General features: G+C 35.1%; 1 protein-coding gene across 1 annotated transcript; it reads right to left on the minus strand.

Annotated features, from left to right (window-relative positions):
* Nucleotides 1-33,150: 33,150 nt before the first annotated feature.
* LOC132926435 (protein Wnt-1) lies at nucleotides 33,151-59,878 on the minus strand. The gene is made up of 4 exons (XM_060990791.1): nucleotides 59,313-59,878; nucleotides 50,555-50,817; nucleotides 41,611-41,903; nucleotides 33,151-34,849 (listed from the first exon to the last, which is right to left on the minus strand). The coding sequence occupies exons 1-4, from the start codon at nucleotides 59,423-59,425 to the stop codon at nucleotides 34,211-34,213; spliced, it is 1,308 nt and encodes a 435-aa protein (XP_060846774.1). The 5' UTR covers nucleotides 59,426-59,878; the 3' UTR covers nucleotides 33,151-34,210.
* Between the last annotated feature and the right edge of the window lie 7,232 nt (nucleotides 59,879-67,110).

Raw genomic sequence — 67,110 nt, forward strand, 5'->3', positions numbered from 1 at the left:
GTCTTTGATGGTCATAAAATATCTAGACTCGTTTCGTCAATACCTAACAAATGAATCATGTTATTTTGCTATTCAAAATCAATTGAGTTAGGTACATCCTGTAGGTATCCTAATAATCTTTTATTTCGATAAGACCAATGACTCACACGTGATATGGACCCCATGACGACACAGCACACAAAAAACTCTTTGTAATGAATATTGGCAATTGTTATATTATTATTATCGTATCGTTTAGGGGTCGTCAAGTGTGATTTCGTCGACGTGTGTCGTTCCACAAAACGAACCTACGGCACTCAGCGCGCAATTCCGTATATACATTATTGCAGAGTATAATAGATGGACGTTGAACAGCAAAAGATATGGGCGTAATCTACCCAATAGCGGTTATCTGCACACGATGTATATTTTACTTTATAAAAGGTATTACTTTATATGATTTCTTTTGATATATTACGTTACGCGGATGATGGGAGCAAATCGATTACCGATCGACTTCGTGCGTAGTTTTACGCTCATACACTATACGAATATACGCCGATATAATAATGAATAATATTATAATATCACGCACCTACTCCGGATGTTGCCGAGTGTGTTATGATATAATATGCGCACGTAAACGGCCGGTATTATATTCAACGTTCATGACGTCGTGATGTGTATATACGCTAGAACCGATGGTAATAGCGATAATAATATAATGGTATTGAACGTATAATAATAACAACGTTATAGAGACGGTAAAATTAATAATATTAAGACGATGAAGAAACAACCGCTTACGCGACGACTTTGGCATTGATAATACTACACCTCTCGGCCGCGGTGTACGCGCTCATACACGTATACAGGCAGCTGCGAGTGTATACGAGGTGCCTACATAATATCGTAACATAATACAATTATTTTAATATGCACACGGATATGGAGATAATAAAAATAATTTTCTGAAAATAAAAGAGACGTAGTGTGTTACGAGAGATGATATTATTAATATTATAAGCATCCGAATATACCTATATAGGTATATCTATAATATACATATATATATATATATATATGTATACGCGATCCCCGAAGAATGAAAATAAAATTCAAAGCTTACACACACGCGCACAACAGCAGCAGTATTATAATTTATAATATTATACGATTGATAATTAGTTGTTAACTTGTGTGTGGGCCCGGCCGCCGCTGAAATATATACACATATATATAATGCATATAACCGATCGGCCGGTGGCGGACGACCGACGGCGCAGCGGGTATTCGGCCGCCGAGAGAGGAGAAGAAAGAGAGACGGAGACAGAGTTATAGTAAGAGAGAATGTCCGGCCGGCAGCGGCGTTGCAGCGACTGTAATATACCTCTTCCCGCCGTTACCTCGTCTGTCTCGACAATCTACACCGCGCGGAGTGCATCTAATTTTACTAATTATTATTAGACCCACTACACTCGTGTCTCTACGTAGATCGGTCGCCGAGAATCTGCTCGCCACACGCACGTACACACGAATCCTCCGGTTCGCCGCGATCGTCGACCGCGTAATAATTCTTCACGCGATCCTCGAAAGTTCGAAATTCAAATTTTTCCGAGTATAGAAACGTTATGACGTACAGAGAGACGCGTTGCAACATTCTCTGTGACCGACCCGCGCGACTGTTGCTCGAATTTTCTCGAATTTCAAAATCTTCGTGTAGAGTCACGTAGTGGATCGTCGTTTTCCAAATAAATTATCAACACTGCGAAAAAAAAAATAAAAACGATTTTAGTCCGACACACGAGGAACGTCTATGTGTTCAAACGGTCAAAAACGGTGAAAATTAAATTTCTCATCTGAGCGATAGTGTATGGGAGAAGGTCCTCATTAGTTATTCCTCCCAAAACCGTTCTAGAACACGTTCGTTTGCGCCTAAAATATTATGTTTTTCGTTTTTCTTCTTCCTCTACGACTGAGGTTTTCTGTCCCCGTACAGTTTCCACCGCGGTATATACCTTATAAACTGTCGTGTTATTCTCGTCACGTATCCCGACGAATGCGATATATTCCCATGAAAAATATACATTCATAAATATTATTATACAAACGACGGTATTACACGCGGTGTGCAGGTTTTCGTTTCGGGTGTAGTATAGGTACCTCCTAACTATCGCATTGCGCTCCGGTGCCGTCTCGATAAAGAAAATATCTCGGACAATGGTCACACGACACCTATCACGTGGACATATCATATTATACGCATATACGTGTGTATACGCGTATAATATGTTACTATTATAGTAATAAAGACAGTGAGTAATAATGTAGTAATAGTAATAATAGTTTAAAGCACGCGTGATATATATTCACGTGCGCCGCATACAATATATAATAATAATAATACGATGCCCGTGTGAGCCGGCAGTGAGTGTATACGCGGACGAAAAACGATTGTTTTTTTCCTCCATCATGTAAACACTTATCAATCATTGTTCGTCTGTATTTATTTAATACGAGTCAGTATTTTTTTTTTATTTTTTTTTTTCGTTACGGACAGCTCATCGCGAGGGCAACCAGAGTTGACCCGAGTGTATACAATACTATTATGACAGCGGCCACGGATCCTATATAGGTATACGTATCAATATTATACGCATACCGTACCACCGTCAATACCTATTATAGATATTGTCGTATTGAAGTGTACAACAATAAATTCAGAAGAAATAAAAATAAATACAAACATACGCGCTGACATCAAAAACTAAATCAATAACGTAGCCACGTACAGGTATGCCAGATAAAATATGGAAAAAAACTAAATGCGATTTTAAATAATATAATATATTATATATATATATATATAAGTAGTCCACAAATGACAAAAATAGGAAATACGAGAAAGTGATGGCTGAGAATTAGACGTACAAAGCTAAATAACTGCAGATACTTGATAGGTAAAGAAGAACCTTCGATATGTGTCCAAACAGCAAAACTCAACTTTCAGTGAACCATACGAGATTATAATATATTAGCATCGTATACATTTACCGAGTGCCGCCGATATGTGGCACAAAGAGAAAATAATAATATACGTGATCAACTGAGCGAAATTCTGAGAACACTAGCTGAAACGATAAACAAAATAATACAGTCTTTAAGACAAACAGATTTATGTAACTAATCTAAAAATAAAAAAATAGTAATATTGTAAAAAAATAAATAATATTATGTGTATTAGTCATATACCTTTACTCTTATTAATATTGTTTTTAAAGTATATTATCCACATAAATAATAAAAACAATAACAAAATTGAGTATAATAATATTATTAATATAGTTAAAATGAGCAATTTATGATTATCGATAGAATATTACATAATATATTTAATTTTCACTATCCAGCAACCGATAGATGCGTTATATTATATTTTGTCTCTTTAAAAATGAAATAATTTTTATTAAAGTTAATTATTGCCGGGTACTGTGAACATAGAAAAAATATCTTTTTAATCCTAAAAAACTTAACATTCATCAAACGATCGCAGAACGCCTCAAATAATAATTACCCATATTACCTGTTATATACATTATAATAATATCAGTGCGTACATAAACGCGCGATTGAATGATATGCGCTTTAAACAATAAATATTACAAGTATACCCATTTTACGATCATCGTGTAGATGTTATTCTATTTTATATACGTGTAAATTATTACCATGGGAGAAGACAAGAAGTGCATGTTCATTCCATCAGTTGCTCGGAATGAATGTTGTGTATATAAATATATACATGTATATTGTGTATGTGTGTGTTGTAAAGACTTTGTAACAAGTTTTTTCAACAAATTTGTGACACATAAATATATACGAGTTTTTTTTTTTAAATTTAATTTAAAAGTGTGTATATTTTTCATAGGCGCTTCAGTGAAATAATAGAAATTCCAAAATGTTAGTCCACGAAAATATTCTATTGTATATTTTATAATCTATTATCTATATCTAATGAAATATTATTTTAGTTTTTCGTTTTTAAAGTTCTTTCGATTATATTATTACATTTATTTTATTAACATTAGCCACTATAAAAAAAAAAAGTAAACATAAATTATTTACGCGAGATTGATTTCAGTGCAAGTGCCAACTTCAATACTATACAACTGTTAAACTGCATGATATTAAAGATTTAATATATATATATATGTATATACATATTTTGTATTTGACCATGAATAAAACTGTTGATACTTTAAAAACATATTTTTTTTTAATATAATAAAAATTAAACAAACTCTCAAAACAACCTATATGATATTCCTTTATATGTATAAGATATACATTTCTTATTTCAATTTTGTATCACTCGAGTTCAAGTTCTTTTTCAAAATAAAAATAGGGAACTCATCTTCAATAATACTTAACCGGTGCTATTAATTCGCTTGTTGTTTGCATTAAACATCAAATTTCTATTCTTATATTCATACCCATTCTCGTACGATTGACAACGTTGTCTGCGTGCCCATTGTTCGGTTAATGGTGCAAAAACACTTGAACACTACATGATATATAAACTGCTTTTCATTTCGCTTACAAAGGGTATTCATTTGAGGTCCTTTGAAGGGTCAGTTTTTAGGGAAATTCGAAATGGAGTGCATTGAATGCGGATGAATAAAGAATAATTTTATGTACGCTTGAAACGGTTTTGGATGGAAAAAAATCTACTTAAAAAGTTACAATAAAAACGGTGCACTTAATAAAATCTTGAAACGGCATAGCAACAACAACATAATAATATAAACAACCGCGTGTGTACAGAAAGAATTTCGGCAGATCGCTGTTTGCTTTCATAACCGCGTACAACTAGCACAACGCGATATAATGCATATACGTACATGAGTATAATAGACATTGGACACAAATATAATACGCCGCATTATAATACATATATAGGCCCGCGGTTTTTCACAGATTTAAACTGGATTTCAGCGTTTTTGTGTATCGAGAACTAATGTGTTTTATGTACGTACATAATAGTACGACACCGCCACCGGTAGCCGGCATACCGGAACCACTATTATACCGCGTATACCGCGAATTCCGCGGTCGCTACATGATGGTTCGCCAATATAATATAATATTCACCTCTGCGGACCGGGATCGGGATCGTCCGAGAACACTTGCAAGCCATCAAACACGTTACGTCTGCGCGTGCGAGTGTGTGCGTGCGAGAGTATATGTATATGTGTATATGTAGACCATAGTATATATATATATATATATATTGTATTATATATTATGTTGTATTATTATGTACCTTATATTATATGATAGGCGTGTGTTAATGATTCGACAGTGGCTGCGGCGGCGGGTCTGAGTTCTCACAGTAGACTGGAAACGCGCTATTACATTATGTGATTCTGACAATGATGATACTACAAAAAATTGTTAATGGTTAATAAATTAATAAGTAATACACGATTATTACTGTGCAGGCTCCGGACCGGGTAATATGTCAAACCGTATTGTGGGAGGATGTGTATTACACGTTACATATAAGTGTGTGTGTGTGTACGTTCTTCACACTATATAATATTATATATATGTACTGTCGTCTCCGCCACAACCACCACCACCATCACCGCCACCGTTACCACCGCCGTTGTCCGTTAAAAACTATATATAAACCTACGCGCGCGCGTGTGTGTGTGTGTGTCTTATTCGTATACGCGTATAAAATTACACACACAGATATATAAATAATATCAACGCAGGATGCTGGTGTACTGCAGGTACCTATACAAGGGTGGACCAGCGATGCCCCGTGAGACGTATACGTATAATATATATATATATATATATAGGTACCTGACATAGGTTCGGATATCTATATAAGTGCGTACACGTGTAACGCGTAGTGGTGTAATAAAGTCGTTCGGAGAGTCGGACGTATAATATGTATATATATTTAATACGGTATACACACGCACGGGAAGACTGTTTGATTTTTGTGGTAGGTACTATATATGTATATATATCGCGGCGGGCGCAAGCGCGTGCGTGCGCGGGTGTGCCCGGCGAGCGGCGCGCGCGCTGCGATACGACAGTGCCCGGCCATAATATTATATATATAATACGTACACGAGATGACTTGCAGTAATGTACCACGGCCGCGCGTACATCACCTTTTCGTCTCCCTCTCCTCGTCTCCGTCTCCTTCCCCTGGTCGTCCTCCGCCGCCGCCGTTTCTCCGTCCGTCTCCGCGTCTCTGTCTCTATAGCACTCGTATTTCGTCTCCTCCGCATATCGTCCCGCGATGATATCTTCATTATAAATAAAGAATAAATCGTATATTACATACGACCGGCAGCATTATGATGTTATACACACACACACACACACACGCACACACACGTATTCGTATGTTTATATATATTATTATAACTCGTAGTGTGGCCGGGGCTATAAGTTAATAAAGTAATGGAAAACACGAACCCACGACTCGTGAGAATCGTTCCGGGCCGCACAGCATCACTCGTATTGCATTACACGCACCGCGCACGCATAATGCGACGCGTATACAGCCGACATTATTTTCATTAATAAAACAACCTATAGTAACCGCCGCCGCCGCCCCGTGTGCCATTTGATGATGGTTATTTATTGGCCGGACGAAATGCACTCTAATACGCTGCACACTGCAGTCCGTACAGCGTGCCTTTATATATATATATATATATGAACCTATACGTATAGTTGTATGATGTCCGTACACACGCGTATATAATATAAATATGATATTATTATATTATATTAATACACCGCGCGCGCGTACCGCCGCTGCCGTGCCGACTGCCGGTAACGTACAATTAATATTTTTTTTTTTTCATTTTATTTCTCTAATAATTCTTTACACACTATATATTAGATAATACTATCATTATACTATGATGTAATATTCTTCTATCTCCTCGCGGGTCGTCTCACCGGTGGTGTCCGCGCGGTGTCGCGGTGTCGTTTCATTATGACGTGTGCGTAACGTTACGCTTTACGGGGCGCAAATAAAAAAACAAATATAATAATATTGTGATTTGGGGGCACTTGTACCGAAGCCGCGATCGCTTTGCTCGCGATAATTATGCGCAGCGGCGTATCCAGAGCGGGGGGGGGGGGGGGGGTCGCGAGATCTGGAATCCCATTTCCGTTGATATCCAATACGACCGCGTTCAATTTTTGTGTTACAAAAAAAAAAAATAATATATATTTTGTATCATGCACTATAGACGGTAAAGAAATTAAAAATCTACATTGGTAACGGTTAAAGTTCTATATTGTCTTATTGCAGTGCCGGCGTGGTAGACGTGTAATTTTATTATACGACAAATGCTGTGAAAACTTTTTCATTTTTGTCACTTTTATTGTTTTCATTCATCAGTTAATTAGTATTTAAATTTAAAATATCGTGATTATTTAATGTTATCCTTTTAAATTCATATTATAGTGTGTATTCTGTTAATATAATAAGAGTGCGGGCCGCGAGGACATAAGCGCACTTTATTTAGCAACCCTCATGTTTTTTTGATATTAATTTGTGTGAAAATTATCTGATCTCCGTCAAAAAAAAAAAAAAATAGTGAATAATGCCAAGTATTTACCCTTAATTCTAGATTTTCTCCCGGTAACTAAATATTTCAAACCTCCCTTTGGCTTGTGTTAAGTATAAATGTATACACATAGTTTGTTAAGAGAGTAAATAACTTTTTTTTATACCTCCACATATTTAATTATTTTAGTAATGAACAATGGTACAAACTTTAGTACAAGTACCTACACTTTCCAGAATAATCGGACATGCAGTTGACATTTGTCCGAAAACTGTGCGTATATGAATTACATTTTCACGACAGCTAAGGGATATCCGTTTAAATAAATAAATAAATATATGACACTATGTTATTCATAAAACTACGACAATAACTTTTTACATCATCGGTTGTGTGCTTATTTTATTTCGCCCGACGTAAATTCTGTGGGTTCTCGCAGTTCGACTCACTGCAAACGCCCCGTACCATTCTACGTTTTAATTTATAATTATAATATATTAAAATACGATATCATTATTATTGTTATCGTGTGTCGGAAAATCCGGTTTTCCGAGTTTTACATATCGCGATATCGTTTAAGTTAAGACCGCGCGTGTGTAAATCGTGTAAATCCGTCACCGCACCGTCGCAGGGGGGCATAATATATAATAATATTATAGACGATGCACATATATATGAATTTATATGTGTATGTATGTATGTATGTGTGTACGTACGACTGCTGTAGCAGTTCGAGATCGGGAGGACAAGATAATGCACTCCGGTGTATTATACGATGGTGATGATAATAATAACATGATATTATTATTAGGTACATACGGAAACAATAATAACGTCGGTCGATAAATCACGACGGCGACGACAATGGTTTAGTGGGTTAACGAAACGCTGTCGTCGTTTGTCGCCGTTCGAAATCATCTTAGGTGCCCCACGGATCTCGTGACCATCGTTGTACTGTTACTCGTCCGATGTAAGTATTCGATCTAATATCATATACAGTATTGTACCTAAGGGTTTCAATGGTTTTTCACCTTGACTGTCCAAGGAGGCCCGTCGACCAATATTTTTCTGGTTCGATGATAAAAATATACAGTACCTACAGAAAGAGTTTAATGCACTATAAAACCTAATATATAATTTCATAAAATCGAGTAGATATACTATTAAATCATCATTTTTTATAAAATATCAAGTATGCTCCAGTGAACTTTGTCATTTTGACAGACTTGCATAATATCTACTATTATATTTGATTAAATTTAATGAATTTTTTTTACACACTCTATTAAATTATATTAATGAAAAAATACACAGTTATAAAAATATTAAAAATCAAAAAATATTTTAAAATTATCAAAAAATTAAAAAAAAGTTTTACTATAGTTTTTGTAGTTCTACTCGTATATTCTATTAATCTATTATCACTTAATAAAACTACAAGGTTTAAAGTGGGAAAAAATCTCAGGGGGGTCTAATGTCTCCATATAGTTTTAAACACTCCATATATAAATTTTTGTATAATTTCTAATGCATATAGTATATATAATGTATAAATAGTGATTGACGATTGTGTAACATACTCATCCCACTTTTAACCCTAAATAATGTTCACATTTGTAATTTATTTGATAAACAATTTAAATCACAAATAATACTCAATTTTTAAGGATAACTAATATTTTGAAAGAGAATATTTTTTCTCATGATAAAAAAATGTAAGTAGTGGTTGTTTTTTAATACAGCTATAGAAATCACACAGACAAAAAATATTTATATCATATACCTAAAGCTCTAATATGCATTAAGGATAATTTTACATAAATACAATTTAATTTACCTGCTGGCTGGCCGTAACTTATTTTAAACAAATTATTTAAGTAACTAAACATGAGTATTTAATACTAAAAAGTAAACATTATACACCAATTATTTTACACATATATTTAATAATCTACAATTTGTATAGATTTGATAAAAGTAAAGTAACAATTGATAAAAATAAATACAGAAAAACCAAGATTTTATCTCGATAAAGCTTAGTTTTATAAGAATTTGATTTATAAAATTGAATATTACCTATAGATAATAGAGAAAAATATCTTTAGAACTATGTTTAAAGTTAAACCGCGACTCAATGCCAATTCCTGCAGTATATAACATTTACTCAGGAGGTGGTCATATTATAGCGATGCCTTTATTTTTATTGAATTACTCGTTGTTTAGTACTCGCTGATAAAATGTATAATGTATAATATACATCTAAATCACTATCTCAACTAACTCCGTTTTGTATAATATAGACAATGAAAATTATTATTATTATTATTGTATAACTGCACAAGCACAATACAATAATGGTCGTTGACATTGTCACAGCGATCATCGCTGTTAATTCGATTTTTATTTCGTTAGTCACACGTTTTAAACCTGCACCGAATTACTCTCCGGAGTATATAATATGAATTGTTTATAGGTGTATATATATATATATATTATTATAATAACATCATCGCGCCTTCCGTCAGCCGCGTGTCGAGAAAGAATTATCCGAATCGCCGAGGTCGCGCAGCGGCGATATGGCGTTAATCTCGATGCCCCCTCTCTCTCTCGCCAATCGAACACGACTAATTCGGCACTGGTTATAATATATTATTATAATATACATTATGCTATTATCGTTTTGTATCTGCAGCAGTTATGAGTTATGTCACATCGTACAAAAATGACCGTCCGCCGGAAAGCAGTTCGTAATTTCATACAAATATAATATTATATATAAGTATATAGTACCTATATATACATGTTATCGTAATATACCTACGTGTACGAATCGCTTGACGCGGATCCCTGCGGCCGTTCTCACTGCATGTCTGTATATTATATTATACTTGATGTTATTATGTTATGATGTGCTTATACGTTTTAAATATACGAGTTTAATGTATATACCTACCTATACAATACGACGCCTGCAAGTAGTACATCATATTACGATTAAAACGCATTAAACACATCTAGACGGAAGATTTTTAGACCGCTCGTGTTGGACTGTTCCGTAAGGCCACCCATAGGGCTGCTCTCCGGCTCTTCGGGCTGCTTATTAATGAGAAGACGTTTGATCACGACTCTCGGTTACTCGAATATAAGTCAATTTTTTTACCTTTCACAAACAAATTTATGTTAACTATAACCTTACACATTGTACCTATTAATAAATTTACTCCACGGGCTCTTCCACTCTCCTCCGACTACGCCACCCACACACACAAACTAATGCGTTATATGCAGCAATATGCACGACTGAACGACGACAAGTCTACGTACTATTCAATGGGTAAATTAGTTTAATAATCACTGCTATGTAATCAATATGAATTAAATAGTTTATGTTTGATGAAGTTTGTATTTTGTATAACAATAATATTATTATAATATTTTCTTTGTATAACAATAATATTATTATAATATTTTCTTTGTATGACAATAATATTATTATAATATATTCTTTGTACAACAATAATATTGTTTTAATATATTCTTTGTATAAGGTATATTCAGGTATTCTTAATTTGTATACTTAATATAAATATTTATTCATAAACACTAGACACTATAGCATGAGAGTAAGCGTTACTTATACATAACAACGATTTTAGTTTATCTAGATATTATGTCAGTTATAAATTCGATTAATAAAATACGTATAGAATAATATAGCAGCTAAGAAATTTATCGTAATCTTCAACACTGAGAATGGTTACTGGTAGGGTACTAGATCAAGTCAGTACCTTAGGAAGTCAAAAGCAATCACATACCACTCAAAGTGCATAAATCCTCAGTACTTTCTGGAGTAAATAAAAAAAACCAGAAAAACGATTCGGAGTACACATTATAATATATTATTTTATCCTATATCTCTAACGATATTTTAGTAATAACTAATATATAGTAGATTGATATGATTTTACCAAATACTAATTGCACATAAATTATATAATGATTAATAATTGTATTATTATATTATTTCGTAATATAACATTACTTGTTATGTTTAACGTATAAGTTAATACCATATAAACGACGTGGATATGGTTTGTAGCATAGATAGCTTAAAATAAATTTATATACTTTGACAATGCAAAAAATAAATAATAAAAATTATATACCTATACATATTATAGTTAAGTAAGATGTTTAAAATCCTTACGATTTATATTCTTATATTTTATGAGTTACAATGATAAAATAACTAAAATTATTTATTTTTTTTGTTTAATTATTTAGTTTTGTCAACATTTAAACCAGTTAAAGAGTGTGTTAAATTGGTATTTTTATGTTCGGGAAGTTTGATGTACGAAGATCAAGTAACTTTGTATTACATTTCTTAGCGTTTGTTATAAAAGTTATAGTATCATAAAATATTTACAATAAAATAAATTTTAAATGTTCGTAATTTTTGCAAAACTATACGCATTAAAAATTTAAAAAATTTATTTCAATATTAATCATACTTAAAATTATCGTAATAAAAACTTATGTGGGATTATTTATTAAAATTTCAATCTTTTTGAGTGATCTAAATTTTTTATCGATATGTTTAAGAAAACATTTTAAATTTGTAATTTATATTATTAGCTCAAAAACAGTTGAAACATTTTTAAAATTAAATCATGTATTAAAAAAGCTCATATAAAAAGTTGTTGAATTTCAAATATCTATGGTTATTTGGTTTAAAATTACAACTAAATAAGAAAATCGCCTTTGTCAAAAACTGGTATTGTGTAAAAATGTCCAATTTTTTTTTTCCAGTTATATTAAAATTATAAATTGGACCGTTTTCACTGCATTAAAAAGATAGTTATTGATAATTAATGACACACACATCACTGTAAAACCAATAGTGCATTCGTCGAACCCGTTCAGAATCTACATCGGGGATGAACGTCATGCTAAGTGAAGTGAATCGCCCTGTATTTTGGAGTTTTTAAAATTTGTTAGGTCTTTTTTTTAGTTGTTTTGAGATCTATACAAGATCTAAATTTATGCCACACTTATTGTTTAATTTTTAGGATTTTGGCATTAATATCGGTTTACCGTACTATATATTAATTATTATTGTACTGTTTCAACTGTTCGTCGATCATTAGTAAATCATATAAACTCTAAATAGCAAGACTAATATACAGTTATAAGTCAAAACGCATATAGTCACGTTGCAGAAAGAGTCGTGTTCGGGTTAGGTAACGTGCAGCGACAAACACAATTATTATTACACTGCAGTTGCAGTAAAATTGACGCCAACTAATAGGTATATATTATATATATTATATGTACTAAATAGTATACCGTACACCCATCGTCGTATTATGGGGGGTCGTGCAGGACTGTGGAGTACAAAACGCAATAATAGTATTTAGTATATACGTGAATAATGATTCTAGGAGGTTTTCTACAGGCTATATACAGTAACGTAGTTGTAAAAAGCGTTTTACGACGACGATGATCGGGTCGAGACAAACGCGCGGGTCAACATAATATTATAATATGTTACAATATAATATATTATCACGAACAACTGTGTGATATTCGCCACGCGGTATATTATAACCACCACTCGACGACCGCGTAGCAGTCAATTTGGATAATTTTATTCGACAGCATATAAGGAGCCACTTGGCCGGGGGAGTCTGTTATACATATTATACACATTTATTCATATAAATACACCTCCGCAGCAGTGGTGTATACGCGTACGCATATATGTATAATACATGTGTGTATTCATATTATACGTACCTACCTATATATATATATATATATACATGCGCCATATGGTATAATCACATTACATCTTTTCAAACGTTTTTGTGAATTGCATCGATATAATAAAGATTATAATATATTATTATATTATGGACCCTGTTATAGGGTAGTTTTTACAAAGACGCCGCGCCGCCGTGTACGACAACAACAACAAAAAAAAAAAAAACCATAATTTATCGCGATATCGTCAACGATCGCATATCCATATATATCTATAAATATAATAATATGTTTCGGTTATTTTCGGCGTCCGCTGCAAATTCGCCGTCGCACGGTGTGCAATAATAATAATAATATTATTTTTATTCGTGTGACGCACATACTCCGGCCGACCTAATTTCTCCGCGACAAAAAAGAGAGAAAAAGGGAAAAAAAGAAAATGAAAAAAAAAAGAGAGAGAAAAAGAGAGAAGTCACACACACTCGGTCGAACGGCATTGTTCCGGCGGTGCTCGTCGGAGGGATCGAATCAGCGGGACGACGACGTCGCGGTTGTTTATGGCGTTCGGCAGGCATTCCGGCGTCATCGCCGCGGTAGCGTGTCGAAACGGCGGCGGCGTTGGCGGGCCGGCGGGTGGGACGGACCGCGAGAATTTCGGCGGCGACCGTGCAGATATACAGCCGAATATATTATTACCGGTGCACATAATAATAATAATAATAATAATAATAATAATGCATATAATAATAAAATGTATATAATATGTTACAATATCGTATACGCACTACTGTTCCCTCCGCCCCGGCACACACACACACACACATATATATTATATTTATTGGCATATATTATATTATTATGGAGGTATAGGCTGCTGCTGCTGCTGCTGCAGGTACATCGCGCGACGTATATAATAATAATAATAATAATAATAATAATAAAAGCGGCTCGTTTTTTCACGGTCCGCAGACGCGCATACCCCCCACACGTTTCCCGGTATTGCAGCCGAGTTGCTGCACTCGCGCATATATATATTATACGAGCGCACACGGTTATTATAATATATACAATATAATATAATATAATATAATATACGTATATATATACATACGTGTACCCGTATAACTGACGGTAGCGCGTGCGCGTGTGTACGCGACCGGCCGGGTTTTTGCACACGCGGTGATTGATAATATCGCGAGACGATAATATCGTTATTATTATTATTATTATTATTATTACTATTGCTATATGTATATATAGGTACGTCCCGTGACCGGTGATCCGTGTGCGAAGTACATTATAATGTGCGTGTGGTGTATAGGACGTACCTATAGAAGTACCTCATCTGTATATACCTCTCGGACGTGCATATAAATTCCGCGGGGTATAGCTGCGCCCGGCCGTTGACATATATACGCGCGTATACAATGCTCGCGGCCTTATTATATTATATTATTATTATTATTATTAACGCGAAACGTTTCGTGCATGTGCCGCAGCGTCTGCGTAGCCGATTCGCTTTCCGGTGATGCAGTTTTCGAGCGGTAGCGGGTCGAAGGGCCCCGCACCGCCGGCCAAATAGGGGTCGGGGCGCGACGAAAACTGATCGCGGGACGAGCGTGACGTGCGCGGTGGCATGAACAAGCACAATGCACACACACAATCACTGCGGCACACTCGGCCGCCGGCGAGAAGAAAAAGAAGTAGAAGACGGACACGATACGACGAATAATAATAATAATAATAATAATAATAATAATAATAACAACGACGACAATAAAGGAAATCGCGCGGGGCGAACGCGCTGAGAGAGGACGACGACGACGGTGGTGGCATAATAATATATAATAATGTATAATACTACGTGTGTGTGTGTGTGTGTGTGTGCATGGAGAAGAAGACCGCGCGCGCCATCCGTCCGGCGTGTGTTTGGGGTTGGGGGCGAGGAGTAGTGAAAAAATTAGATAGTCCTTTTAACAGTCGAAGGATTAGTATTGATCGAAATACATTTACGTTATTAACAACAGCATTGCTTTGTGGGCGCCCATTGTGGAAATTTGTAAACCGAAAAGAAGAAGAGAAGAACCCGATCGTTTACTCTCGCGCGGCAGCTGCAGCTACATACGCGTATACATGCCACAACGACTGCTGCTGATGCTGCTGCTGCTGCTGCTGCTGCGACGACGACGACGACGGTGACGACGACGAGAGGTAGGCATACACGATATTGTTATTATACATATACACGAAGACGACGACGACCACTACCACGGGTAGTACATATAAATAATATTATAAATATCGCGCGTGTGTGTGTGTGTGTATGTGTAGTTATATTCAAAACGCGTCGATGCCGTGCGGACCTCCTACTATCCTTTTGTCGAAAACTGCGTTCCCCGGCGTACGGCGGCTATAACATTATAGTATGGGTACAGCACGTATGCGATATAGAGTGATGGTGGGATATATTTTATTATATTATATTTTATTTTATTATTTCGGGGCACCGGTATCTCATCTCTTCCGTTTCACGTACCCCGCTCCCGCTCGCTAGGTACACGCACATTTTGTTATAGGTAGGTAGATATACATAATAATAATGTGTTGTATACGCGGACGCGCGCGCGCGCGCACGCCACACACAAATACAAATACACTCACACACGCACACGAACTCACGCTCACGGGCTAATCCGTATTGATCAGTGTAACTGTCGACAACTTTACATTGTTGGCGGGTACCTGTATATATGTATATAATACACACACACACACGCGCGCACACCCGACATCATTGTCGATATGCGCATATACATTGAATATATATATATGAATACATATAATATATACACACCGCGGCACTCTATTCAACGTGCTCGATGTCAACAACATATATATTGTATATATATATATATATATGAATGATGCCCCGCCGAATAATACGATATCGAGCTGCTGTTTGTGTATGTGTGTGTATGCGTGCGAGGTTCAAACACGCGGTATAAATGGTATAATGGAATATGTGTGTACAATAATATATACGCCGTACTTACATCCGACTAATTTCTCGTACTTAATAATATATATTCGATACGTGCAGTATTATACCTATATATACTTGTTATATTATACATTATACACAATACATCGCACACGATATCGCCGTTGTATAGTGTCCTAAACGATAAGCGTATATACTATATAATAGGTGCGGATATAGTACACCTCTAAAAAACATTGGAAATATCATCAAGGCGATCCCCGCCGTTCGTACGCGCCTATATAATGCCGTCATGCGTACAACAGTGTCCGGATCTGATTTAACCGATATATAGTGTTAGCCACTTCGATATTATTGATATTTGACAATTATACATCCACGCCACCCGCATTAATACGTCGTATAGGTAGTGGTATCATCCCTCGGAGCCGATCTAAACTCGTGACGGAACACTGTGATAGTTATGATAATATGAACTCATGAAGAGCCGGTAGGAGTTGACTCGAGCTATATACGTAAATATGTTACTTTGGACAGCACATAAACACACGATTTTACTATTTAGAGACGCTTGCAGCTATATGGAGATTATACATCGTATCAACTGTATAGTTTATTTTCGCTTAATCGAAATAACTGCAGTTGTACATTTGTGAATGAAATTGAAAAAATGAGTCCAAAATTAAATCTACAACATACTGTTGTATTGGTGAAAAAAACCAACTCTCCGATTAGCCATCAACGAGATCTATTACGACATCTAATGTAATAATTTGTTAAATAATACGAAATTGTTTGACATTTTAATTTTTTTTCCTTAAATATAAGAATATATAGAATACGTAAAAAAATGAACGAAACTTAAAAAATAATAGGTTGATATTATGGAAAAACCAAGAAACTGAATTAATCAATATTAAGTATGAATCATGCAATGTGTCATCTATATTCTATACAAACCTGCAGTTAGTTAATAATCAATAATTAATAATGACGAAATACTCGTACAATATTACACAGTAAAATACTAAAATGCAAGAACATTATTTGAATTGAACTAATTTGAACAATTTTCGCAAAACACAACTTTTTATAAATTATAATCTGTTGTATATAAATTAATATGTCAAAAAATCATATTCACCGCATCGTTATAATAATGACTTCACTCGCACTACCCATCATCCGAGTAATCCATATTCGTGTGTTTGTGTGCATAATATACTGCAGTATAACAGTGTAACGATTACCGTCAATCGACATAGTACATTGCTCCTTAAGTAGGGCACGACTAATATGTTGAATGACGAGTGTGATAAATGGCGAGTGGAGCCGACCGCTGAAAATTAAGGTTTTCCATCTCGAGTCGTGGTATATATTATAATAATGACCGATAAGCGTACTTGACGAGAGCGTGCGACACGAACAGAAATACGACAGTGGAGAAGACTTCGGGACTATTAGCGAACACCCACACTGGTCACACTCGTGTCACGTCGGCATAAACCTACCCAGATCGGTAATTCTCATATTATTATTTTATGCATTATATCATTAGGTCTTGTATTTTATCAACATAATATGCTAGCTAAATCAATATATTATTTATATACATCGAAAATCGAGTACTTTACTTGTAGATAAGGTAATCCTGTACTCTGGCTTTAAAATTACACACCGAGGTCAAATCCTCGAGACCTCGTTAATATAAACATAACTTTGCAAACAGAGAATAACACGTCGAACGGTAGCGTCTTTCGTAGCGACCGGCGAAGACGGGACGTTACAATACTATGCCGGAACTCGATAGTTTTAATCTTCTACGGGGGTTCGTGGTATTCGACTCATTCATTTGATAAGGTCATACTGTAATTGAATATTGACCCGCTGCATAGAGAAGAAGCAACGTCGTAAAACAAATCTCACATTTTATGTTCTCCGGCCGCGAAGTTACGATGACGGTAAAGTTATTAAACCATTGCGGGATGCCGACAAACTTCGGGGGAATATCGATATCTTAGCGGTTCGAATGGATTTAAATACCGGTGAATGATCGTTTCGTTTTTTGCACTGGAGAAATCCAATAATACTTTACGACTCAGCTATGGAAGTATTATACGTTTGCAAGATATGCGCATGTCGCTTTACGGCTCCATCGTATACATAATAATACTCGTATACATATTCATATATTATGATACTTTGCAGGAGTAATAATATATAGGTAGGTACCCCGTGCAATAATAGTATTGATTGGTTGTACAATATTGTATATTTGTGTCATCGTTTTTACCATATATGCATATATTTTATGTCATTACGGTGGTTGATTATTTTTTATTAATAACTATGGATTTAATAATATAGTACATATATTATACAGAAATAAATGCACTATACGTAGGGGGTAAAAAATCTCTACGCAGGAACATCAGAAAAAAATGTGAGATCGTATTAATTCACAAACGATGTAAAGATTGTGATATTTTTCACCACCCTATAATTTTTTTTCCTGCATCCGCCATTGATATAATATAATATATATATATATAAAGACATAAAGCTTAGGTACTCCTATAATAAGAGTGAATTTGAAAAAAATCTGTACTTATACGTCTAATAACTTACTATGGGTATTTTTTTTGCGATCCACCTTTCTTCTTATTCACCCTACACGTATACAGATATCTCATCCCATACATATGGGTTGTGCAAGACCCGTCTGTGAAGAAAAAGGGCTGTTATTGCGATATGATTTCGTGGGGATTTATGTTGAGAATGTGTTTTTGTTATTACACGAGCGCACACATAGCGTTTAGTTGTATATATATTATATATAATAAGTAATAAGTATATATATATATATATTATGTATACTCTGTGTTGCACCAGTCAGTGACGTGAATAGTTTTAAAAACGATAAATTCACTTGGGGCGTAAAAACGTAATAGTTTATTCTCATTGCTAATTTCACAATCTTAAGACCACACACTTCAGTGTTATGATGCCGTTATATACATATATATATGCATATAGGTATATAGTAATTTATTCGCGTTTAGTCGATTAATTTTATCGCTATAATATACTGAAGTGTGTCTTTTATTTTTATTTTTTTGTTCGTAAATCAAAGTATTATTTAATTTACATCTTGAAAGTATATGACATCGTTTTTTATTGTTATGCGCATATCACATAAAATCAGAACACTGCACGATCTTCTAATCATAAAAATGTCTAGTATATAAATTTAATTAACATTAATATTATAACGAAAATCCTTCAAGTGTTGTCTTATATTATAAACATAATTAAAATATTAATATATAGACAATGCAATGTACTTTTTAGAAACGCCTAGCCCGCTGCAGTACAAATTAAGTACGTGTCAGTTTTTAACTTGACGTAGCTGAAACCCATAACCTACAGTTATTATTATAATCCGGAAATCGACCTTATTTTAAACACATTTTTTTTTTGTACAAATCTGACGTTAAATATTCTAATAAAAAAAGATTTAAAATATGTACATAATATGCTTGTACCTTGTACGTCACATTAATAGTCGTATCGTGACGAAAGTCTATACAACAATATACTCGGTTCGTAATAATATTATTATTATTATTATTACGAACGATTTATTTTCGTAACGGGCGCGATAATTGAATGAAACGCGTTTCGTCGTGGACGTCGACGGGCTGGCGGACTGCTGGGGCCCGCAGCGCCGTGCGAAATATTAAATATCAACGGCGGTTCACGCCGCAAGGAAAAAAGAGAGAAATGTCATTCGACCGCTGCAGCTTTCGAAAACCGTATACATCTCGGGTTTTTTTTTTTCCACAGATTTTTGATCTAATAATATTTGTTCATCCGAAGGTCAGATACGCGCGCGCGCACCACTCCGTACCGCGCGAGACGACTGCTGCTTACATAAGTGCACAATTGTAGACGGAGAGAGGGTACAAGAACGCGGTTGCCGACGACGAAAAATATACGCAGTTCAAGTATTTTATCCCACGCTTTGGACGGACAATATAAAACGGCTAAAACGAATGGTCGCAGGTATATATATATATATATTGTGTGTGCGCGCCTATATATATATATATATATTATTTGAAGCGGACGAGTAGCAGCGACGACGGCAGCGGCTTCCCACAGTTAAAAGATATTATTGAGTTCAGTATTTGTGTTTTTTTTTTCCATTTCATTTCTGTTTCGTCCTACCGCTCGCCTTATATATTTTCCGGTCGTCGCGCGCCGCGTCTAATAGAGAAGATTGCGCGGCCAGCGCGAGCGAGCGCGCGCGCACGCCGGCCAGCTCTCGTCGGACGACCGGTGATGACGGAGAAGATGAGGAAATCGAGAGAGAGCGAGAGAAGACATCGCGAGAAGCCAGTCTCGTTGGGAACAGAGAGAGAGAGAGAGAGAGAGAGTGAGTGAGAGACGGAATGAGCCGGTGCGTATGTGATGATGTGTATATGTGTGTGAGTGTGTGTGTGTGCTTATGTATATCTATATATAATAAATAAATGAAATAAAAAAAAAAAACAATAAACAATGTGACATTTTCGAACCGTTCCAGGAATTTCGAAACGTCTCTCGCGCGAGCTCCAGTCCGACTGATTAGCAAATATGTCTCGGGGGGGTTATGCGTGCACACGGTCGCGAAGGAAACCACAGAGCGACGCACATATTTCGGCTCGCTATTGACTGGCAGAGAGCGGCGGCGGCGGCGGCGGCGGTGGCGGCCTAACAGCAGCGGCAGCAAAGGCAACGGGCATCGGTGGCGGCGGGAGCCATTGTAAATTTCAAAGTTATTTTCACACGCTTCATTTATATATACGTAGTTATATGTCTACGTATATAGGTATTATATACACACACACACACGCATATATATATATATTATATCTGCCGAAGTCACCGAAGACGACCCCTTTCTATCCCTCTCTCTCTCTCTCTCTCTCTCTCCCACTCCGTCTCCCTCTCTCACTGTTTATATATACATATCTCTCTCTCTCTCTCTCCTCTCTATTATTATATGCCGTCCGCTCGTCAATTATTATTATCATTATGTCAATTTCGCGCATGCGCAAAACGGAGATGAATTTTTTCCCCTACCCCGCCAGGCCCACATAAGAACCCTGGAACCGACCACTTGTCATGTATATGTACCGCCATTTATAAATTTCACATTATTATTTATATACATATAGGCATACGATTTCTCTATGACGGCCGTCTGGTATATTATATATACGCAGATACCTCCCCCGTGATGTCCGCACATCACGATTTGCTTTTATTCGCTCGCATATTTCTGGCCAGCCCGACCAATTACGTTATTCGTATATATTTTTTATTTTTTTGCAAGCGTGAAAAATTCGGTGTATCACAGGAGACCTTAACGCGTTTTTTTCGTGTCTACCGACGGCGGCGGTGGCGGCGGCGGAGATGAGAACGACCAGCATTCAAAGAGCACCCGTGAGAAAAATTGCGACTGCCCTTTATTTCGACCGCTTATATATTATATAATATATTATTGTATGTTTTATATATACATACTCGACCGTCACTGTTAGCTTTTTTTTAACATTATATTAATCAACTGACATAATTATCGAAGTATTCTGTCTTTTTGATATTATTACTATTGCTATTATTATTATTATTATTATTTTTTTTTTTTGTAGATTTCAAATCGGAAACAAATGTTTTGAATTGCGAACTAAACGCTGTTATATATATATATATATATATATACACACACGTCTGATTCAGCGGTGTAGCCATCAGATACACTGTGCTATTACAGATACGAATTCGGGTCCAGTCACCCAGCTCGATTACAATGAACATTGTTCGACTCGTATATTAATATATAGTCGAGCTTATGTATAATACGCGTATAATCGACCGAATAACATAACGTCGTCAACGGACCATATCTGAAAAGTGCGAGTACATATTATTATAATAAACAGTGTGCCTATGTCCGCGTGTATACTTTTACCCGGTCTGAACGTATTCTACACACTGCGATGACACGCTCGTCGAATACGAATACATATTATAATATTATTGTACACATGCATTTATCCGGACGGATCGTCGTCGCGCCGGACGACTAGGTACCTATAATATACCTATATATTATGTACGGCGTACGACATATTATACGACGACGACTTTCCGGGGACGTCAGTTAACACACACACACACACACATGGATATATATATATATATATGTACATATTATAAGCGTATATTACAGACCCGACAATGAATTCCAAGTTTCCACTGTGTGTGTGTGCGCGCGCGTATACTATTGCTACTATATACTAATACGGACGTTTATCCGGGTGACCGATCTCCGGGCGAGAGACTATATGTTATCGTAATATATACACACACACGCGCGAGCGCGCGCGCAAACGAATATTATAACGCTCCCAGAAAAGACGAAACGCGTGTGCCCCTCCACCGGTTTGATCTCTCTCTCTCTCTCTCACTGATCGGCGGTTGCACACACTAGTCGGACACACATTTATATATATGATAAATATTTATATACATTAAACGTTTAAAATATTAACGATTCGAGTGAAGAATTTTTCGATCTAAATGAAATATAATCCGGCACACGAATACGCGGCATTCCGCGCGCATTAAAGGTTATACTCTGTTATAACGGCGGCGGGAACTGTGAAGGAATACGCCTATACGTGGTATACTGCCACCGCCACCGCTACCACCTGTAGCACTGTTTATATACCTATGACACGGTGAAGGGAAGCTGCGACGACATGTCCGATGTGCATACATAATATTTAAAGGAGTAGCGATTTTCAACGATGTCTCTCGAGTAGTCGAATCCAATCCGGTTTTTCGGCGTCTCGGTCGACATTTCCATGACAAGCTGCGATGGTATTGTATAAGACGTGCGCCTATCATAATTCTCGTGTACCTACTCAGTATGTATTAGTTATACATAATACACATACACTTATTAATAGGTGTATCCGTTATGTGCGTGTATACGACGATCCCGCAGGTCTGTATCGTTCGAAAACTCCGCTCATTGATGATTTGATCGTAATTTTATACATATTATTACGTATGGTGCACAAAAATGTGATTTAATGTTTATAATATATTCGTATTATGACGCTCGTGAACACAAATATATTTAATAAAACGAATGACAGAAAATTAAACAGTTATATAATATTATGTCTTTCTAGTCAATTATAAGACGAACAAATTGTGATAAATTTGAAAATATTACGTAGTATATTAACAATCTGTAAAAAATGTTCATAAAATATCAAATTGAACACCCGCATTTTATGTTTAATATACATAATAATGATATTAACACTATTTAAAACTATGTTAATAAAAGATACATAAAAATATATTATTGTCCTTGCAGTTGGGGTTTTACTGACTGTTTTTTATAGGTACTTTGAGAACTGATGGTGAAACATCATACTTGTTAATAATAATCCCGAAATAGAAAATTTTGTTTCTTATAGTGTTTAAAAATCGTTCGAATGCAGAAAAAAATAATTTCCCAACACTAACTAAAACGGTTGTTGGACGAAATACAATTTATATAAAACATAAATGAGTAAATAATATCATACATTATTATAACGTTGCAGAAGGAACCTATATTGTTTTCACCTATATTGTGAAAAAAAAAGGCGAACGAGAGAGAGTGCGAGAGAGACGAGGAGACGAGCGAAAATCGATGACGGAAAAAAAATCGACCAAGACTATAGAAACGTCATGTAAGATTCGCGACTATATCTAATACCTATACATCGATAAGCTAAAGTCTAAGTTTGATTCTTGAAATACGTTCATGGAATATCTATAATTTCTCTTTGCGAACAAAATTCAGTTAAATCAACCTGCATAGAATACTAAAAAATGCATGCTCTAAACTTCGTCGACCCCACCGAACGATCGATGTTGAAATCGGTTGTACATGCAGTTGCTGTATTCTATACAGTGATTGACACGTTAACTGTAATAGCGAGAAGTAATGCACGATGTACCTATATCAACAAAATATCTGATCACTAAATTCGATAATTTCGTTAAGAGTGACGTTACCGTGTACAAAATAATAATACGTATACAAACGAACGATATGTTTTGTAGACGATAAGGTGTAATAAAAGGGTTTATTTTTTATGTATATACGCGTTCTCACAGCATATAGCGCGCTTTTATTGTGAACTATATCATCAGATCTTAAGTACTCTGGAGCGTCCCTTTGCCATTACCACTCATCGTTTTCGGTCTCAAGCTTTATCACATATATACAATATAATACTGTACGCGTATATTATAATACACAACACGACTCGTCAGTCTCCCGAGAGTTCTACACTCGGTCACTGCAGTGCACAAGTGCATGTGCAACGTGCGGGTACCTATAATACCTATTATGCACCTAACTATCTATATCTGCATATACTGCAGTATACGTATTTATAATATATGTGCGCATGTAATATATTAACACTTATAATATATAACGAGGGTATCTCGACGGCGACGACATATTTGCGCATTGTAAGCTCTCTGCAGGCGGAAAAAACTTCTCACCCGCCGCCGCCACCCCAGGAATGTCGTAAACAGCAGTACTACACTGCAACCTTGAAACGGACACGGCACAAGGCTGCGTTTAACGCGTACGTATAATATATTTGTGCGTGTGTGCGTCTATGTGCGACTACAAATTTATGCGCGGAAACGGCGTCTCCGTCCGCTGAGACATGCGGCAGAAAAGCTCGATGGACTCTCATTGCGTATGTTTTTGAGTTTGTTTTCTCTTTCGAATATCCATTTTTTCCATTAGATGACGGTCTTCCTTTTTAAATTCTTCCCAGAGTGCGCTCAGACTTAGGCACCTATCTATATACACGCCCTGCGGCGTATGCTAATTACGCACGCAAAACGCACCGCGGACACGTGATTCATGGCAACACGGTTTTACGATTTCAGTAATGACTATTAAACCCATATACATATAATCTTTTATTCGTAATATATATTATATTGTTTTTAAATATGTTATTCATTTTAAACTCATACGGTCAGTCGTCTAGTGTATGTTAATTTGAAAATATGTGTTTGAGCTTTAACGTATTATTGAAAAATTACAACTCAAATACAGTCATAAAAAATTAAATAATAGTATATTTTATTTGATTTTTTGATGAATATTTTCTGTTCACAATAATATAGGTACAATAGCTCGTGAGATAAAATTATTGTATTATCAAAATGCATTAAGATGATATTAGGTACAATTAAACGATATAACATAATTTGGTATAATCATCAGCTACACTATAGCTGTTATGCATTTTTATACGTGTATACTACAATACTGTACAGTAGGTATACCTACCTAATGGTGGAACAATGTTTTTATACGTTTTGCATTTCACTATTTCAAAACAAGATTGTGTATTTTAAAATATTATCCATAAATTAGATCGTTAACTAGTAATTTATAAATTTCACTAACGACCATCAATAATTAACGCAACGCTTTTTGGAATATACGTTTATATGGTTATAATTGGATTGTGCTACAGCTATAGTGCTATATAGCGACAAAATCTGCAGCAATACGTTCTAAAACAACTTATTATATGAAAACGATTTCGAATCTCGCTGAACGATGATCCGTAAATGGTCATCTCAGCTGTCGACATAATATGTATAGGATTAAAATTAATAATAATGAATTGAAATAAACCGCATTTGGCCTAAATATCGGATATAAGTCACAATCGCGTCTATTTAACTGGACATTCGTATCGAGTAGAGTTATCTACTAATCTACACAATTTAATAATGATTTATATTACGGTGAACGCACATGCGTGTAAGTATATATATATATATATATATGTATATATGTATATATGTATGTATGTATGTATAAATGTATATTGTATATGTATATTTATAATTGGGACGTGTGCGTATTACGGTTAACTGACTGTCGGAAAATGTTCTTACAATCAACCGAAGTGAAAGAATGTTAATAGAGTAGTAGTAAGTATATATTATAGTGAATCGTATAGATTAGAAGAATTTGTTAACTATATGGTCGTTAATATTTCTCGCGCCAACCTATATAGCGGCGTACTAACCATTATTGGAATTTTAAGTTATATATAGTAGCCGCCATTCAAGACTATATCGTTTGCGCAATTCAATTTAAAAAGTATGAACAGAGTGAAAACTTATGTTTGAAATCATTTGGTTTGGTTCAAATTCATTCTTCCGATTGACATCATATCAATTTACTATAATATATTCCATAATAACGCCACATTAAAATAATGATATATACTGCACTCGCACGTGATGATCGGAAAACTTATCGACCGAGTAATGGATACTTGAGTATTTGCCTGGCAATCTAAATAATTCAATATACGACTGCTCGCTGAATTTTAATTTGTTTCTAGTATAATTTTAAATTTTTATGAATATTCTTCACGTTGTATTTGACTCGGAATCCTATATATTATAGGTATAATGACATTAAAAACTGAAAAAAAAACAATATAAAAAATATGAGGCAACAGGAAGGGGTAATCTTAAACAAATATTAGCCGAGAACAATAAACATTCAATAACCCGTAATGTGTGATGGTACACTCGAACACTCGACATAATTTAATATATTATCTGTATCCGTAATCGTAGTTAATATTTTCAAACAATTATTCTAGTTACTTTCGGGCACGGTGCGCGATGGTTACATTTAAATAATATTGCTTAACCTATTAGCCCACGCGTTTCAATTTTTGATAGAATTTTGATCGATTACATATATTATAGTATAATATGTATAGTTTGTGATTTTGAGTCAGCTGTATAATAATAATTATACGCGGAAGAAACGCTTCGTCTATACGCTTTGCAATGATATAAAACAAGTATTTACGTATTTAAAAATGAATTATATATTTTTTACAGATCTGAGTTATTAATTGCAGTTGGTATATTTAGTATGCAGTATGTACCCATATAAATGTTATAATATTAATAAATCAATAAAAATAAAAATATAATATCGTTATAACTGCAGATGGCGATTATTTCAACAAAAAGCCTGTTTACGGTATATAACGGTTTGCTGATGCGTTTGATGTATTCAACTAGATTATATTATATTGTCACATGTATGATAATGTGTAGTTAAGTTTATGGCACTTATGTACAGTTTACTTTCGAATTCACATTTTAACGGACTCGAGATTCATTGAATACTGCGCTGAAGATGAAAAACATCACTGTACAATATAATATAATCGCGAAGCACTGTATACCTACCTCTATTTGTATAATAATAATAATGTATACCAAATGCGATTATTATTGTTAACCGAATGCGCGTATTACTCGTACACGAGGTTGTACGGTAGCGTTTGTGCGACCAGATGAAGACGAGTATGTATATAATAATAATAATAATAATAATAATAATAATAATAAATAATAATAATATAATAATATACTTGCGTACAAAAGCGGAGACACAGTAATATATCTTAACAATCGCCGTCTCTTTATGTACGCGCGTATACCTATAATATAATATATAATGTGCATGTACGTGTATTTATTTCTCCTGTACGCGTTCTCCGCGGAACATAATAATAATAATAATAATAATAATAATATAATAATAGAAATAATATGTCATATCGTGCTCTCGTCGGTATATAATATAGGCACCACATTACTGTATCATTATATATATTATACATTGTATAACACCGAAAACGGATACCGGCGGCAGTGCGGCCACTGCTGGTGCACCTGTTGAGTTTGACACCGGTCAGTGGCGGCGGAATTTTCGCATGTCGCATCCGCGCGAATATATACGTATATAATATAATATGGTATATTGTACCTATATATATATATATAGTGCATATGCGTAGGCGTACTCGACATTATAATATATGCTTCAATATATCGTTACAGTATTATATACGCGCATGTATATATATATATATATATGTAGGTATCCTAAGTGTATGTATGTGTGTGCACTCGCCGTAGAGAGACGGGGTCGTCAATCACCCACGAGGTCCCGCCGCCGCCGCCGCCGACCCGCGAGATCACGTCGTATTGTATACACGCAAAATACAGCCAAGACACGACATAATAATATATATATAATCGCATATACTGCAGCGTGCGTCGTACAATAAAGTATACGAATTGTGTTATATTACATTAAGGTTGTTTCTGCAGCGCGTGTTTGCCGCGATGAATTTACGTTTATTTTTTTGTTTGGACAAATTGTTTGCAGTCTCTATACACGTGAAATCGCGCCCGAAAAGAGATGCAAAAAAAACGGTAAGCGATGCGTGTATGTATATTGTATGTAACAGTGAATCATCAGACGATCGCCATGAAAATTTGTGCAGTGTACCTACCTACGAGTAAAATAGTATTCCGTTCGACATATTATTATATATATATAATACGATGGGGACGTGAAGAGTGTTACCGTCACTGAAAATGTCTCAAGGGTGGGATAGATATAATTTGAATATTCAGATATGATTTTTAAAAGAGACTTTAACGCGGACGAGTATCGTTTATGGTGATTCCCAATACTAAATAAGTGTTTATATATTTATTATTATTGTGTAATTTTTGGGCTCCAATAAATCAATAAATACATTTTCTTAGATTATGCTGTAAAATTTTCTCATATTGATTGATATAGCGGATGACATTGTTAAGATCTAGTTAAAAAATATTTGAACCTATAATTAATCATTATATAGAGTCAACATATAAAAGACTAATCATATCCGCATTGTAGTATGTACACTTATACATAATTTCATATGCATCCATTGTTAAATAAAGTCCTATATATAGGTATATGTTCGAAAGTTAAAAAATAATTAGGTACTAAACGAGTTGAAATTTCATGTAATTTTATTAAAATATTACAACGCGAGTTTGTCCCCTATACTCAAATATAATAATTTAACACATTTTCTTAATATTTTATCGTAATATATTAGTATATTATTTTAGGTACTTATATACTAAAATACTGTACCATTTCAAGAGATCTTTTTAGAGAGAAAATTGTCTGGCAGAAATATTTTATAAAATGTACGGTGACCGCGTGAGACGTGATTTCCAGCAATAGAATATTAATTCAACATTATATATACATGATATATATAATACCCGTGTTGTGCGCTAGAGTAACTAACAATAGAATAAACGTTTGTGTTTCAATGTCAATGTAAAATAAGCCCGACAACACAGTGATCTGCATTTATTTATATAATGAGTGTTTAACGATATACAATTTTATTTCTCGATGTCCGTGTTTCAGACAAAGAATGCTGTTTAAATGCTGTATAGCTGCCGAACTTGGATTTTCCGTCGTCCGACGTTCATCCGCGTTCGCACGACGGACACAGCCGTGATTATGATTGATCAATGATCGATATAAAAGTGAAGAAATAACACCGGCGAGAGACACTTTGTCAAATAAATCGGAGGGAAAAATGACAAGCGGGTAATTTCGACCAATCATTCAAGCCAAATCACATAGGTAGTAGGTACCGTACCTATACAGTAGGTACGGTATACATACAAATACAATGTACAAGACAGTGTAACGATGACAACAAGCCCGACGACAATACGCTCGACTGATCGTTTCTAAAGTGCCGCGGCTTGTTGTCCGATTTTCAATACCGACAATAACAGTGCCAAAATCTGGTTAGCAAATGTCATGGTTTTTGAACCGATTTTAATAATAATGCAAAATACAATCGCATATATTATTATATTGTTGTATTTCATTCAGTTCAAGGATTGATTAAATCAATAATACAAATTTTGTATCCATACGGCGATCTGCTTACATTTTGACATATTTTTTCCGTACATTATCTATTCAGCTTAATGTTTAAATATAGAAAGAAAAAAAATGTTATTAGAAATGAAAAATCGTTCGAATACTCGTAAACTCGATCATCGTTCACGATACTTTTGAATATATAAATGTGTAAACTGTGATGATAAAATAATGGATATAGAAATAAAACAGTATTATTTTATGGACAATAAAAATGGTTTCATGATGATAACGGTTAATAAGGGTGCTGTTTTTGCGATTTTCTTGAACGTATAATAATATGTTATTATGATTGTTCGTGTCTATTATATTACTTTGTTTATATGCCGTCTATGCTGTTTACGTGGTCGGTTCGTTGAAGACACATTTGCAGTATATCGGTGACCGTACAAAATGTTTATTTAATTTTTTTTTTAAGCGACGACTCGTGCAGTTGTGCTAATCGACTGCGGTAGATAGGTATATATACCATAAACGTATAAATATCAAAAAACCGTGTGTGTGTGTATATATATATATATATAGAATGCCGACTCTCGACGTTGACAATAATAATAATATTTACCGCTCACGGAATATGTCGCGGGCGAGGATCTGTCGAAAATAAATTAATTCGATGTAACAAAAAAAAAATAAAAAAAAATAAATAAATAGAAGTAGAATATCCAGTGAAAGGCGATACGTCTTGGACCGGCGGTGACGGCGGCACTCGTCCCGCGGAGAAATCTGTTGGCATACAAAAATACACACGTTCGAAATCCCGTGACCAGACAGTCTGCTCCGTTTTATTATTATAATTTTTAATAGATGCATAGATATATTTTTTTATTACTATACGATACGAGGATTATTATGCTAAAATTCGATATTAACAATTTAATGAAGTCATCTACAGTGCAGATTAAGCTTGGAAAAAGATCGGCTGGTACCTGTTTTGTGTTAGTTTACTATTTAAGTGTATTAGATTTTCTGTGTATTATAATTTTTAGAGCATATAAAACTATAAGCATTTAAGGTATAGCGGTAATTAGTCTATACAATTGTCATTGCATTAGAATAAAAGTATAAAATAAACATTTTGATTTATTTTGATAATTATACACACAAGCACACGCGTCACACCCCCGCATATATTAATATATAAAAAGTTGATTTTAAAGTAGCTATATAAGCCATAGGCGTATAAAATCCAAAATCAACTAAAACAATGGAAATTTTCACATTTCTAAAAATAATTCAAAAAGAGTAAAAGAATTTCCAAAATTATGTTATGTTAAAAAATGATTTTATAAATATCTTAAGAAAACTTTAAGTGTCTACGGTTATTCTGTTTTGAGTTATTAAAACAAAAAAAAAAAAAAAAAATCGATTTTGTCAAAAACAGGATTTGCGTTATTTTTTCTTGTTTTTCTGATTATTATGAAAAATACTGGAAACTTAAACCTCTCTTGAGTATACGATCTAGATCTAATTCGTTTTCTAAAATCACCATCCTCAAAATGTAAACAAAAATCATTATTACACAGCATTTTAAAACTAAAATATTAATAATAATTTAAAATTTAAAAAAAAGAGTAAAATTTACTGATAATATTGTTTAGGTCTTCCCTGTTTTAGGGGTTGTAGGGACAGGGAAGGTACCCTGTTCGGACCAGTCGTCTGCAAGCTATACAAAAAAAAAATCACTACGTTTCTAATATAATATATGATTTACCATAATTGTAATCTGACTTAAAATTGAACGCATATTATAATATATACGAAAACAAATTTTGAATTTAACGCGATTAATTCCTTATACCGACGTGTTATCTTTTGCATACTTACATCTACTATTATCATCGCTAACGTGAAGTTACAGAAATCTCGACGTTATAAAGACGATATTTTTTGTATAGTGTATTTTTATACGCCCATACATGCTTATACGATAAAAAGACGATTTTGAAAAATAAAAGTATCTATAAAGCCTCCGCGATTTAATTTGATGCTCCGCGCATTGTTATTTTATCGAACCGCTTCTGTCGTCGGCGTACGCGAACTATCGCGTTAGGTTAAGTAAGGTTTTATTAGGTTAGGTCACGGTCGTGATGGCAGTTGAGATGGTCGTCGTCGACGGGTACTCGAATATTATAATACCCGTATGGGGTAACGGCGGTATGGATGACCGGTGCAAGTATTGTGCCGGTACACGAAAATCTGCTTAAACCGCCTCTCATCGCTATACGTCGCCGGTTGCGTCTACCGACCATATATGCATTTAAATGCGCGCAAGTATATTACAATGATATGCGTGTTTAAGAATACGCCCGCACCGCCGTTTGTGTATATTATAGTAGTCTGATTATTCGCCGTCAAAACGAAACGTATACAGAAAAAAAAACCTCTAGAAACCTTGGCGGCGCAGAATTAATAATAACCGTTTATCTCCGGCACAGCAACGCCACAAAAGTCTCTCGATCGCGAGCGAGGTAGAGAGATAGAGTGAGCGCGAGAGTGATTTCAGGCATTATATATTTTGTTTCATTTTTTTTTTTCCTTCCACTCATCCTTATGCTTAAATGGGAACCCCAAGGTCCCCGAGTATAGCGGATCGGATGAATACGAAATAAACGAGTACTCAGTGATACAAAAATATTACAAAACCATTTATTTACAAAACATGTTTATAGTAGGAAAGTATTTTTCAACAATATCTCGTCGGAGAACTAAGTATAGTGTTGTGTACTTTAGCTAAAATTAATGATTATTAAATAGTATACAAATAAAATTTTCAATTTTTTTTTTTTTGTATTTAATATTAATATATATTTATATATATATTATTTTAAATATAGGATTGCGTTTTGTGTAAAACTTTTTATCTATTTTTCCAATTATATTTTAAATTACATAAATATAATATAGCTAAAGGAACTAAACTTTTAAATAAGAATACTACTACAGTTATAAGAATTAATGTAACCAATAATAATAGTAATGATAATAATAATAAAAATAATATAAATTAAAAAAAAAAAAAATGTTTATGACAATGTTAGTTAAGAGAGGTACTCGATACTGTTCATAAAAAAAAAAAAAAAATAATAATAATAAAACAACCAAAATTTGCTTATATAAAAAAAAAAAATAATAATAATGATAATAAATTAATTGCATAATAATAATAAATTAAATGTCTGCACAATAATAATTACAAAATTACAATAAAAACTTGAAAAATTAAATCAAGTATTCTCTATTCATATAGATTTTAAATTTGAAAAAAAAAAATAACGTTTGGTAAAGAAGCAGGACGTACATTCAAAAATGCGTGTGTGGAATAACGGTTTGCATTTTCTGGGTCTTGACGGTGTCATAATATTTTTATAAAAAAAAAAAAAAAAAATGAAAATAGAAAGTAGAAGTATATTATAATAATTAAAAAAAAAAAAAAAAAAAAGATCTTATGAAACGAAACGATGCGCGTCGTATGCCGCCGTTCGTCCGACTCGCACAGACTGAATTATATTATGATAATATCATATAATAAACGATTCGAAAAACGGGGGGCAAACGGAGCGGACGGATTTTTGGCCGCTGCTCTGAGATATCGCGGGCGGATGAGTGTTGTTCGTTTTCATATAGATCGCGCGCTTCGTAAATATTTATTAAAAATAAAATGGATAATTAATGTAAAATGGTTAAAGAACAGAAAATTCGTGTACAATATAATATTATGATGATGATGATCGCACGTGAATACGAAAAAAATGACGTAAATCAAACATGCAACGTGTCGCGCATGTGCGTTATATAGGAATGATGGTTGTATATATATATATATATATATATGGAATGATGTCATATGAGCGCCGCCGGCTGGTCCACGTGGGTGCGTTCGCGGGTGATGCTGCGAGCGGTCTACAGGCACGTGTTGATCGTCTTCCTGTACTGGCACACGCTGCACTTGACCTCGCAACACCACAGGAAAGTGCAGTTGCACCGCTCGGACACCAGGGCCTGGTGGGTCTTGTAGCCGCGGCCGCAGCACATCAGGTCGCACCCGTCCACGCCGATGGACGACTCGTTGCAGGCGCGACCGTGCGTGCCCAGTATGCCCAGGCGCGGGTTCGGGTCGCAGAACCCGGGCGACGGTTCCAGGTACACCAGGTCCTTGGTGCCGGGCGCCTTCAGGTCCGGGTTGTACGGTTTCAGCTGGAAGTTGTACCTGTTCCGGCCGCCGCCGCGCCTCCTGCCGCCCCCGCCGCCGCCGCCGTTCTGCTGCTGCTGCTGCTGCTGCTGCTGTTCGAGCTGCGGCTGCTGCTGCGGGTCCTGCGACTGTTGCTGTTCGTAATGCTTGTTCTGCGCGTTGTCCTTGCTCCGCAACCGGCGCAGACCGCCCGCGTTGCCCACCATCACCCTGGACGCGCCGTCGAACCTGTCCTTGAGGTTGTCGCCGATCGAACGGAATATGGGCAGTCTCATCCAGCACGTCTTCACGGTGCACGAGCCCGACATGCCGTGACACTTGCACTCCTGTTTCATCTCCGACTGTACGTGCTGAAACATTAGAAACCGCGGGGCGAGGTTAGCGACACGCTGCATAACATATATATATATATGGCGAAATATTTACATAAAAGCAACCGGGCCGCCTATTTATAAGGGTCGATCGACAATCGTTCGAATTAACTACCCTCGTGTTTTGTTATATACATATTTGTTAATAATTAAATACATTATAACGAACGTTCGATGAGTATGTAAAAATCCCATTATATATCGTCGATTTATAATTAAATATATGTAAGTAGGTTTGAGGGAAAAATATTATTATATACCATTTACCGGGGGAGGTGGCAGTCCTAGTCAGGGTCGAGTAATATTATTATGGTTGTTTTCGGGCCATCTCTGCTGCAGAACCAGTCAAACGACACGTAGCAAATATGATGGTATACATATATTATTATAATATTGCGATATAACGAGAATAAAATCGTCGTACGATTTGTCCAGTGGTTTGTCATCAGATCTCTGACCAGGATTTCTGCGACGCACGGTGCTACTAAATTATGGGCATGATATCGTGCCGAGACGACCTTGTAAATTCGTCGACGGGTCCGTGGCCCATTTACGCAGTTTGCGGGTCGACCGATTTTCCGAAAAATCTCGACTGCGGACGACCGCGAGACTTATATCCCATGCCCACACACACACATACATATAATTTACACAAAGTACGCGTACAACGCGTTCACCTCTTTGCCCGCGCTCGTCACAATACACATATTGTTACACGGTGATACACACGTATATTATTATACATAATAATATATAATATTATAATAAAACCACCACGGCGCGATGGCGTACCGTGATTCCGGTGCGCAGTGATCTCACCGTGGCAGACGTATATATATATATGTATAAAGGAGGTACGCTCGTATATACATTATGATATATATATAATGTTATATATTACGTTGGTCGAAATTCAAAAGTAACGCGCGGAGCAATCGTCCGAAACTAATCTCGCCGTGTGCCACCCACGAGTTTTATATACCAGCTATCAATGTGTACCTCCGCGCGCGCATATATTTTACGAAAACGTGAATAACAGAAAAAAAAAAAAAAAAAAACCAAAAACCGCGCGCAATAGGATAGGCGCACTACGATAAAATATTGTATTATAGGCGTACCCGGGACGGCGCGTAAATTATAAGCACGTCAAGTGGTTCAGCTGTACTATTGAAATGTATAAATGATATTTATCCAGCACCGCGGCGCGTATCGCGAAAACGTCTATCGACTGGAAATTATTATTATTACTATCGTATCGCTTCGCTCATTGTCGGGAGACCGCTATTATATATAGAGGTGCAACAGTGTATGCGGTCGTCGCGGGTAGAGTAATACTATATTAATGATAATACATTTTATTATTATTATTATTATTATTATTATTATAACGACACAAGCGGCCGTTTTGAACGGTATAAATAACACCGAGCGGAACAGACGCCACGCGGACAGGTATATACCCTCTCCTCACCCCCACCACCAACCGTTCGTCGCGATCGTCACAAATGCAAACGAACGCGCGATTGTATTATTATCGTTGTTACGTTATATTATTATTGTATATATATATATAATAATATCGTATAGGTACCCCTCGGGCGGGCACACGGACCGCAGTTGCCGGGAGACGTTGTGCCCGTCGTCGTCGCATTATATTATATTATATTACTTTAATGTGCGTACTATAAATAAACGGATACGCGCATATCGATTTTAATCGTAAATCGTAATTAGACGGTTTCGAGTCGCGTCGGGATTCGAGTCGCGCGCGTCGTTTGTGTGTGTTTCACATGGCGCGGCGGCCGGCCCGTCGTGGAAAAACTGTTGAAATGGTAAAACATAAATGAGTAAATAATATAATACATTATCGTAACGTATAGGTAGTAGGTATATCGCGTTGCGGAAGGTCTATTGTGAAAAAAAAAAAAAAAAAAAAGGCGAACGAGAGAGAGTGCGAGAGAGACGCGGAGACGAGCGAAAATCAATGACGGAAAAAAAAAAACCGACCAAGACTATAGAAACGTCATGTAAGATTCGAGATCATATAATTGACAATGTCAAACGGGGTGAAAGCTAAAATTATTCCTCGTATTGTCATGTCAATTACACCGCTTGATGTAATGCTGCTGCCGGGCACACACACACACACACACGCACGCACGCTCGTGGGTCTCTCATCGGACTGTAAGTGTGTGGTTTTTTTTTTTTATATTTTTTATCTTTCCGCTCGTTCCGCTACGTCTTCGACTCGTACGACGACGCATATACACACACATATATATATATATATAACTATACGCATGTCGTCGTCGTCGTCGTCGTCGTCCGGTCCGCGCGTACCTACCTATATAATATGCGCGTATATAATAATGTACAGGACAATTGGCGCGCGCACGCGTATTGACGATCTATCAAAGCTCCGGGGCTGCTGGCGCGGTACAGCGGCGGTGTGCGCCGTCGCTGACTGTCTTGTTGATAAATTTATTGTGAACGCTTTTCAATGGGGCCGGTGGCGGCGGTGGCGGCTCGCTGTCAGCCGCGATTATCTATTACGCAGCGCAGCCTTCTTCATTGGTGGTGACTATTTTCGCGACATCATCACTTATTCTCATGATATCATTGTCGTATATACGTATATATATATAGGTACGGCCAGCCACATTATCGCAATATTATTATATACTGCTGCTGCTTCTTCTATTTCGCGTATAGTATATATATATACTACCCTATACCACAGTATATAATATAATGTCCTCGTCCGATTCTTCCCAGCGGCTATGTGCGTATATACACTGTATAGGACTCGTCTTCTCATTGTCGCATGCTCTCTCTACACACAACCGCCCCTCACGGCCGCTCCTACATATATTATATATATATAGTCACCCGTTCGGAACGCATTTAAATTTATACCGACCGAGTTATACAACGTACTTGCTGTATTATGTAGTACTACCTAATATATATAATAAATGAATAACGTGTGTGTGTGTGTGTGTGTGTGTGTGACAATGTGAAACGTCTGTCGAGTGCCGTCATTCCTCGCGTCGGAGACTTGAACGACCCGCGATTCAGTGACTGATTTCAGACTTATTCGTTCAGAAGTGGTAAATCTCGTGAAATTAGCTTAAGAACTGACGTTTGACGGGTGTAACGGAAACAAGAAAAAACATCCAAAAACCATTCGTCCATTCTTAGATAAATGTTCTTGTCGTTATTATACTGCATATGCGCAAAAACGTTTTCATATATTATATACGTTTATCTATATTATGTTACAATTGTGCAAGCACTTGGCGAAAACTATTTCAAAGATGGACAGACGTCACATTCAAAATCGAAGAGCGAATAATATCAATAATATTGTTGGTTGTATCGGATTCTATCAGGGAAAAACGTGGTCTGGCATGGATGTTATTATATAATATATTAGCAGAACGGACGGATGGCGCTTAAACTGCAGTGGTGCAAGTGCAGCCGGATCGGTGTATCGCGCCGAATTCGGCGGAAAATTTATGTATATAATATGCGTGTGTCTGTAGAACTCTTTAGGAAAAAAATTAATATAACAATCGATTCACTAAATCCGGGCCGGGCCGCAGTGTGTACAGCGGCAAACAGACGTGCTCGCATCGTGTGCGCGTATATTATATACATACATTTTACACGCAGCACGAACACAAACGCATAAATAATAATATGATATACATATTATAATACAGTGGGTACGACGTGTGGTAGATAATATACTGCTCCGGGTACTACGACCGCGGTCGAGGTATGTAATACATATATATATATAGATGGTCCGTTTCGTATATAATATAGGCAGGTACAATAGGAAGTAATATAGTGAAATAATTACAACGAACGGTGCGCGGACGGCGGCGGGGAAACCGCACGCTGTGATATGCCGCCGCGACGACGTGGCGTGGTGCGGTACGGGGGGGGACGGTAGGAGGCTGTCCAGGGTCCATTATAATATATACGGACGCGCGCGCGTGCGCGTGTGTGCGCGTGTAAAGCTCGCGGTGCGGTAAACACACTCGTGTGTGGGTGGCCCACGACGACGACTACCGCGACGACGACGACGACGACGACGACGACTACGACTACGACGACTACGACTACGACGACTATACGACGATGACGACGACGACGTCCGTGCGGGGCGGCGGCGTTTTAGTCATGGCAAGCGCGCGCGGTGAGCGTAGCGAAATCCGCCGGACGCTGGGCGGCGGCCAGCGGGTCATGATGCTGCCCGCCGCAGCTTAATAATAATAATAATAATAATAATATACGGTACATGATAATATTATTATGATAGATGCCGCTCACGTTGTACGACCCGTCGCGAGGTAAATATTATATTATATACGGCGACGGCGATCTGTCTATGTGTGTGTGTGTGTGTCTCTCTCTCTCGCCGGTTCCGACACACGCGCACATACAAATCTATTTAGATACACTTCTCTCGTGAGCCCACCACCGCCGTTGTCTCGCGCGCCGCCAGACCACACGGTGTTAAGAGAGAATAAATTAAAAACAATATACGTAATATAATAATAATAATAATAATACCGATAATATTATGTATATATATGTGTGTGTGTGTGTGTGTGTGTGTGTGCGCGCACAGGTATTCCGCCGCTGTGTGCGCGATGCCCCCACCGAGTTCGGTGATTTTTTTTTCTTCCTTATTCTCGCGTGCACGAGCGATCGTTATTAATTGTTTTAAGTCGTATACGTCGCGTATAAAGAGGTATCTGCTGTGTGCTGCAGCTCGGCGGCCGTTTTATTATATTTTCCCCGTCAGCTCCGTCGCGGCCTTACCGCCTCGTACCACTGCTTACATAATATATATATATATATATATATCGATATTAACATGTACGCGATCGAAACATATATATATATAGGACTCGATGATACGGTCGAAAGCGATTGCGGGGGAGACGGACGGTAAGGAGACTTACGCTTTAAGGGTTGTAGCTCCTTATTACACACACTGGTGCGCATGAGTAAATGCGAGCTACATTATGGAAGTTCAAAGTTCGATCTCGTGATCCGTTTTAAGTATATGGATAAAAAAACGTGAAAAATCTTCCGAGAGATGTAAAGCCGTGTTGCGTGTCAAGTCGTTTTTTGTAATTATGTACAAAATTTTTAATGCATAACTGCATAAGTCGAAAAACATGAGTATTGAAATTCGACAATAGCAGACAGATCAATAATATCGACTTTAGTGCACTAGAAATTCACAAAGAGTTTACGTATTTAAAAACGTGCGCTGGCGCAACAACAATCTAAAATATATAGGTTATAGGTACCTACTCTAAAAAAAAATCTACAGTTAAATATTTATTGCACCATCTTGTATCACGACTTATACAGATGAATATTAATTAGCGTCTAGACACCATCATCTAATATTTATTCTGAAATAAAACCACCGGATGTATGTAATATATTTGCACATTTACGTGAACGACCACTATGTATATATATTTCATATTATAATATATCCGTTTCGCGCGACGGAACACTTGCCCGCAACATATTATATTATATATATATTTATTTGGAACATAATATTTTAAAATGTAAAATAAGTATAATAATATTATTATGTGTTTTAACATATACACGCGGTCGTCGCCGCCGATTTGTCGTATTTTCGATGTTTATGTTATATTTAAATCGAGACGACGGCAGCGGCGGCGGCGGCGGTGGTATCACCGCGCGGAGGATAACCGGTGGCCCGGGCCAACCAGACGATGGAAAAACGGTCAACGGCAGCAGACGTGGATAAAAATGAATAATATTACTTCACACACGTACATACAATATTATATATGTGTGTGTGTGTGTGTGTGTGTGGACAAAAAATAAAAAAATAACAAATATGAAGAGTAAACCGCATACCAAACGACTAATCAAACTACTATATACCGTGTGTATGTGTGTGTATGTGTGTATGTGTGTGTGTGCAACTACGGTTGGTGGCGGCAGCGGCGGCAGTATACCAAAGCCGTTCATGCGACAAAAATCTGTTGAAACATATTTGAAAAAATTTCCCGCCGGGATTCGGTTTTTTGTCATTTTTTATTTATCTGTTTTTTTTTCGTCCCCGACTAGTGATTACTAGTTGTACTGGTGCTGCTGCTGCTCCTACAACTACCACTACCGCTGCTACCACGTATATATACTCTTGTGGCGCACACGTTTATATTAACAATTCTCAGCGGTGTGTCACTTAAACGTTTTGGTCCGGGAGCGAAATTTTCAACTGACCCCTTTTAAACGTATTTTTTCTTTCGATTTTATTGCTGACGCGCAATATACTACTATAAAAAAATATATTTCCGCAATATCGTCACACTATAGTTATCGTTTTTCACCGCAAAACCGGTTAACCATATCATAACTCTGCACTTTTCTACTAAACGAGTGATCGACCGAATTTCCTTTTCGGTTAAACAATCAAAATAATCTATTGAATATTTTTTTCAATATAACAGGCTACAGGTAGAACAATTTATAGAAAAATGGTTTAAGAAATTTTGAAAAAAAAAGTATTCTATCAACATTTAATCTACAATTGATAGCTAGACCCAAACATTTAGGACAATATGCCCTCGTATAGTCCATATATAACATAACATTTAATATTTTGCCCGTGACATAACAGTATTTATTTTACGATATCTAAGGAGACGTTAATTATTGACACTCACCATGCGGCCGGCTTCGTTGTTGTGCAGGTTCATCTTCTCCCGGAGGCTGCGGCCCCGCTCGCCAGTGTCCACGAACATCCTAGCGAACTTGTACCCGAAGTCTATGTTGTCCGAGCAACCGCCCCACTCCCAGTCCTTGACGCCCGGCACCGAGTTCTGGATGTACGGTCCACGCCGCTGGTGTGTGGTATCACACGTGCACGTCTCGATCACGCCCTCCGCGCACGCCCTGGACACCGCGTGCGTCACGCCCGCGCTGGTGATCGCGTAGATGAACGCCGTCTCCCTGAAACCTGTGGATCGTACAACGTACGCCCACGCAACGCATATGTTAATAATTTCGTCGATAAATCGACCGTTTTGGATTTACAAAACGTTATTAAGTTGTCGGTGGGTGAAGGAAGTGTTGTGAGGCGAAGAGGAAATACCAAAATCGTAAACGAAAAACACTTATAAACGACAGTTATAGGTACGCACACATATATATATATGTGTGTGTATGATAATACCCACACAGTCACGCGCACACGAGAACATTTTTTTTTTACGCGCTTATATATTATGTCGTATAGTGCGCGCTCGTGTGTGTACGGTCCAATCAATCAACGCGTCGAATCCACCAGAGTGGTAAATGCACTTTGTATTTATATAATAATAAGTATATGCGCACGTGCGCGTGTTTGAACACAAATTCCGATCGCATACCAATACAGTTAATTAAGATGCACGTCAACGGCGACAGCGACTTCGACGACGACGGTTTTTGTGGCTACGCGAGATACTTCCGTCATCACAGGCGTCGTCTTTTCTGGACCGAAGAAACTCGTTTGCGCGCGTGCGCGCACACACTTAAAACGTATACTATCCGATACCCGAATATTATATGGGATTCGATCGTTTACTGTACTTTTTACGTAAACGTATAATATTCTTAGTCAATATCAACTTCAGAGAATCAAAGAGGCGTTTCATACTAATATATTGTTATAAATTTCACGACAAGTCACCAATGCAACGTCGACTAAAGATAATATATACTATAATGCATATCTGGTCTTATACGTGATACTTATCTTGAACACGGATCGATGAATAATTTGATAAAAACATTTATGGTATCGTGTCGTAACGTTTATTATTATGTTTTGAATTATTATTATAATATTATGTATATTACATAGATACGATTATAAATTGGACGTGTTTTGCGGAGCATACGATAATATACCAAGTTGACATAATTGAAATTTGGTTTAAAAAAAAAAACTATGTTTATTGTGTATACGTTTACCGAGTAAACTGGACGGTTACTCGATTTCTGACCACACGCGCGTCTGGATATTTATCGGCTGCAATGTAACGAAATCACATCGATAAGACGATATAACTAACAATAATAATAACATAATATATTATTATATTGTATATTACCTGTATATAAAAATCAATTGCCATTACCTAACTTGTTTTTGAAAATTATCGTAAAATAATTTTTTATAATATATGTTGTGATATATTTTTAAATACAGATAAGCCTGTTCACATTTTATACTATTCATTTAAATATAAAATTATTTTATCTGCCATTTAACTGGACCAAATTTTTTTTCGTAGAGTAATATTATTATTTCAAACATAGTCATGGATAGTACCTACTTACCACGGTATTATAATTATTTACAATATTACCGTGTTATATAAAAATATATAGCAGTAGTCGCGCTACTATAGATCGGTTCGTGCATTGTTCGCGTTTTGAAAACCGTGTAAAACCAAAGCGTATACAATAGTAATAATGATCGAACGTCAGCGCGGCGTCGGCGATTACGCGTTATACTATTATAATAATATACCGTCGTTCTTACACGTTTACGACGGTCAAATCGTAAAATATGTATAACGCCTGTCGCGACTATACATTACTATACATTATTATTATTATTATACGTGTGAGCATTGGACGACGACGGCGACGACGACGACAACGATACGGATAATTGCCATACGACTACGACGACTGCTGCCGTGCGTATAATTATATTACGGGAAGACCTGCGATGACGACCTCACGCCGCGGCGGTATAATATACGCGCGTACAGCAGCGACCGATCCCCTTTTCGGAAAACAGAAAAGAATAATAATAAAAAAAAAAAAAAATGTTAAAAAAAACCTCCCGACCTAAACCCGTCGAATAAATAACGCAACAACAATACCGCGACGACGACGACGACGACGACGACGATGACGATGACGATGTTATAGTAATATCGTAACGGTGGCGATTTCACGTGAGTGCTGCTGCTGCAGTGCGACGAGGTGTATATATATATATATATATATATATATATATATATGTATATAGTAGGTATGCGCACACCGTGGGAGCGTGTTCGGACGTGCAGTGCATTTACACGGGGCACCACCCCCGCTCGTACGGGATTCCGCCACCGGCGCGGCGTCGCGAATCGGCTGATGGAAAGAAAAAAACCTCCCTCATCTGGGCACGAAGAGCATTGTGCCTACATATATTATATAGGTACTTATTATTATTATTATTATTATAATATTATACACATACCGTCATATATGTGTTATGGGTTATATGCACTGCACGGGGTTAACAATATCTCATATTATTCTATATATACATATAGGTATACATAGGTATACGCGCGTATTACACTGCACGTGTGCAGAGTGCCTACGCATGGCCGCAATGCCACGGTCGTCGCGCGTGAAAAACGGGAACGGAAATTATGTACGGGACATAAATCTGCAGCGGACCGGTCGTATGCGAGACGCGTCGACGACTCACCCCCCCGGGCGGGCAAATCGATGTGATATATTTTTATTATTATTGCAGCAGCATACGGCCGGTGTACTTATATAATGTACATAATATATAACTTAAAAGGTGGGAAAGGTGTGTGCGATAATAATAATAATAATAATACGAGACACATATATACGTCCTTCGCGCTGTCCTATATATATATACTCCGATAGTATATGTATATGATGTATACTGCTGCCGCGCTAAGGGCTATTATTAATATATGTATACACATTGTTATATATTATGTCACCACCACCGCAGAGTGGCTACTCGTATTATATTTCTCTCGGTTTTTTTTTTTTTTGTCCACCACCTACACCACCTATTCCGACCGTGCGTGTCAAAGTTTACGCGCCGTAATCACCGTCGCCGACCAGCGGGTGGCCCAGACCCAAATACCTTCCTCCGCATAATCATACGCGCGTTCTAGAATACGTTACGCGATAGTATATAATATTATCATTATGCAGTCCAGCGGCGGAGGCATGTAATTTTACCATTTTACGTATATCATATATATATATATTATTATAATGTATTAATATATCGTCGCGTCGTGCGGCGGTTTTCGTATAACATAGTTTTCGGACGCGACCGACCGACCGCAGCGGTTAAACGATTACTATCGAACGATCTGTACACGGATAAACGCCAGCCCCGCCGAACATAACATACTGTCGTGTATTATATTAAAATATTATACATTATTGGTATAATAATACGCGAAATCCGGTATCTGGACGCGGCCAAACCGGATTTCACGACCGACGCGAACGCGCCGCCGCCGCCGTCTCCTCCGCGCCGCGGCAACGGAAGCAACGGCGGTGGCGGCGCGGGAAATCCGATACACCGGTCGCGCGAGTTTTCCAAAAGCTTCGACGCGTTTCCGTTACTCCGCGCCGCCGCCGCCGCCCACTGCTACGCCCGCGCTTAAAGGTCAAACAGCCCCCCGCACGCCGGCGTAAACGTTCTTCGAAAAACGGGTGCTCCTGACCGTACGTCTGCCGCTGTGCTGGTATATAATATACTCCTCTCGTCGCAGTATAAGAGCGAATATTATGTACGACCGACGTTATAATATTAATATTGTTATTGTTAAAAACGATATTACGCGTTTGTTGTACGGTTTATATGTATATATATATACGCGTTCATACACACCGCCACCGACAGGTATACATTATTAAAGTACCCGACGAAAAAAAAAACACACACACACACACACACGCGCAAACACGTTTTTCTAAACGAAATAATTTGACTGGTTTACAGTGAGCGTGCAACCCGTCAAATAAAAGACACGTATGTATACCTTAAATCGTGTAATAAATAATATGCCCGGCGGACGGGCGATTGGGGCGGGGGGGGGGATCTGTTCGGGCACGCCGCGGGAAACCCTATGATGACGTTATTAGTCGACTAATAATCCGACGGTGGCGGCCGGGAGGTCTAATGTCAACACGTTCTTCTCTTTTCTTCCCGTCGTCGTCGTCGTCGTCGCATATACACACACACACGCGCGCACGACACACGATTTATCCCCTTACTCGTCCTCCGCCGACAGCACTCGTACGCGACTATACACACTATTGTTTTTTTTTTTTTTGCCGTGCGTTATTAATATTAAGCGTACGACGACGTTGTTATAATATTATGTTATGTGTGTGTGTGTGTGTGTGTATATTATAAATAATAATATGTTATATTATGCTATACCCGTGCGCTCGCGTTTATTATGATTATTATTATTATTATTAGGTATTAAATCGTACGACAGTAGGAGGCTGGACGACGTATTATATAGACATAATATGATATCTCGTCGAGAGACTGCCAGTGGTGCAGCGGGCGACGACGACGTCCGATGGTGTGGTGTGTGTTCGGTCGGGATAAATGCGTTGCGGTTTCACCGCCGGACAAACGGGTTAGATTTTAAACGTTCGATTGATACGACACATTGTGCGTGATGTGTGTGTGTGTGTGTGTGTTCGTACCGCTATATTTCAGATATATATACATATATATTATATTAATACAACCTAGTAATATTATGTGTGTGTAGTAATCGTAATGCGTTTAGGTTCCAGTAGTACAAATTAATATATTATAGGCGGTGTACCATGGGTTGCGTGCGGTCACGTGACTTTTAAACGTTCCTACCTTGGTTCCTGTACGTAAAAAAAAAAAATATATATATATATATATATATATAAACACATTCGGATTTGTATAAATTATATCGGTCCATAGATGCTTAGTACTGATACCACATTTTTCATCCAACGACTTTATATGCGTTTTCCTCCGTGTAATGAATTTTCATAAGAATCCGATCGTTATCGTCCGAATATTATAATCGTCGTGTAACCGTGGTAGGTTATAATAATACTTTATCTGAAACTCACGAGTTAGATCGCATAGTACAAGTGTATGTGTGTGTGTGTGTGTGTGTGTGTGTGTGTGTGTGTGTGTGCGTGAGTCTGTCTGTCTGTGCGCTATGTAAGAATATAGAGATATAGCTATATACGTATATAGGACGCGTGTACGATGGCGGGCGACGGCGGTCAACCGTCGTTGTCAGACAAATATCCGAACGATTTATTTTATTATAATAATAAAGAAACGCTGTAATAATATGGTATTCGGATTTTAATTATTACGCGAGATTCGAATCTAAACAGTGTATTTATTCCACTGCCAAATATGTGTACGATATAAACAAATAAGAAAAAATTAAAAAAAAACGAATATTATGTAAATATTTAACATTTTTACCGTGTACCCGATATAATAATATACAGAAATAATATGTCAGCGCCGCCGTCAGCACGTATAACACCGAACGGCGGATAATTCGAATTTATTGCTCCAGTCGGTGTACATAATATTCAATACAATTGATTGCCGTCGCCGCCGAATCACGCGAAAAAACTCTTCGCGCTTAAACCCGTTTGAACACAATTTTTATCTTCCGGAATATGGCGCGAGGCAGGTAGGTACCTATATATTATTATTATATTTTTTTTCGTGAAAGAAAAAAAAAAATAATGTCCATTAAAATATATATCGTGGCGTCCGTATGTAACGACGTCGTTTTACATGCGGTTCACACGATTCGTTTACATAATTTAATCTTTTTTTTCCCCTCTGCTGTCTCCTCCCCCCCACGTGCGCGTCTACTAAAAATATAATATACTGTCCCGCGACGAGTATATACCTATACTCTATAGTACGTATATAGGTACCCGAGGCGGTGGACACGTCGTCAAGCCACACACACACACACATAAACACATAAAGTCGGGCGCGCGCGACAATAATAATATTATTATTATTATATTTTCCAGTCGGATGCGACGTGATAAAGACACGTTTTTTATCTCTGCCTCTCGATTTTCCCACCCCGTTCACACGGTGATCGTCGACGACGTCGCATGATGGTCGTGTACGCGTTCGCGATAAAATCGTATCACGCCCGAACTGAAATGATACTTGGGTAGAAAAAATAATGTGTATATATATATATATGTGTGATGATATATAAAAAATTAAATAATAAACGAAACGGACGACGTCGGCGGCGGCAATAACAATATACATATTATTTTAACAATAATCGTCAGTGTATATAGTAGCGGAGCGGCCTGCAGGTCTGCCCAATAAAAATAGTAATATATAATGTATACCTATACACGACGGTGGCGCAAAGCAGAAAAACGCGTATACCTCTCTCTATTATATATAGGTGGTACCTAATAACAATATTATAGGTACACCATAACACCGTATATATACGTATAATATGTGCGTACCTATAAGTTATTATTATTATATTGTGTATAGGTAATATAATATTATAATACAGAGATATTACTGCGTTGCGGAGCAGAGTACATAAATATTATCGCGGACACCCGGTCCCCGGGACGGGTAGGATGCACACGGTACACGTATTTATGATAATATAATATAATACGCGTTTGACAATAATATTTTTTACGATATTGGACGACCCGTCATCGTGTATATTATACACTGCACGCGTACGCAGCTATAATAATAATAATAATAATAATGTTTCCTCGTCGAACTAAAGTCGTAACGTAATATTATTAAAATGCTGGAAGTTTCGTGGGTAATATTAAAACATATAATATATAATGTGTGTGTATAGTTGTTCGACCGCCGACCGGAATATAATATATAATAATGATCGTGTAGGTATATACGCGTACGAAATAAGATTGACGATAACCGTCGATATATTGTATAATAAATAATAACACTATCGTTTCCCCGATCGTCTTCAGCTCTTATACACATATTATGTGTATACATAATACCTACAGATATAATAAAATAAAATAAAAAAAATTTCAATCTTTATCCGACCACGATAACTTTATATTATTATAACGCAGAGTTCTCTTTATAAACATCGCCATTATATATTTGTATAATAATAATATACGCCAAGTACGTAGAAAAGTGTTTGAGATTGAGACGAAAAAAATATGTTGTCTATACTTTGATACTACGTCGATTGATTGATGAAACATTAAAACGGCCGAATAGCGTTATGTTATCGATGGTATATTATAATAATTAATACATTTTAAATCAATTGCCGTTTTGAATAATTTGTGACTTATAATGGCTATATTATAATCGGTTGGTCATTAACATTAATTTATCGTTATTTGTTCATCGATTATTCGATTAATAATAATTTAGTCCTAATAGCATTATAATAATATCGATAAATCAAAATAATTATATTTTAGAAATCTGTAATTTAGGACAAAATTATATATACAATCTTATACCACGTGTGCAATTTTGTCGATAAACGATGTGTATTAATAAAATAATGACTTTATTTAAAAATTGTATTTTATAGATGTTATATACATTTTTAAATGTATGAAAATACATATGTAAAGAAACATGTCGATGGATTAAATGTCACGAAACGATATTTTACGTTTCTATAGGGACTATACTACAGAATACAGCAAACGGCTATGGCACGCGCGTGATCCAACGATAACACTGCCTAGTATAATATGTAGATGTGATCTGGGCGCCTCAACGCATAATACGTGTCGATAAATGTTTATGAATAATTATTTTTCAATTAATTGTTTTTATTGGTTTTTTTTTGTCTTTATCTACAGGCATATCAACGTAAGACAAAATAAGCGCGTGGCTTGTGTTTGTTTATTTATATGTTCAGTTTATTAGTTACCGAAAATCATGAAATAATAAATATTATAGGTATATTATAATATCGTGTAAGAATAATATAATACTGCATACACGTATACATGCATATATATATATATTATACTTCAATAACACTCTTGTTACGTCAATCGAATTGTTTATGTTCACGACGGAGAACACGAATATCGTAAATAAGTCTCTTCATAATACACCATTACCTCGTATGTTATATACAATAAAATGATTTATATATTATTATAACAATTTTATCGGTAGAGAGTATATATATATATATATACGAGTATATACATATACGCACGTACCTCTATAGAAAAACACCCCGCACAGACTTTATTATGATATAATAATATTTTATGTACCTTATTTTGATATGGTGAACAATGCATAACTTACAAGTATAATGCGCTTTTAGCGTAATTAACGTGAATTCAACGGTATCATAATAAAATAATCAATACATTGTATTAGGTACAGCCATATGCCAATCCCAGGGCATAACTGGTTAACAATTTTCCTGGGTAAAAGCTTTGTAACTTGTATGTCATCGCCAACGTTGATGACGTAGTAGTGTTAATTCGCGATTAAGTCGATATGGAGATTTAATGTTTTTTTGACAGGCTTCAACGATTCGTCATTATGTATATAGTATATGGAGGAAGTTGAGTCATATTATGTTTTATGAATTAATATATATATATATATATAGATAGATAATAGAACAATAAATTATAGTTCAACGACTAATAAATTATATTTTATTTTTTATAAATATATATATAGATAAGTTAATAGAGTTATTTTACTTGTATTTTATACGAGAAAATAAAATGGTCAATTTTAAAATAAATAATATGATTTACCTCTGTCCACAATTTTCCCAAACAAGTTCTTGCCAGTTAAGAAGTTTTTAGTTGAACAGTTCCAACGCCTGTTCCGGAACTGGTGCTGACACTCTTGCAGTGCCATGTTGACGCCTCTACTGATTGCTTGTAATACACCTGGATGTTCACGAATCATTCTCCTCTGTTTATTGCGCAGTAACGTCAACGACGAGGAGTCCATGAGCATCAAACCAGGAGTCATAGGAGCCAAATTATTAGGTTCGCCAGCTTTTGCAATTCCCCTATTGATGAAAATGAAATATATATTAAACATTTGTTGTTTACTTATATAGTTCTTAAAAAAATAAATTTAAAAATATTATATTATACTAACAAAATGTATATCAAACGTCTTATATTAAAAACGGGATCTGTTTTCACCAATTTTTGTAAGTGTTATTTTGTATCAATTAATATAAATTACAAATTCTTATTATTAAATCATATATATATATGAATGAGTATATTTAAATGTTTTTATGTTTTAAGCATTACACAATATGAATAATAACGTATAGTGTACAGATACTAATATACTATATTTACAATTCCACCATCACTTAATAGTTCATATTCACTCTATAATTCTCATTAAAACTATAATATTATCTATAAATTAAACGTGTATTGTTTAATGTATACAATAAATAGCCTAGCACAATTTTTATTTATATATATTTATTCTATACAATCTCATCGATGTTTCCAATAAACGATCGATTTATTTTTCGATTTTTCTTATACATACCTGAGGTTTTAACATTAATAATACATATTAAGCAGAAGACATACGAATGTGAATAATGTTTTATATACACTGAAAGTGATTCTACCAATGTATACAGTTATTATATACTATACAAGTTACTTAGCTAATAGTTAGGTAGTGTATAATATGTAGTTGACCAACGATAATGTTTAACCCGGCAATAATAAGGCTTTATTTACAATGAGTAAGTCGTATAACATATATTGACTGTTATATGGTAAAACAGTATTAGAAAAATATATAATATATATAATTTACAGCGTGTGATACAGGATTATCAGTTATTAATTTTCTTCTATAACGCCGATATAAAAACATGTCAAATAGGATGCGGACAACTCTACCAGAAGATTAGTTTCGTGTTGGCGCTATAAACACGTACCTATATAGGTGTGTGTATATATAAATGTGTGTGTGTGTGTCAGAAACCGTCACTTCTGCAATCTCATAACGATAATGTTATGTGCTTGGTGTATTTTATTATTTTAGCGCACGAAAAACACTCGTCTTTTGACCGTGCGATGACGACGGTCAATATTATGCATTGAGATGTTTCCTTTACATATACAGTCACAATACGCGATAGGTCTGAAGTGTGTCTCGGCCGCCACTGTCAAAGTGTCGTCGTCGTTGTCGTCGTCGTCGTCTATAGGACGTGCTCGAGACGGGAATGAAGGGAAATCGACATGCCTGGACAATGGATCCAAGCACTCGAGATCGACGTATGTGTGTCTGCGTGTTCGTAAACACACACACGCACACTTATGCCGTCTGCGTGGACATGAAGAAATTAAGCACATAATGGACAAACAGGGATGTATTATTTGTTGAACGTGTCGACGTATCGGCGGTATATATATTATAAATGTTTGAAACCTACTGCGGAAAGGAATGAGCAGCAGCAGCAGCAGTGTCGTCGAGAGCAAAGAAAAAAAAAATGTGAAGAAAGAAAGAAATAACATATATTTTCTGTACAGTATTATCGAACTACCCGCGTGCGATGACCAACACAAGAAAAGACGTGTATAAGCGCACACACACACACACACACACACACACCACTTATAAGTTATAACATAATAATATACGCGTTGCAGCAGGTAGGTGTACAAGATTATTATATTATATAGTGTGTTGGTTTTTGGCATGTAATTTTCGAGGTGATGAGACTTCTTTTTTTGCCAGGCGTTATTATTTATATAATAAATAGTGTTAGTACGTATACGTTATACGACGTGACGTGAAAAAACAAAATAATAAAAATGTATATATTATATGCGCCTCGTGATGCATCAGAAAGATTTAGTGTGGCGCGTTATCCGACGCCGTCCGTTTACCTCGCGCATTTAAAAAACCAAGCACGTGAATCATTATAATAATATTATTATTATTATTATATACATCTAATTTCGTACACGAATCGCACGTCGTCATAATACGTAGGTATATACCTACTCCTCGTCTACACCCGTTCGCCCGTTCAGATATAATACCGGTAATACAAAGCTCGTGGCATACGCGCACGCAAGACGGATAAAAACCTCATCGGCGGAGAAATATTATTCACGGCGTTTTTGAGTCGCGTCATCGCGCGCGGTCGACGTGACAACTGTAGCGGTGCGCGTGTAATTTAGTAACTTTAAAAGGTGATTATCGTAAAACGTTAACCGTTGACGTGCAAGATAAAAGATAAATCAGTGAGGAATGTTCCGGTAGACATTTACTTGTTTATAGAAACGGGGGGAAAAAAATGTATAAAGGTACCTATATACAAGGCAAGGCGAGCGGGCGCAGTAAGTAAGTGTATTATATTCATAACTCGTTTTCTTTTCTCTTTCCTTCTTTCTTTTTGTTTCGTTTCGTTTTTTTTTTACCTTATAAATTTGTTTTGTTTTTGTGAGTACGAGAGAGGTAAAATAAAAAAAAAACAGAGAAAGACGGAGAATGCATGCGCGTGCGCGCACTCGCGTTTATATGTGTGAGTAGTGTAATTTATAGTATCACTAGCTCAACTCTAGCCTATCTCCCTTGATCATCGGTTGTCGTGGGAATATTCGCGTTCTGGCTTCATTCCGGTCGACATTTTTATATTTTAGGTCTCCTAATGTCGTTAATCATCCGATTCTTATTTTCTTCATATATATTTATATGTATAAATACACATACTCGCACACACACACACACACACAGGTAACTTACACGGTTCACTAACGCGGCGCATAGTTTGAACGCGCGCGCAAGACACGACGCGATACGACTTCATTGTAGTACCACGCGCGCGCGGCGCACAAAAGACAACGGCTGGTTTCGATCCGATGGATCCGATAACGGACAAATCAGCCGACGACGGTCGTGTTCGATCAGCGACGAGTTCGCTTCGAGACCACAGCCACCGCCGCCGCCGCCGCCGCCGCCGTTTAAAGTCGTCGGACGTCGACGCGTGGAGCTGTTGTAACATCACGAGAGGACGACGAAGACGACGACGACGACGACGATAACAATGGGCAGAAGACGATCGCAGCGGTGACGGTTGCAAATGAGACGAACTATATATTGGCCATTATTGTTATGTAATAATATATACGCAATACGCAGACGAGGCGAATCCAACACAGCTGTCTATTTACAGCAGACTTACAGTATATGTTATAAATTATAATACACCTAAGCGTATTATTATATATTGTGCTGTGTACAGAATATATCGGTAATGCGGTTGCGATGCCGACGATGTTTTATGTGCAATCACGAGTGTTGACGACATTGCTCGCGAATCGGAAAAAAAATATAAGGCGATATTAAAGTGTAGAAAATATGTGTGCATACCTGTAGATTTAAATGTGTTAATGCTTGTGGGATATAATTCGAAAAATTAACACGATTAAATAATTTCTTTTTTTTTTTTTAAGAAGAGGTACTCCTTCCCACCGGCTGCCGAACCTTTGGCAGAAGATGCTGCCAGAAGAGTTGAATGCTTTAAGAAAACTTTTCGAAAAAATGCCAAACGTTTGACAAAAACTAATTGCCACTTGTATACCTGATATTTTATATATACATTTTGTAATTTATAAATTTATAATCATTAATTTGGAAGCGTACAAACGAAAATGCGTCGGATTATCAAAATCGAAGCATGTATTGTATATATATATATATGGATCAGCTACGCTTAAAACCAAATTTGTTTATTTTAGGCCTTCAGGGTCAGTATATTAATGTAATAATTTAATCCTTATATTTTACGATCGATAAACCAATAATATTGCGCTTACCTCATGTATGAAAAATATGTTATTAATATTAAATTATCAAAACATTCGACATTACTCTATAGTCTATGTATTCTAAAAGGAATTGAAAATAAAAAATGTATAATTTATTGATCAATTAATTACTTAGTGACTATAGATAAATATGTTATGTTTCTAAAAAAATTAAAAAAATGTCCTTGCATTTAAAATTTTAATAGGTGATTTGGAACCAAATAACAATATTGAGAATTTTATGAAATGCAATTATATTAAAAAAAAAACAAGTATACATTTGAATACCTACACTTACGAATTAATCGGTTCGTTGCACTGTACAATACTTTACAATAATGATACTATTAAATACTTTTATATTATGTATGCTGTAAAACTGTCATTTACTTTTATTATGTTTAAAATACCGAAGTATGTTGAGTTTAAACGCAATATTGGTAAAATCCCATTTATTATGTATATGTCTATATCACTATTAATTATTTCTCCCGTCAACGCGATCGAATTGTTTATAAAAACCCAGCACGGCTTTCGTTAACTACTGCGAGAGTGCGAGTAGTTAAATAACAGTATTATAATATTATACTATTATGTTATATACATAATCATATGACTATATATATTATTATAGGTGTATTATACCCATAATGAATGGAGGTTATGTGTAAAAAGTAAAAAGTCATCAAATATCGTATAATTATAATATTATACTTATGCATGACATTGAGAGAAGAAAATAATGTTGTGGACGTTATGGTATTTTATACGCGGCAAAAATGAATTTTCGTCGTAGACAAGAGCATTTTTGTACTTCACGCGAGTAGACCACTCGAAATGGTATTCTACCGCCGCCGCCGCCGCCGCCGCCGCCACCACAGTGTATATTATAATAGATAGTGTCATTAGTGCAGCGCGCGAGCATATTTCCAAACGAACCAAAATATGTATACCTACACGTGTATTGTATATTGTTGTGTTATTATTATTGGTTTCAAATTTGAAGGAAAAAAATAGTAATAGCTCTACTACCTACCACCTGGGCCTGACATCCTAAACCGGAAATTAATTAACAAACAACATTTTTCGTCCCGTGGCATAGAGGTGTACCGCAGTAGGTAATTAGCGTTCTAAATGATTTTTACCTCAGCTTTATGATTATTATTATCATCGTTATTATTATGACGACTACTACCTACTATTACTACCACTTATAGTTATACTGTTGGCCACAGTATAACATAATACATGCGCACTAGATGCGGCAAAGCCGCGTAATTTGGAGTGCACCAGTCATATATTATCGAAGACGTCTACGGAGGGCGGCGTTGATATATATTTGTGTGACGGAAACACGTCCGAACAGATTGATGGACCTGAGAAAAAAAAAACCTATAACCATTTTGACTTACGAGTGTCATCGTGAGAGAATATCACTTGAGTACTTGTCATATTTTCATTATTATTATTATTATTATTATTGTTGTTCAGTGACTTAAACTATCGAGAGAGTTAAAAAAAATAATAAAATCATCATCCTTACTGGTGTCACGTGCATCAATATCGGCATATCGCTATTTTAATCCAGATGAATAAAATGCATAATTAAATCGTAGTAAAAATAATTCTCAGTGATGAGTGTAACGTACATCCTAATTTGTTTATATTTATTGTACAATATAATATAATATTAATGGTTAAACAATTATTTTTATAGAGACATTCGATCGTATTATTTTTCAAGTGTGTAGACACAGACCATTACATTCTATATGTATATATAACAATGTGTTTATACAATATATTATATTGTTATAAAATAGCGAAAGGAAAGAATAAAAAAAGTACGTCTCAAGTTTGAAATAGATATGTTTAATATATTAAACCTAAAATAAAAATCATAAGTACCTACTATTATACTTTTTAAACGTTTATAGCTATTCAAATAATATAATACGTATGATGGTGTATAGCGCGCTCGCATTTGTGTGCGTGTATGACATCATCATTTGTTCAGCGGATATTTGTTTTATTTTTTTATTTTTAAGAACTTAATTATCTGCCTTAGATAAAAAAAAAAAAAAAAAAAAAAAAAAGATGCCGGAAAACGAAGCATATTGTTCGGACTGAAGGGACAGAAAAATGTTTCATCAAAATATGCGTTTTGTATTTTTTCATTCATATATCAGTACAATGGTTTGAAAGATTAAAAAAAATGATAACGTAGAAGCCTCCACGTATTTATACATGTATTGCCCTCATTTTGGGAGCAATCCCCCCCACGATCAGTGCAAATTGAAATTAATAGGGGGGTTCGACGATGCCCGCCTATTGAAACGCGTGCGTGTATACATGTCTGTCAACTATTCACAATAGTCTCAGATAGCCATCTAGACATACAGACGGCCACTTTGGGTGGGTCTCCTGTGTCTCTTATTAGAGGGTTCTTCTCAATTGACCCTGTCCACCCCTTTTAATGTCTGATAGATAATAAAAAACAATCGTTTAAGAAAAAAAATATCTAGGTAACATTATCAAATAATTCACGCTGAGATCGTGGTGACATTCCTTCCGGTTCCTATATGCCATAACCGTTGACTCACACACCATAATAAAATAATAAGTCTTGTACTAGGTACCCAATTAGATTATACTTGAATTGTTTGAATGAATCGAACGGTATAAATTTCTCAAAAGAGTATTATAATAATATTATTTTCTATAGAGAAATGTATAGAATATGTTGGATCTTCTGCTGTTTGTGTTATGTGAATAAAAATGGTTTGTCTTCTTTTCATTATTATTAGATTTTTTTTATCTCTTTCGTTTTTCTTTTATATCGTTTACACAACGCCTACCAGATATTGTTTTCTTTATTTTTTTTTTTTGTTCCCTGAATTTAGATGTGAAACAAATAAAAGGTATTATTCTAATGTTAACGAATTATAAACATATTATTTAAAAATAACGCATTTTTTTTTAACATTTTAGAGCTTATTAATAGGTACTTATCATATTTTAAATACTCTGAAACAAAATATTATGTATTTTATTATTAATAATGATTTAAAGGAAACTTGATAAATCATTTTATTATAGTATTTAAAATATATTGTATCCTGCTGGCTGTAATTTGTATGAAAACTATTTATCGGTTATCGGGTATTAATTTATTGACATTTCATGACATTTACGAATTAACTTTATCGTGAATTAGATAAGTTACATTTAATTTTTGATGATTCATTAGTTAATATGATAATATTTTTTATATAGATACTACACATTTATTTACTTAAAGATAATGATTAAAAATTATAAGATTTAAACTATAAATAAATGAACCATTATTATATTTGCTTTATAAATAATTAGTAATTATCATCAGATAATATTACTCACAACATTTATCAGTAATCACAAACTAGTTGCATGCAATAATCCTTATATGCATGCATAACATTTTAATTAATACTAAGTTTATAGATTAGAGTATGTTAGCTATATAGGTTAGTAAATTAATTTTAATTTTATTTACAGATTTGCACATTACACAAGTTTAATTTTTTTTTGAATGAGCATTGAATTAAGTATTTTTACAGTGAATTAATATATTATTTTTAAATTTTTAGTTTTTTACACTAAACAATTTTTGAGACAAAAAAACCATTAAAATAACCATTTGGTACTTATTTATAGTTATAGATCAATATAATTTTGAGAATATTTTTATATTATTGAAAAATCGTGTAACGTAATAAAACAACAATAGTAAATATATATAATAAGGAAGTAAGTAATCTTTGTTATAACTACGTTAAAATATATTTTCAAAGAAGATACGCTATAATGTATTATTATTTTCAAAAATAATACCTAAATGCTCGTATAATATTGTAAAACAAAAATCTATTAACTATTACTAACGTTTTAAATCATTAAAGTTTTCTTAAAATTTTGTTAAAATATTAAATTAATATATTTATTTATTTTTATAAATGTACGTATTTACTATTGTATAATTATATTTAAGTTGTTTAACTAAATTAAATGTTACAGCAATATATAATATTATGATAAAATATGTTTTTATTTAATCACTATAGTCTTAAGTTAAAAAAATAATAATATATTATAACCTTCATCTACTCTGTCCATGGACAACTATATATGGAATTTAATAACTTATCAACTATATTTTATGCCTATCACAATATAATTATTTGAATTGGGATTTGAGATACGTATGTTTAAACATAACATATATCAAACAAATATAAATTTAAAAAATATTATTTTGATATTGTGATGATTAAAATTGAGCTATGTACAATATTATAATTCAAATATTTATATAGTTATAAATTATAGTAATTATATTATTTCTAAAAATATAGTTAAAAAATAATAAAAAAAAAACATAAATAAAATTCCATAAAACATATTTTAAATAAATATTAATTTTCTAATTCTATGAAACTATAGGCACACTTAATGTATAAAATTAGTAAAATACATAAAATATTATGACCTACCACGCTTGATCACACTTAAGTAAATAGATAATGATAATATGATTAAAGTAAGATTCGTATATAAACGTGAAAAAACAAATAAATAACGCAAATATACGTATCTAGAACAATAATTATTATAAATTGCATAATATGTAAATAATGATATATATAACAATAAAATTACTCACCACCAATGGGTGCCTTTGTATTTTCCTTCGCGGTGTTTAGCGCAAGCTCTAGAGATCTCGTCGACCACAAGGGTCATCAGTACAATTGTTTTGATTATAATTGTGGCCTTCATGTCACATGTCTAGGTACCACAGATATGGGGTGGAAAAAATGTCCCGTCAGCACGAAGCGATAGGGACCGGTAAACGGTGGCGGCACGAATACCGCGTGAGGGTGTCGGTGCAGAAACCCTCGGAAGTTGCTAAGACGCAACAACGAAAAAAAAAAAACGATAAGGAAAAAAAAATTCGAAACGAAAAATCGAAAAACTGTATCGGCCGCAATACGAATAATATACGTACGTAATTACAAAAAAAAATAAAATAATATTAATAAAAATAATATAAACGCGAAACGCGATGAGCGCGGCCCGGAGAAACGAGTTTTCCCGGGAGTCTGCGAACGACTGGTGCACACGACTATATTATACAGCACTACGCGGTGATACAATCAGATGAACGCACCCCAGTCCGACCGAGCAGAACGACTGATCGTGAATGCGCGACATCTCGGGTCGCAGGAAAACCGTCGTCCTCGTGGACCACGAAAAAAATCGTCTCCGTCCGGGAGGATGGGCGCGGAGGACGAGGACGAGGAGGAGGATGCCGGACAGGCTCCGCCCGCCGGCCGCCCACCGCCTCGCGATCCGGCCGCCGGTCGCGGTATCGTCGGCGCGCGCGCGACCGAGATGCAACGACGTGCCGGGCGGAGGAGAGACGGCGACGAAAACGGTCCGGCGGCGGTTACCACAGGTTATTGGCGGCCGCCGGAGCGGTTATTGGGCAACCGTGGAAGGGAGAACGTCGATCGTTTCGCGCACGCACGCAAGCACGCTGCAGGTACGCCTCTTTCCACTGCAGTCGCGATCGTTGTATAATATATATATATATGTATATACTATATAGGTACACCTCGTTATGAGATATATATTAAATATATAATATAATTTATATATATAATATATAAACATATTATGTGTGTGTGTGTGTGTGTGTGTGTATTTGTCTGTCTAGGATTAGTTTTGTTTATTCGCGACGGAAAAAAGAAAATTAAAACGTTTCGATATAATTTTAATATATGTATAGTCGTTAACCCTATAGGCACGTCCGTATATATATATAATATAACGCCTAAATTATTATGACTTTTAATATAATAATATTGTAAAAATATATGTAACAGGTATCTATTTATGTGTAGACATAAGACGTATTAGGTCGTACGCGCGATATTCTGGCACGTCCAGCGAGTGTTTTACACTGCAAACGCTGCACGACTATTATATACATACATATATATAGTTATTATACCTTAAAATTCGGCAATGCCAATAGTTTGTATATAAATTACTCAAAATCACACATATTATGTATAAGTATATATATATATATATATATTTAAGTCAAAATCGTGCCCATTGACGAAGCAATAAATTATAACTTAATTATAATAAGCTTAGAATATATACGTAAACACAACACGATATTCAACGACACGTGTATATAATATAGAATGTAGGATTATTCGCACATATTACATAGATGACGCGATAGGACGATTATTAAACCGTTTTCTGAACCTAAAAAAAAAACGCGACCGATTTCAATATTTAAAACTCAATAATGAGTCTCATAAGTTTTTGTGGAGGTCATGTCCCTTTTCGCCAATGTTATTAAATAAATTATACTATTGATATGTCGTATACGTCTGCGCAGCAGCTTTAGTTTCGATCATTTTTCGCTTAATACGTGCCGTATTAGCACCGTAGATATACCGTAGATATAGAGGTATATACTTGAGAACCATTACGGCAAACCACCGAAAATTCGAATTTATTTACTGTGAATATAAACCAATAATGTATTTGTGTTTTTATTAAGACGCGCGTTAAATGAGTTATTATAAATTATTATAATAATAATATGACCATCATGTCCGCCGCAGTGAAAAAGAGAAAACTAGTATCGGTCGAAATAGACGGTCGTCGAGCGAGGATAAATCTATAATATTATTATGTATTTATAATATACCTACCGCGACGCGCGAGTCCAAAAAAACATCAGACGCGCATACATACAATATACATACATACATAATACGCATAATACATTATCGCATCTCCGCTGCGGTAATTCGTGACGCTGTCGTACGGCATCGCGTGTATTCGCGACGGAGACACACACCGCGGCCGCCGTCGGTTAATTCTTCAATAATAGCTTTTCGCACGGACCGCGTCACGCGTACTCGGCACGGTCGTAATAATATCGTCGTCGTCGTCGTCTTGGTCGCGTAAGATGGTTTTTTACGAGCCGAAACGCACACACACATTTCACGCGACATTATATATGCGACGGCTGCGAACGCACTTTGGTACTTGTCCGCCCGTATACATATACACATATACATTTAGATAGAATACATATATATGTATATAATATATACAGGTGCATATATATATATATGTATAGGTATATATTAATTATACTGCGTATATATGTTGTGAGGTGGTGTACATATATACATATACTGCAGAGATGGGTATCATCCTATTATATGCGATGGCCGCCCGTGGAAAATAAAAATCGCGATTTCAAACCGTTTCGTTTTGGTGTATTTTTTATACCCTCTTAAATGTATTAATATATTATTCGACTGTAGTATCAGCTATATATATATATATATATATGTACATAATATAAAAAGACGCATATGCTTGTGACGGACACCGCCGACGCCATTGAAAAAATGCACGCGAGTTCACGAGGCTTATATATATATATTGGTAGAAATATAGGTATACCTGCAGTCAAATACAATAATATAATACATGAGTACCGAACACTCGTCCGTTATAATTACAACATCAATAAATATAAAAATACATAATATGTATACCACTGCAGCGTGTCTGTATATATATATATATAATATATACATATTATGTATATAAATATACGCACTCGCCCACGGCGCGGTAAATTGATTCCACAGTGATTCTACCTATATCTATTTGTGTAGATATTATAGATATATTATATTTGTGTGTAGTGAAATTTAAACATATATAAATAATTGAAATACACAATTGGATATAATATTATTTTATATTGTTCGTTAGTCTTTTAAACGTTTCGTTACGCCCAACTATTACGATATTTATCTATATTATACCTAAATAATATATTATATTATTTCCTCGCACGTCCAGCAATAACGACGACGTTTTTCTCTATCCCACTGGTTTTTACCTCTAGCTTATTATATATATATATATATTATAGAGTTCATAAAATTTTACGATCGGTTTCAAATGTTTGAATCGGCCCGCTTTCCAATACATATTCAATGCTAAAACTTTACGATTATCTTTTGTATTATAATTGGTGGGAAATTAACACAAGCTAGTCGTCATTACTATATATATATAATTATAATTTTTACAGATACACAACAATTATTTAATGTATTATTTTATTACATTATAGGTGTATATAGGTAGTATGAACAAAAGCGAACCGCAATTTTTATTTTTTCCATAATTATCGAATTAAAAAAAGCATCATTCATTACTGTTCTATAGTTGTATTCAGAAGTTATATAATATTATTGCTTATTATTGTCAAACGAATTTCGTACATAATAAATATAAATATAAATTATTTAGGCATAATAGTATACAATATTGTAATATGTGTAGTGTACCTATATATATATGTAGTTTTATTTTTGTCGGACATCGTTGCGTGATGATTATAACACAACGCTCGCGTGTTCGAGAATGTTGACTTTTTATAGTATAACCAAAAGTGTTAAAAAGTAACACCAACACCCAACATACTTAAACTATCATTATCGTCATTCGATTTCTTAGAACGACGAAACCAAGTTCAAATCGTATACATATATTAAGTATAAGACATAAGTATACGAATATACATAATATATACCTGTATTTGACTAGCATGAATCATATATCGTATCGTTGTAGGTACCTACGTCTTGAATGTTATAATACAGAAAATAAAAATATGTAAGTATCTTTTATTAATAATATGATATGTTTAAAATATATTAAGTGTTTAAGCGTTATTTTAAACACTATTTGTATTTATTTATAAATTATTGTGCACTACTCAAGTAATTCTATGTTATTATTACTACTTAGAACACGCCGCAATATACGCATATTATATTATAGAATACTTAAACGTCTTGAGCCATATGTATCGTATAAGAACACAGAAATCATTACAGAAATTAATTAGCATGCTCGAGTACAGGACGTATTATTATTAGGTACATCTATAAAAATCGTCCATTACACAATGTGTAATATAAATTAATAACTGCACCGCGATCCACGATAAAAAAAAATCTTAACTCTTGAGCTAATATTCAGAATATTGTATGTTATAATATCCGCTATTACTTCATATTATATTATTCAACAGGAAATAAATAACTAATAAGGATAGACTATACAATAATATAAAGTATTATCGACAACGTATAGGTACCAATAAATTAATATTATCGTCATTATTATAGAGACTTGTGAACTACAATGTTAGGTACATTACATGTTATCGGTTTTAATTTTTTGTATGACTCACATACAGATAGATGTAATGATATCATAACAATAATTTATTATATTCTTGTATTGACCATAATATATACACTTATTATACGTTATCTGATTTATAAACATTTTAGTTTTGTTTATTTTCACAAACAAAACCCCCCTGTTATATTAGATAACGTATCATCTTATTGTTCATTTACTACCACGATTAAAGATATACTGGTCACACAACTAGTCGAACAAAAATGGCCCTTCCCGCGGAGTCATGAAAATGCATGTAGAATTTAGTATATCTTTAATCGTGTTTACTACTAATAATAATGATAACGACAATAATCGAGCGCGATTTTACTTATTTGCATTGCGTACACGCAAGGCTTATTAACAACTATACGCCCTTACACGTACACAGTACACACATTGTAATTTGTAAGTAGTAGGTACATAATATGGTTGGCCTGTAAAGTTTGCAGTAATATTATAATAATTTATTATAATGACCCCTATTTGTTTTGCACCTTTTTGTTAAACCAAATTCACGGGTAACCGGTAGATACACTAACTAGTAACTACATAATGTATACACATTCATAAATAATTAATACGGCAGTACAATATTTTTTTTACCTTGCTTGCCTGACCTACGTCAATTATTACCAAACTATAATATATACCTAATATCTAAGTAATAATACATCAAATTATGACACTATGCAATTAGCCATCAAAATAAAAAAGGTATTAAAATGTATTCATCTTTATCATATTATAATATTATATATTATAAAATTAACGATCAATTAACCCGTGATCCTATATTTTCCCCTATTATATTGGAATTAATATATTATACAAATATTATATTATAATGTTATATTTAAATTAATTAAATAGTATATTATATAATGAAAATTAGAAAAAAATCTAAAAAAAAACAAACTTCTCGTCATTATACTATTAAAGAAATTGCATTAAAAATGTATTATATTATCAAATCATTATATAGAATTAGTTTGATCTAAATTGTATAAAATCAAGAAAGAACATTATAATATGACAATTATGATTATACGAATATAGATAACATAATATTATAAATAAACATATAAAATATGACTAATAACATTTTACAGTATATGAATGTTTTATACAATTTTAATCAACTTCAATTTAACCATTTAAATATTATTTTCAAAAAATTCTTGACTAGATGAATTTTAAATATTGATAAACGATTACCTTTAGTTGTGTTGTACAATAACTACAGGAAATTAATTTCCCTCTCCCAAAGTTACGATCAACATAATAATATAATTATTAACATATTAATGTAGTATAATATTTACATGTGTAGGTAACTATAATCTACTTAATTTGACTAACTAATTTTTATTTTCTTAATTTATGTCTCGAGGATATATATTTAAACTATAATAAATAATGATTAATTTCCCTTGATTAAAATAAATTTGAGAATCTGTTTTTTTTTTTAAATTATTGAATTTAAAAATACATTTATAAGGTATACATAATTTTGTGTAAAACTTATTAGTGTATAATAGTTGTACTATACGTATATAATATTATAATGAATAACATACTGACTTTTCAAATGATGTATACAGGCACGAGGCGGTCAGGTATGTATTTAAATAAAGATCATATTACCTATATAGACATAGTGTAGGTTAAAACGGAAAACGATTTTTTTTGTTTTAGTGTTGACATTGCTTTTTAAATATTTAGTTATCATCTACTTATGTGCATTATACCTATTGAGACAGTTATTAATGTCATTACTATATGTAAGAGGATATAGGTATAATGCACATAGATAAAATACCTATAGTTTTGAACAATGTACACGTTATATAACGCCAAAGAATTTACTTATTTTCACTATACTACGGTTTGAGTACAATCTGGTTTGAGAATAATATTTTAACTTGAGAGTTAAAAAAAAATATACAATGTAATTCACGCCGTTGGCAGTGTTTCATCCACGCGTGATGAAGTTAAACCTATATTATATTATTATGTGATCATCATATTGCAAATTATTCAATTATATCTATACGAAAATAACGAATGAACCTATTATTGAAATATGAAATATGAATATATAAACTTATATATAATACGCCATAGACGCAATATTGTGGAGGGAGCTATAGAGGAGGGGGCTTAGCCCCACAATTTTATCCATAACTCCCCTCCCCAGTTTTTTAAACTGATTTTAGAATATTGAAATTAATTTTGAAGACCGTTTACTTGTCTCTAACTTATTTTAAAAATTAGCCACTCTCCAGAATTAAAGCTCAAATTACGCTTATGATAATACCTAATAATTTTTAACTAATAATTATTTTAATCAGTAATTTATTATTATTAGTAATATTATCATATTCATATTTTATGTTTTCAATTTATATCAGGGCCAACTTTACATATGGCTAGAATGTAGTAATACTTATAAGTTATAATTCACTATATAGTATAGGTATATTTTTATAATTTATTAGAAAAAAAAATGTTTTATCTATATCATCTTGTCGATCTTATATCAAACGATAAGACGAACATTTTAAGCGATCGTAAGGTATTTGTGAAGTATTTGTATACCTACCGTTATACAAAGACCTCCGACTTGTATAGTGTATACCCACATATTATACTTACATAATATATTATATATATATATATACTCACGTGATCATCGATGATGGGTCCTGAAACACCAGAAGACAATGAATGTATATTGTATATTCTGGAGGGAGATTTATGGAGTTTTTCGTGGGAAAAGTACACGAAAATATTATGCTAATGAACCGAATAACCTGTAGATTTCTAGGTGATTTTTTTATTATTATTATTATTTGTTTATTTATTTGTCTACCGAAGCGACCTCGGATATTAACAATAGATACAAATCATCACGGTTCGCGTAGGTACACTGAATACGTGCATTTTTATAATATAGTGATACTCTACGGTATTGACGAATAGACGAGAAACGAAATTGATATCCAAGGACAAAGATCCAACGGACGTAAGTATACGACGCGCGTCCTTCTCCTTCGTTCATGATGATTTCTACCCATCATGATATTATCCTATAATATATTGTAGCGTGTAGACGTGATGTTTTGTATCTCATAATATCTTACTATACC

This window comes from Rhopalosiphum padi, chromosome 3 (genome assembly GCF_020882245.1).
Source record: "Rhopalosiphum padi isolate XX-2018 chromosome 3, ASM2088224v1, whole genome shotgun sequence".
In the NCBI taxonomy this organism is placed as follows: Eukaryota; Metazoa; Arthropoda; class Insecta; order Hemiptera; family Aphididae; genus Rhopalosiphum; species Rhopalosiphum padi.

Bases quoted from the DNA above. Each gene is read 5' to 3' on its own strand.
- LOC132926435 (XM_060990791.1), bottom strand. From the start codon at position 59,425: ATGAAGGCCACAATTATAATCAAAACAATTGTACTGATGACCCTTGTG. The intron at 50,818-59,312 runs GTGAGTAATTTT...TTTCATCAATAG, and splicing joins TACAAAGGCACCCATTGGTG to GGGAATTGCAAAAGCTGGCG. The intron at 34,850-41,610 runs GTGAGTGTCAAT...CTAATGTTTCAG, and splicing joins ACAACGAAGCCGGCCGCATG to CACGTACAGTCGGAGATGAA.